The sequence below is a fragment of the Lepisosteus oculatus genome, chromosome 3 (assembly GCF_040954835.1).
Source record: "Lepisosteus oculatus isolate fLepOcu1 chromosome 3, fLepOcu1.hap2, whole genome shotgun sequence".
In the NCBI taxonomy this organism is placed as follows: domain Eukaryota; kingdom Metazoa; phylum Chordata; class Actinopteri; order Semionotiformes; family Lepisosteidae; genus Lepisosteus; species Lepisosteus oculatus.
In genome coordinates this window covers 45,040,788-45,112,876 of record NC_090698.1, presented here as the reverse complement: position 1 = coordinate 45,112,876, position 72,089 = coordinate 45,040,788, and the positions used below count along the sequence as shown (strand labels likewise).

The 72,089-nt window shown below is 41.1% G+C and overlaps 1 long non-coding RNA gene across 1 annotated transcript; it reads left to right on the top strand.

Moving 5' to 3' along the window:
* Window positions 1-42,195: 42,195 nt before the first annotated feature.
* On the top strand, window positions 42,196-46,419 carry LOC138237851 (uncharacterized). The gene is made up of 3 exons (XR_011189162.1): window positions 42,196-42,756; window positions 45,899-45,999; window positions 46,348-46,419. It is a non-coding gene; the product is annotated as an uncharacterized lncRNA (long non-coding RNA).
* Window positions 46,420-72,089: the final 25,670 nt, after the last annotated feature.

Sequence of the window (72,089 nt, the reverse complement as noted above, 5' to 3'; positions counted from 1 at the left end):
ATATTTACAATGTTTTTTGTACAGATAAAACTTTGTGGAGGGCGCAGTGGACATCACAACATTCTTGCCTGTGGGGTTGGGGATCACAAAATTGACAGCTCTGTTCCAGCTCTGTAAAGATAACTGTCAGAGCAGTGCTGATTGTTATGATTTTTTTTCACTTTTCTCCTCTATTTCTCTGTGTCTTCCCTGCAGGTCCGATAACTCCCCTCCTTTAGCAGCAAGGCCTCGCTTGGCTGGAATCCCCTCCAGAAAGCTGATGGCTGCTTCCAGAGTGGAGGACAGCCCCAACCAAGGTGCTGACAGCTGGAGCTGCTGGCCTGTCATTTGTTTGAATGTGTTTGATTGTGTGCTGAGAAACCAGCCGTGAGACTGGGCAAAACTGAACAGTAATTAAACATTACAGCTTAGGTTTTGAATGGGGCAGTCTGTTTCAGTTTTTTCTTTTCTAGACTAGATTACTGCATTTCCTACACAGTAGCTGTTCATTATTGCTGCCTACTGGGTCTTATTTAGAGATAAAGAAATAAAGAATAACACCTGCCCACATTTTTCTCAGTTGATTTTGGCATTTGTACTTCGGCATGAGTGTCAGTGTGTCTGCTGTTGTGGGTTTTGACAGGTGAAGGGTGTTGAGAAATGCGGACTTTGTTTTGCAGGGCCTGGTGAGCCTGAGGAGTACAGGCTGATAGTGGTGTCCCCTCCTGCTGCCAAACCCCCGGCCCGAGTGCCCCGCAGAGTGTCCAGAATCCCCAGACGTGAGTCGGCTGCACCATTGGTTAAGATGTCACTAATGATAACAAGGACTGGCTCCGAAGGATAATTTTCAAACACAGACATCCCATTCCAATTGGTCAAATTCCCATGCATGAACACAACCTACTGTACGTGATTTCTTCTCCTATTATTATTTTCTGAGGAAAAACAGAGGAAAATTAACTATTAAGCTTTGATTCTTTGTTAAATTATGCGTTATGTGATGCATTATGTGATAGTTAGCCCACAGAGGAATGATAATATCAGATGGGAATGCAAGCTTTAACTAATCTAATGTAGTCAATGTCACTCTGGATCATGATGATAGACTGTGATAGACTCTGTGTCAACAAATGTGTAACTTTGGGAGAGATGTGATGTTTTTTAAGTCATAACAATTTGTTGGTATAATTTCTGAGCCTCAATTTGGTGTGTTGCTTTAAGTCTAATCTGGCTATTACCACATTATTACTTTAATATTGTTGTGTCCATTTCAGTGATGCCTATCAGACCATGTAATTAAATCATATATTCCAACTCACTAAAACATTGCTTTGGTCACTTTGCCTCTATAGGAGTGTTGGGGAGCTCCACTCGTGTTGCTTCTCATCAGAGCCTGATGTCGTGCCCTGGGCAAGGCATCAGCACTGGCAACACAAGTGTCGAGCCCCTGGCGCGAGTCTATGGGCAGGCAGTCCAACAGAACAGTTACCCCCAGGTCCAGGAGGTTAGTAAGAGTTCCTTATTTCTCTTTGCTTTTGTTTTGAGTTTTTTACAAACAAAACTTTTGAGTTTCAAAAAATGCTCTGTAGGTCTTTCATTTTTGTGTTTCACCAATGTCCTAGTTTTTTATAATACCTTCTACAGTATATTTATTTATAAACACTTCACATCAAGACATCAAAAACAATTTAGACATCAAAAACAATCAAGATTAGTAATAATGTCTCCATCAGCATATGTACTCTGTATACTGTAATGCCATAGCACACAAGTGTAACTACAGTATATTATGATCAAGTCCTGTCTACGTACTGACCTAATATTCACAACAACAGTATTTGAAGCCCTATACAGACAGTATTCTGGAATAGAATATTAGAGTATTTAGATATAAAAAATACAGCCTGGAAATGAATTGACCCAATAATAACAAACAGCAAAAATGTCTTCAGGGGTTCACTATATAGGAAATAATAATGATACAGGACTAATATGTTTCTTTTTCCATCTATAGTATATTTGGTATTTGAGGGATTTGATCATTTTGGGACCGGCCAGATTGCTTACAATGATCAGACGCAGTTATTTATCTCAGAAATTAAAACATTTTTACATTTTTGTAGACTCTGGTGGATAACTTGTGAAAGCCTTTAGCTTGCTTTTAGAAAACACCTATCAAATCCCTTGCATGGCACTTTCATCTATGTACTGTACTTAATTATATCAGCAGCATTATAGAGTTGCCGTCATATGGCTGTAAGTTATGTTACGGCAGCAAAATATAGAGGAAACTCAAAATAAAATGCAAAAAGGCTTGCCAGATATAATAATAATAATAATAATAATAATTGCTTACACTTATATAGCGCTTTTCTGGACACTCCACTCAAAGCTCTTTACAGGTAATGGGGTCTCCCCTCCATCACCACCAATGTGCAGCATCCACCTGGATGATGCGACGGCAACCATAGTGCCCCAGAACGCTCACCACACATCAGCTATCAGTGGGGAGAAGAGCAGAGAGTAATGAAGGCAATTCATAGATGGGGATTATTAGGAGGCCATGATTGGTAAGGGCCAATGGGAAATTTGGCCAGGACGCCGGGGTTACACCCCTACTCTTTTTGAGAAACGCCCTGGGATTTTTAATGACCACAGAGAGTCAGGACCTCGGTTTTACGTCTCATCCGAGGGACGACGCCTGTTTACAGTATAGTGTCCCCATCACTATACTGGGGCATTAGGACCCACGTGGACCACAGGGTGAGTGCCCCCTGCTGGCCCCACTAACACCTCTTCCAGCAGCAACCTTAGTTTTAGCAAACTATGGAAGATATTAACAGACGTTCGGGAGGGATAACAATGACAAGTCAATCTCACACAGCTGTTCCTAATCACCAGCATTATAAAACTAGCTACATACAGTATACTGAACTCCAACACCTCCCTTCGCATTTATCTCAAACATTCCTCCTACGCCCCATCTCCACCTTGCAGCTACCCCTCGGTTCACTCAAATGACTGGGGTTCGAGACTGCTTGTCTTATGGCCAGGAGGCTGCCTATTAACCAGATGGGTTAAACCAAATTTTTCTAGGTAGGTATTGCTAGCATTCACAAAACATTCAGTTCTTGGATGTTGTTGTCCCTAGTGAAATAAATGTTATGAACACAACTCTACTGGCATCCAATAATAATATTTATGACGCAGTAGAAAAATATATATAGAATTTATGGAAATGTCTTTAAATTGTGTTTGTGTCTTTAATGATTGGGATTAGACTCTGAATATACTGTATGCGTATGTATAATAATTTTTTTTTATAGTAGAATTTTTTTTTATACTGTACTCCCCCAAAAATACACACAACAGCAACCAAGTCCTGAGGGTGACAAGTAGTTAGAAAAATGTTTTGTTCTTCTCTTTTTAGAAAACGTAAGTAAATTAAATCATATCTGTTCTGTCAATTTGTATGATTTTTTTTTTACAATCCAAGTTGTTTATGCTACAGATGATATATTCTTGTGCAATTTAGTTTTAGCTGAGATCTGAGCAGTTGATTACTCTAAACACTATCCTTTCCTTTCCTTTCACTATCCTGTTCCCAGGGTGATTTTATTGCTGGCTACACAATTGCAATTTCTTTTTCTAATTTGCTAATACTGGCACTGACACTGATACTGACAATACATCAGTACTGTTTTTTTAGGTGGAGCAAGTACAAGTAAATGTATATGAATACTATGAATCACAATTCAGTGCTGTGAAACAATTTATGTCATGGGGTCCAACAGTAAATATTTCAGAGGACTCAAAGTAAAAAAGTTTACCAGGATTAGTCCAGCTGGTCTCAAAACTGAGCCGGGCCAGGATTGCCCAGGGTTAACTTGTGCTTTTCTCTTATTACAGACACACAAGATGGGGCACGTCCAGGACCGGTGGAGGAGCGTGGGGAGTCTTAAGAAACGCCTGCGCATGATAGGGGGGGATGGATCTGCAGAGGAGAGGGATAACATCTCTTTTCCCCCTCTGAAGAGTACCCCCCATATCGCAGGTCAGATCAGCATCTCCCACACATCTGCACTGATTTTCTTTCTCACTTTCTTCCACCACTTTCTTTCAAGGTCAGGTTTTTTTCCTTCTTCTAGAGCTTTTTTACTGATGCCCCGAGGCAGACGCCTTTCACGATCTGCTTTAGTCAAATCAGTGGTGACCAAACTGATCACAGAACGTTTCCCCACTCTGTTGTGACCTTTAGATGAGCTGTCCCCTGCCCTTAAAGGGAAGAGAAGAGATGGTCCAGAGCAGCCTGGGCTGCAATCCTTCTCTAGGCCCGAGCTGGCCCTCACCCAGAGCCTTCAGTTTCTGGCCTCTGACGACTGGTAGGCATAAAGCAGTACAATCAGCATCCACCTATTCCGTTTTCTATGAATACAATTCTGACTAGTGAAAATACAGACTTTGTTGCCCATAGCTCTATACAGTTAGACCTCTTTCCTTGTCCTGGTTGATGTATTTCTTTCCGTTCACTGAATTCAGGGAGAGGAAGGTTGATGGACTGAGCTTTATAAGGCGTCTGTCCCAGCATCACCCTGTCATCCTGATCAGCAGACTGCACGATGTCTCCCTGGCGCTCGTGCAGGAGGTGTGATCTCTCCAAAATATTAATTGTTCATTTGTATGATTGCTTTTCACTGTTTTTGTATCCATTCTGAACCATTCATATAGAATGGTTCAAGAGATGGGCACAGACGAGGCTCTTCAGTGCTGACGGTGGTTTGCCTTTCCCCAGGTGAAGAACTTGCGATCAGCTGTGTCTAGGATGGCAGTGGTGTGTCTGGGAGACGTGTTCACCTTCCTGAAGAGAAGGATGGACCCGGAACTGGGGAACACAGTGAAGGTGCTGCTAGAGAAAGCCGGAGAATCGAACACATTCATCCGACAAAGTGTAGACAGCACACTGGACTGCATGGTGCAGAGCTGTACCCCTGCTCGTGCAGTCAACGCGCTGCTGAATGGAGGTCTGAGGTGAGGGCAGAAATATACAGAATAGAATAATACCCAGAATCTTAGGGTCTGACTTCAGGAGCTGTGAAGGGTCATTTACGTTTCATGGAGCTTGAAATCAAAGCATGTATTAAAGAATGTTTACTACAATGTTAATATCCATTCGTTTTCTAACCACTTTCTCCAATTTAGGGTCATAGGGTAGCTGGAGCCTATTTCTGCAAACAGCGGGTGTAAATCAGCCCAAACCTTGGACTTGTCACCAGTCCGTCACAGGACAGACACACAGACACAGACACGTGCACGCTCACACCAGAAACACATGAGAACACACAAGCAGATAGCACCCCAGGTCCGAAATTGAACCCATTGGACACTGCGTGGCAGCAATGCTAACCACTGCGCCACCATGCTGCCATACAATGCTAACATACAGTACTTAAAAAAATATAAAAACAACATTAGACAGTTAAATATAATTTTTTATCATTTTAAAAGAAATCTGGTTAAGCATTGGAAAATGAGGTCCACATTGCCAATGGTTAGGTGACAGGTTGATATGGTTTCAATCAAAGTAACAGCTCAGTAATATACAATACAATGTTCTGTGTGCACAGTCACCTGAACTCCAGAGTGAGGGCGTGTATGGCTCATCACCTGGCAGACCTGGTGGAGAGGATGGGTGCACATAACCTCCCCAGGGATATCACCAACCGCATCCTGCCTGCTGCCACTCGTCTGGCACAAGACGCCTCCCAGGAAACCAGGTACAAGCTTGCTCTTTTCCTAGACGGGTAAGATGGTGATATGCTTCAAGGAGCCAGCTTTGCAACTCCGTGGTGCAATGAGTCTCATGCAAAGATTTGTCATTTCAGACACTTTGGACAGCGGTTGTTGTCTTCCCTGAAGGACCGACTTTGAGCAAGAGGTACTGTCTGTGGTCTGCGGTCCTGTATTTTATAGTACAGCTCTAATTTTAAAACAGAAACATTTCATTTCCTTTTAATTGAAAATGTAGGTCTAAAATGTATAAAATCACAATCTACATTCACAAACACATTCAATAGGGGACAATATACATCATTAATAGTCAGACTGTTTATTTAATTAAAATGAATATTACATTTAGTATGTGCTTTAGAAAGTTATAGAGTATTAAATATTGTAATACATTTCTACCAATGCATTTTTTAGGTTATCCTTTTACATTCATAGTACTAATCTGGAATATGTTTAGCTTCCAATGTATTTAAAGGTATCGCTCACTAATTAAAAACTACTTTATTTTTTAAATGTCTGTTATTCATAATCAGTGAATGAATTAAAGCAATAACTGAATTGTGTGAAAGATGAAAAATGAAAGTACTGTGGCAGGCCTGTTCTGGTACACCCTTAATTAAATGTAGATGGGCTGGAGCTTGAGGCTCCCAGTGATGTTGCTTGACTGATTGATGGACGTATTGTATTCCGTATGCTTCATGTACATGATCACCCAGCCATTGTCTATCCTGGTGCCAACTTCCACCTTTACCAACTCTCCCACTTTTGTGTCTGTTAGACAGAGAATAAAATCAGAAAGTTCACAAAAAGCTGGATGTGAGCTGTTGACTAAGTGCACTGGAAGCAAGCGCCCTTGATGGAAGGCTGATTTCTAGAAAGTAGTCCCCAAAATGAATAAACCGATATAAGAAAACATAAGAGAAATATATGTAGAAAGAAAAGTCATTGCTTATTGCAAGACAGAAGTTAAAGATGCAATTGTTAAATATTCTGAGCAGCCCAGGGCACAATACATAGAGGTTAGAAGAAGTGTTGTGCTGTTTTTTACAATTGGCTTTGTTAAACCAATATGCTAACAACAAAATCAGTTTGGTTTCTTTCAATTTGATTTAAAAATACTACTCAAATATCAAATGCTATATTAAATGTTTATTGCTGTATTTAGTCTTAATCTATTCAAATCTATCGAAAAATAGATGGGGCAAAAGACAGGGTTTTTAGTGACAGAATAAATATTTTTTATAGAACATTTAAGCTTGTCTGTCCTTCAGGTTTCATTACAATATGGGCTTTGTTGTTTAAAAACATGTTTAACAAAATATTCATCAGGAAACAATGGAGTGTGATGGGAGTGAGCATTTCTTTACAAAAATGATTTTTCTTTTTTTCATCTTTCTCACAGGGTTACTCCACCATCCTTCGCTCTGTGCCATCTAGCACTGCCACCTTCACACTGGAACTGTCCAGCTACAAAGCCACGACTGCCCATGATCAGAACACCCTTCTCAGCCGAATGACAGGAGTGGCATGAAGCCTTCAGCCAAACTTGTTTGAACCAAGAAGTACAAGAAACTGTTTCACTCTTGAAAGCACCAGGCTCAAACAAAATACAAAATGGGCTTTGTCTTTTAAGAAGGTGTTGAATAAACCTGCATTTCCTTTCATGTGTTGTCATCCATTTTGCTGCAGGATATAACCTTGGAAGCACACTAAACAAAACCTATGTACAAAACCTCTGACTAAGAGTAGGATAGGTGATTGTTATGGATAAGTTAAGATGTACTGAACAAAGTAACATTTTACACACATCAATAAAAATTTAAAATTCAGAAGCATTAAAAATTACCCCAAGAAAGCTAGCGCCTTTTTCTTTCAGTCTTACTTCCACCGTGGAGTCTTAGATCATGGTTGAACTGAATTTAACGGGACATATTTTAACATGGAGTGTTGCTAGGGCTGCAAACATCAGTACCTCTTCCAACAGGAGACACTTTTATGTTCAAATGCGGAACTTTGTGGGTCACAAGGGTCAGCTTGCAACCGTTCTCGCCTCAAAAGCTGAGGAGTCCTCACGCGTCATTCTGTTGTGGTGGGAGACATGAGTGAGCACAGTGTCGTGTGTTGATGAGAAGTTGCTCAAACCTAACATTTCCGAAGCGGTGGAATGGGCAGTACAGGAATAAATATGATGGTGGAGCGTTGATAGTGCTACGCCGAAATAACAGATTTGCAATTTTTTTTAGTCAAGAAGCAATACAAAAAGAAAAAAATCTCCCACTCCTCCTCACTGAAACATTCATCGCAGTGGCAGCTCCTCCACCTTCTTCTAAATTAAATAAAGTGAACTAGCGCTTCATCAGTAAATCCCCGTAAATGCCCAAACCCTACAGAACTGGTGCCTTCAGAGAGCCGATACATCTGTAAAGATGACAAAGCAGTGTTTATCATTTTTTTCACTTTTCTCCACTGTCTCCATTAGTACCTCTAGGTTTGAACAGTAAAGCACAGTAGAGATTGAAACTTTCTGTCTGCTGGGACTCATTTAGAGTTAAAAAGATAAAGAAGATAAAGACCTTGCCTATGTCACGATTATAGTCCCCCCTCCTTAAGGGTGCTCCAGCCCTTTCACTTGTGACTTTATTCTATGCACCTGCTCCCTATTCCCAGCCCACCTTAAAAGCCAGGCGCTGACGCTCATCCGGGCTCTGCATCTGATTTCCATATTGTGCGAGTCCGGGACCTGGAAGCGCCTGGTCCCGTTAAGGTTTTAATCTCGGGTCCCGTTCCTGTTCCCTGTCCGCCGGTTCCGACCCGGCCTTCGTGGTTTTAATTCCCTTCTTTTGATGGATCTCCTGGTTTTGGACTTACTCCAGTGTTTTTGGATACTCTAAGGATTACTCTCTGGGATTGTTCGCCTCGGCCACACCCCGTGCACCAGCGCACCTTGGACACGCCCCCCTGTCTTCAGCCCCGTTTTCCTGCATGACGTTTCCCTAGTGTTTCCCCACTCCGTCGGACTGTGTCGTCCGCATAGGGTCCGGAAAGAACTGTTCGTTACAGCCTATTTTCCTTCTCAGTCAGTTCTTGCATTTGCCCTCATTGTGTTGAGGTTGGTGCGTGTGTCAGTGCGTCTGCTGCTGTGGGTTTTGATAAGTGAAGGGTGTTGAGAAATGTTAACCTTGTTTTGCAGGGGTGACCTCAGATGTGAGTGTAGTGAGACAGCAACTGACCTATTGTAACGGGCCTGCTGAGCCTGAGGAGGACAGGCTGATAGTGCTGTCCCCTTCTGCTGCCAGACCCCCAGGCCGTGTGCCCCGCAGAGTGTCCAGAATCCCCACATGTGAGTCGGCTGCACCATTGGTTAAGATGTCACTACTGATAACAAGGACTGGCTCTGAATAATAATTTAAAAACACAGACATCCCATACCAATTGGTCAAATTTCCATGCATCAACACAACCTTATGCATTATGTGATAGTTAGCCCACAGAGGAATGATAATATCAGATGGGAATGCAGGTTTTAACTAATCTAATGTAATCAGTGGGACTCTGGATCATGATGATAGAGTGTTTGTAGACTCTGTGTCAACAAATGTGTAACCTAGGCAGAGATGTGATGTTATTAAAGTCATAACAATTTGTTGGTGTAATTTCTGAGCCTCCATTTGGTGAGTTGCTTTCAGTCTAATCTGGCTATTACCATATTATTATTTTAATTTTTGTTGCGTCCATTTCAGTGATGCCTGTCAGACCATGCTTTTAAATCATATTTTCCAACTCACTTACACTTTAAAAATAAAACAGGTGATGCAGTTATTAATATTGTTTTTGAAATGTTGAGCATTTCTTATGTTGGGTACATAGAGGGTATCTTCTAAGAAACAAATTTGTAGAGAATGTTTAAACCAAAACATTTACATTGGTTCTTGTTATTGCTTATGACATGACTTGCTTCTACTGTGTTGCTTTTTATTTACTCAAACATTCCACTTTCATTTATTTAATTCAAGTATCTCCTTTGCCCACAGAGGTAGGGTGTTTTTCTTAAAAAGGCTCCTATGTATTTTCTCCATGAGATTTGTTTGAAATTGGGACAGAAAATCTGTATTTGTAAGGTTCAGTATGTAGCGATTAAGATTTAGAGTCTGTCAGTGTTGCAACTTGTAAATCAGTGTGATGGGCTGTGCTGCAGTTGTCTTTGAATAGGATGGAGTTCACCAACTGAACCAAAGGAGAGAAATGGCAGCTAGATGGAAGTGCATTTAAAACCAAGAACAGGAGGCCCATCTTTATGCAAAAGGTTGTAGGAGTCTGGATCAAGCTAACCAGCTATGTTGTCAGATCCAATCCAATACCCTGGTTTCAAATGAGCCACTAATTACCAAATAGGCTAAATTACCTGTGGGCAGGCAGTCCAACACAACAGTCACCCCTACATTGAGGAGGTGAGTAAGAGGCTGTAGTGTCAAACAAATGACAAAGTTCAGGTGTCTGTGAAGCAGAAGTCTCTTTATTCATATGCATATGGAAGTCCGGCTTGCAACCACCAGACTTAAAAAATAAGTAGCTGAAGATGGTCCTTTATACCTTAAAACACAAAGAGTTACTATGACATATTCTAAACAAATGATGAAACAGCAACACCTGGCAATTAATTATATCTAAGTTGCGGACTAGACAACAGTTAGTTCTTTTCATATTCTGGGCGTACAGACAGCTTACCAAAATCTTACTGACCAAGGACAGGCAGCATCTTTATATACATTTGAGCACAAAGCCTACGTCAAGCCACTAGACTGCATAGTTTGCAAAAACATACAAAATCAAGAAAATGATATTATTATCTCACGTCCTGGGCATCTCTCATCTCTTCATTCTTCAGTCCTTTATAGCAATACAAACCCAACATGAGCTCTGATTATTATTTGTGGCTGATTGATAAAGTATTGATTCAATATCCCCATTTATCAAAGTAAAACTCCTTACACTTAACAGGCACACTGTCGGCCCCCCTCAGGAAGCCCATCAAACACAGAAACAGTAACAGCATAATAATTAATGTTCATTCAGTCTCTGGTGCAGTGGCTTGGTGGCACTGCGAAGCGTAGATCCAGCGATCTCATCCTGTCACTCAGATGGCAGAGTCAGTTGTCAGTTGCACTTGATTTGGTCCCTCCCCAGCGGGGATGCAACATCTGGCAGGGTACATCTTCCTCACCCACAACCACTCGCGAGGTATCAGGTCGTGTCTTCCCTCTACTGGAGGTCTCCAAACGTCCAGCACCTGTTCACCAGCCTCATGCACTGCTTCAATTAACAATCTACAATACTACAATAGAGAATTAGCAAATTCAATGATCCATTAGCCAGATTTGGCCCTCCAGGAAGGTTCGTTGGTTGGCCCGTGATGAATTCAAACAGGCTCTGTTACACAGTTCTGTTTGATCCAGCCCGCAGGCTACACAGAACCGCAGGCAGAACATCTACCCAAGGTGCTCCTTCAGTCTGATGTTTCGACGATCTTTCAGAGTTCTGTTCCTTTGTTCCACTGTTCCAGCAGACTGAGGGTGATCTCAGTCCATCTCACCCCAAACAATGCAGCCACAGCCTGACACTTTCCCTGTGAAGTGCGTCCCTTCATCATAATACAAGCGGCAGGGCAGTGCCCAACGGGAAAACAGATTATAAGAGCCCAGGTTTCCCTTTACAATTGTCAACTTGCCAGTGCATGAAAGGTTCCTCAGGAGCAGGCCTTTTGAGCTGTTGCACCCGCACCTGAACTGTAGTTGAGTTCCTTTGATAAGCATCACATCGAGATATCACAGAAGTGGCTACTGCTTCAAATCAGGTCCCCACCCAGTTTTGGGTAACCAGCACACCATTTGTCTCACACCCGGGTGTCCGACAGAGTGCCTTTGTCGGGCTACAAAGGGCATTAGGCTGTGAGGGCATGCAGGGCGTCCAGTGTGCTGGCAGCACCATACCCAATCATCCTGCAGCCCCACATTCTTTTCTAACCATGTCCATTTCTCTGCTTTAGAGGCCTCAGCCTGAATGTCCTGTAGCTGTCCCCTTTTCACCAACAGAGGTTTCACAGAGGTCTCAGACTCCTGCTCTACCAGGACTGCTCACCTGACAGCTGCATCTGCAAAGTTGTTCCCTCGAGTTACTGGAAACATTTCTTTATGATGTGATTTACACTTTACCACAGCTACTTCAGTCAATAGCTGCAAAGCGTCTAACAGTTCAGAGACAAACCCAACATTCTTAACTGGAGTCCCTGCCGTGTTGAGGAAATCCCTATTCCTCCACCACCATCCAAAATTGTGGCATACACCAAATGTATATATAGAGTGTATATAAAGCGCTACAATTTTCCATTTAGCATATTTACAAGTTTCAATTTACAGTTTATACAGGCACAACACATAAACATGGCCCCTTGGCCACCGCATCGAGGGGTCCTGAATAATAACCCACCAGACGCTACCTCCATGCTCCTGCGCCAGCACAGCAGCTCACAACCCATTTCTTTCACTCACACACAGATTACATACAGATGATCCGTCTGAGGGAATCCAGTCCAGGGCCAGTGCCTGCAAGAAAGCTTGTTTCAAAACATTAAAAACAGTTTCTACTGCAGGGGTCAAGGCAATTTTGTCTTTAGACTGCACTACCCCACTTAAGCCAGTTCGTCACCAGGCGAGCTCGCTCAGAGAAGGCATTCACCCTGGCTTTATCATGTAGTTGGTTTTATACCCTTTTTTCCGTCCGAAGATCTAATACTTGGAGTAGCCCGGCCTTATGGATTCCCTCATTAGGTAAAACAATCACAATATCACATAACTCTTTTGAGGTAGTTCACATAAATGCTATTTCATACAGAAATTCCTTATAAATGCTGCAGGGCATCCTAGCCCAATAGGTCTGGGGTGTCCCCCACCCACATCAGTAGTTGAAACTGTACATCTTTTCCCAAGCATACTGTGACAGCTTGTATCTGCTTTAAACACAACCCGTGCCCCCCTACTCCTGTAGCCTCCTGTTACCCGTTAGAAAACTTTATATCACATCTTTATGCTGTTTTAGTCGAAGAACAGGACAAATGTGCTCCTGTGTCCCGCCGTTACTGCACACTGTAAGATTATTTCACTTTTATTTAAATCCTGAGATAAACTTAGGAAGGCTACAAAGGGGCTTATTAGTTTAAATCTATTATTTCACGCAAGGCTCTCGTTTCAGCTTCTGACATTGAGATATCAGCCCCTTCTGACCCTCACTATCAGTAGGGTTATGAGGGGGACCCCTTCCCCCTCTGTCACTCTGTCTTTTTGCTTTTAACAATTGTCTACAGGCTTTATAAAAATGGCCCGGTCTATTACAATAGCGACACACTGGCTGTTCCTTTTTCTCCTCTTTGGGAGCTTCCATATCTCCCATTTGCAGTGCTCGCACTTTAGCATACATGCTTTGCTCTATCTTCCTAGCTTCGCGAGTTATTAAATCAAATCTGTCTCCGCTCTCCGCAATGTCAGGAGAACGTAGCTGCACATGCTTGGCAACATCAGGTTTTACTGTAGCAGTCTTGGAGTATAATAAATGTATCTAATGTGAATCTGTTTTAAATTTGCACTATTTCTTCTTTTTGTAACCTGCATCAGAAATAAAGTATACAATAAGCATATTTTGTTCCATGTAAAGGTTCGTATTACAATTGCCACTAAATCTTACCGCAAAGCATCATTTTATATAGACTGAAATGCAAAAATAAGTGAGATTATCATGCAGAAAGTGTGTTTGCAAACTTTGAATTTTTGACCATTTTTGATTGTCAGGTACAGTAACCTACTCAAGCAAATTTGTTTTATTACTGTGGAAGTATCTTCATTCACTTCCTTTTCATCTGCTAACCCGGAGTATTCTATCCATAGAATTATAAACCTTTCTGTAAAATCTGAAACATCCTCACTTTCCTTCTGCTGACATGCTGTTACTTTTCTCCAATCAGTTTTCGGTGGGTAATGTTCTTTCAAAAATCTCCACACTGATTCCCACCTTCTCCCAGGTTCTTTCTTTCACACACCTGTTTTAACTGCCCTGCCTTTCTTTCACCAACTCTTCTCAAAATCATTGCCGCTTCTATAGGTCTAATCCCATATGTATCCTTTCATTCTTGAAGTGCACTCCAGGTTTGCTGCATGCCTGACTTAGAGTGAGGCACTTCTTTAGCCCATCGGTCTCTATCCTCAGGTTTGGATTTGTACCCGTCTTTGTCTTCTGATCTTTCACTACTAGATCTCTCAGCCCTGCTTATACCCCTAACTGGGCTCGGAGACTCTTGTCTTTTCCCTGTAAAAACGTTATGACCTGGGGGTTGCCAGGACCCGTCTCTATCTCTATCATATGAAGTGTCTTCCCAATCCGACCCCCCTTCTGGATACGGCCAGTCGGGATATCTGTCCCAGTCCTCATTTTTGCCTTTTAAAGGTCTCAGATCTGGATATAATTTAGGTGTTACATTCACATTACTGCATTTCCCTAATTCGTTCTTGAGACGTTCTATTTCTTCTTTTGCTTTTTCTTTTTCACTGTATAGAACTTCATTTCGTTCTGCCAAAGCTTTTAGCTTCACATCAAGACATCAAAAACAATTTAGACATCAAGAACCATCAAACATAATTAGTAATTGTCTTCATCAGCATATGTACTCTGTATACAGTATATAACTGTATTTTATATTAATTTAACTTTTATTCCAAGCATCTTCTTCTGTTCTAATGCTGTATTAGGCAGTTTTCACAGGCAGTGACTGTAAAATGTATTTAATTGTTCAAGGATTTTCCAAAGAACTTGTTAAAACCTCCACCTTGCAGCTACCCCTCAGTTCACTCAAATGACTGGGGTTCGAGGCTGCTTGTCTTTTGGCCAGGAGGCTGGCTGCCTACTAACCAAATGGGTTAAACCAAATGTTTCTAGGTAGTGTTTTAACAGAAAGAATACGGTTCTGGATCCCGAGATGAAGTTTTCTGCAGTAAACAGAAGAGTTTACTGCATGCAAGGAACAATAAAGCCGAAGTCTTGTTTCCCGCAAGAAACAACAAAACAGAAGTATTGTTCCAAGTGTCGGTACAAACTTTTAGTTTATATAGCCCTTCCTTGCCACTTCTGATGTCACTCGTTATTATAGTAAAGGGGGGAGGTCATGTGTTTGGCCAGTTTACAGCCTTTTGGCCAAATGTTCAGGGATTAAGTCCCCAGGGAGTTTCCTAGCTCGCATCTGGAATCCTTATCAGTTAACCCCCTTCCTGCCATAAACTCCAGCCTTAGAAGTCTAATCTTCATGCAGAAAGGACTTAAAATAAACCTCGTCTTCACATCTTGTTTCTTACTTCATTCCCCCCTTATAAAATATGGCATACGTCAGTACTGCCTATTTTTTACACATACAATGTCAGGGCAGATCTTTCCTTTCTAGATGTACGGGCATGCATTACCATGACATTGTGCGTTCCACGGTTACAACAAGATGTGATTGATGTTTTTGTACAAGTGATAGTTACAATTATACATTTAAAACAATCCTAATCCTACAAATAAATAAAGTCCTATCCCAGGACCCAAACGCAGACCTCAGCCATGTGGAGATCTATCGTCAGGATCTTGGAATAGCAATATTGACCCAACTCTGATTATCATTTTTGGCTGATAGATATGACAACACCAGGAATGTATTGATACATATTCCCCAGTAATGCTCCTCAGGCCTAACAAGCACACTGTTGGTTCACCTTACGAAGCATCAGACACAGAAACAGTAACAACATTATTCTTTCTGTTCACTCAGTCTCTGGTGCAGTGGCTCGGTGACAGTGCAATGCGTGGATCCAGCGATCTCATCCTGTCGCTCAGATGGCAGTCAGTAGTTAGTGGCACTTGTTATGGTCCCTCCCAGCAGGGTTGCAACGTCTGGCAGGGTATCTCTTCTTCACCCACACCCACTCGCCAAGTATCCGGTCATGTCTTCCCTGTACTGGAGGTCCCCAAGCGTCCGGCACCTGTTCACGAGCCCTGTGCAATGCTTCAATTAACAAACCTACAATACTGTAATAGAGAGTCAGTAAATTCAACAGTCCGTTAGCCAAACTTGGCCCTCCAGGGAGTTTCTTTGGCTGCCCGTGATGATCTCAAATGGGATCTCAGTCTCACAATTCCATTTGCTTCAGCCCTCAAACTGCACAGGACCACAGGTAGAGCATCTACTCACGGTGTTCCTTCGGTTGATATTTCCCTAGTTGGTCTTTCAGACTGTGGGTGATGGGGGCAATGTAACTTCCACCTCACCCCTAGTGATGCGATTACAACCTGGCACACCTTCCCAGTGTAGTATGCCCCTAGATCAGTATCCAAGGGGCAGGGCAGTCCGCACCACGGGATCATCTTTGTCATACACCTGGGTATCCGCCAGCATGAATTTCTGGCTACAAAATGGCATTAGGCTGTGAGGGCATGCAGGGCATCTGGTGTGCTGACAGCCCCACATCCCATCATCATGCAACCCCACATTCTTTTCACATTTTTTCTAACCACATCTATTAGAGGCCTCAACCTGAATTCTCCCTTTTCCCCAATAGAGGTTTCACAGGGGTCTCAGACTCAGACCCAGGATTATTTATTGTGTCATTTACACCTTACTACAGCTACTTCAGTTGGCAGCTGTAAAACTACAAATGAGATCAGAGACAAACCCAGTATTCTTAACTGGAGTCCCTGCCGTGGTGAGAGAATCCTATTTTTCCATAGCCATCCAGAATTGTGGCCTACGTGCAACAAATACATAGATTATATACATATACAGTAACCCTTTAACATCTTTCTTTTTACAATCTTCCATCAGTGCTCTAAACTGGCTTGCTGCGCAGAGGCAGTGGAGGGGCATTTTCCGGTCGTTAGCACCTCGAATTCTGTTGCAACAGCTCAGCCTGTTCTCTGTTCTCCCTCATGCGCCAGACCCTTCAGTAAACAGTATTACATTTTCTTAAATTTTCACGCTCCCCCACCCTTTGGCTACAGCATCTAATGGTATAATAGTATCCCACCGGATGGTGCCTACCTCCATGCTCCTGCGTCAGCACAGCTGCCCAGAACCCATTTTCCACACTTACATACAAAGGAATGGTTGGGCCATCTGAGGAAACCCCAGTCTCAGCACCTGTAAGAGAGCTTGTTTCAAATTATTACAGGCGGCTTTTGCTGCTGGAACCAAGGCAATCCTGTCCTTGTACTGCACTCCCCCCTTAATTAGATCTGTTAAAAGTTGTGCTCACCCCGTAAAAACATTGCACCCAGGCCCTGTTAAAATTACACAATGCTAGACACAAAAGGGCCTTATCATAACTGGTTAATATTAGACACTCTAAACCTGAAGCAACTCAGACTTGTGGGTTTCCTCGTCAGGGGAAGCACTCAGAATACCATCAACATACTGAGTGATCACAGTCAGTTGAAGCCACGTGATACCCTGTTCTGGATAGTCATTACTTGTAATGCTGCATAACATCCCAACCCAACAGATCTGGGATAGAACCACCCACATTCGCATGATAAGTGCACGTAAATGGTAGAATCAATGTTAAAATCTGGTACTCAGGAAGTAAAACTCGCTGCCCCAATAGTCCTGTGGCCTCCTTCCGTCTCCCCATATACGTAACTCTATAGCACACTGTGAAGTGAGACAAGCATGACAGAAGTGCTCAAGTATCCCATAACAGAGAAACCAACACACCATTAACAGTTCACTTTAGGTTTAACCCCTTCTACGCACCGGACTGGGAATGACTTAGGTAGGCTATGAGGGATTTACAGGATCTAATCTTTAGGTAAACAAATCCCTCACAAGACTGTTTATTCTCCCCAGACAAAGCTCTTAGCTGGGTGATACATGTTTCACTGTTCTTCCCTGTCAGTTGAACCACAGGGTGTCACGATTATAGCTCCCCCTCCTTAAGGGTGCTCCAGCCCTTTCACTCAAGACTTTATTCTGCGCACCTGATTCCTATTCCTATTTGTGGGGGCTGGAGTGGAGAGTGTTGATAAAGATAGGTTGTTGTTCAAGCTGGCATCTTTTGTGGTTTTATGTGCTTCAAAGCAGGATTGTGAACTTGGCAAGGGAGTGAACAGAGTTGACAACACTGCTCGAACTCTATAAAGATGACAGAGCAGTGTTTATCATTTTTTCACTTTCCTCCACCGTGTCTCCTTTTGTGTCTTGTCTTCAGGTCCAATAACTCCCCTCCTTTAGTAGCAAGACCTCGCTTGGCTGGAATCCCCTCCAGTAAGCTGATGGCTGCTTCCAGAGTGGAGGACAGCCCCAACCAAGGTGCTGACAGCTGGAGCTGCTGGCCTGTCATTTGTTTGAATGAGTTTGCTTGTGTGTATGAGTGTGTGCTGAGAAACCAGCCGTGAGAGTAGGCAAAACTGAAAGTAACCTAGTAGCTCTAGGTTTGAACAGTACAGCACAGTAGAGATTGAAACTTCCTGTCTGCTGGGACTCAGTTAGAGTTATAGAGATAAAGAAGATAAAGACCTTGCCGATTATTCTTCTCGGTCAGTTCTTGCATTTGCCCTCCTTGTGTTGAGGTTGGTGTGTATGTCAGAGCGTCTGCTACTGTGGGCTGTGGTGTTGTGAGATTGGTGAAAAGGATGACAGTTCTGAAGGGTGTTTTGAGAAACTTTGACCTTGTTTTCTAGGGGTGACCTCAGATGTGAGTGTAGCGGGACAACAACTGACCTATTGTAACGGGCCTGCTGAGCCTGAGGAGGACAGGCTGATAGTGGTGTCCCCACCTCCTGCCAGACCCCTTGGCCATGTGTCCCGCAGAGTTTCCAGAATCCCCACATGCGAGTCGGCTGCACCATTGGTTAAGATGTCACTAATGATAATAGGGACTGGTACCAGAGTTACATCCAAAACCTCACTTGTAACAAAAACTGTCTAATGGCCTGTGAAGAGGAATTTATTATAGACTTGACACTATTCCTTTCTAACAACCCACCTTCATAACTGTACAAAACGAAAATAAACTTACCTTTTTATCCATGATCCAGGATTCTCCAGCATCAGGGAAAAAAAAAATGTATTACTGTATACTTGGTTCTGCTCTGTCTTTTTAAACTGCCTTGCATCAAGAAAAGGCTCTTTTGCTGCTGCTGATGTGGTAAAAACATTATGTTTCTAACATTCGTTATCTTGAATGTTTTTAGGAGTCCTTTGGTAAAAGTTTAGAGGCTAGTAAGACTGGCCCCACTGTTCTTTCTCCTTTCTTTCATCTTGTTCAGTTTTTATTAAGTGATCATAAAAATTGAGGAACATTGATAATGGTAGTTTGGATGATTTTTGACAACTGCAGTTTTGATTCCAATTTTGGTGATAGTGAAACTATTGATTACTGTTAAGTATCAGACTGAGGACTGATTGCCTATTATGAAGACTGGTAGTGGTTACAGTCAAATTGGTTTGCACAATCTTGACCTCCATGTGGTGAAAGAGCAGGGGACTTGATGTAGTGTTTTAGCAACAATGGCAACTTGTTAGGAAGACTGCCATCCTGACTAACCACTAAAGCCTTCACAATAGACAAGCAGTCCTCACCCTTTATTCTTCTTAAAGGTCAAGTGGAAATATAGTTTCCTCTCAGAACGTTATGTTCAGACAGTATGTGTAAGCCCTGTCTGTGTTCTTCAGGGGAAGCCAGGGAAGGACCTTCCAAGAGCTCCTCAGAGCTTCTCAGATGTGCTCCACAACCTGCCGCTGTGTCTTCAATGGGATTGAACCCGTGCCCCCGATCTCTCAAGGAACCAAGCCCTTGCCTGACAGGGACTCAGGAAAGGCCGGCCAGACAGGGCGCCCCTTGGAGCGCCCAATGGAAAGTAACCTGCAGCTTTATGGAGAAGAGGAGGCAGTGGACTACGAGGAGGTCAGAACACACCAGTGGTGGACATCACAACATTCTTGCCTGTGGGGTTGGGGATCACAAAATTGGCAGCTCTGTAAAGATAACTGTCAGAGCAGTGCTGATTGTTATGATTTTTTTCATGTCTGCAGTTCCGATAACTCCCCTCCTTTAGTTGAAGGCCTCGCTTGGCTGGAATCCCCTCCAGAAAGCTGATGGCTGCTTCCAGAGTGGAGGACAGCCCCAACCAAGGTGCTGACAGCTGGAGCTGCTGGCCTGTCATTTGTTTGAATGTGTTTGCTTGTGTGTATGAGTGTGTGCTGAGAAACCAGCCGTGAGACTGGGCAAAACTGAACAGTAATTAAACATTACAGCTTGGGTTTTGAATGGGGCACAGTCTGTTTCAGTTTTTTCTTTTCTAGACTAGATTATTGCATTTCCTAGTCATTTTCTTGAGTGAAAAAACTGTCTTTGTCCACAGAAAACACAGTTGCTGTTCATTATTGCTGCCTACTGGGTCTTATTTAGAGATAAAGAAATAAAGAATAACACCTGCCTACATTTTTCTCAGTTCATTTTGGCATTTGTACTTCGGCATGAGTGTCAGTGTGTCTGCTGCTGTGGGTTTTGACAGGTGAAGGTTGTCGAGAAATGCGGACTTTGTTTTGCAGGTGTGACCCCGGATGTGAGTGTAGTGGGGCAGTGGCTGACCTATTCTAATGGGCCTGGTGAGCCTGAGGAGGAAAGGCTGACAGTGGTGTCCCCTCCTGCTGCCACACCCGCGGGCCGATGGCCCCGCAGAGTGTCCAGAATCCCCAGACGTGAGTCGGCTGCACCATTGGTTAAGATGTTACTAATGATAACAAGGACTGGCTCTGAAGGATAATTAGTTTTTCTGAGGAAAAACAAAGGAAAATTGACTATTAAGCCTTGATTCTTTGTTAAATTATGTGTTATGTGATGCATTATGTGATATTTAGTCCACAAAGGAATGATAATATCAGATGGGAATGCAGGCTTTAACTAATCTAATGTAGTCAATGGGACTCTGGATCATGATGATAGAGTTTTTGTAGTCAACAAATGTGTAACATAGGCAGAGATGTGATATTTTTAAAGTCATAACAATTTGTTGGTGTAATTTCTGAGCCTCAATTTGGTGAGTTGCTTTCAGTCGAATCTGGCTATTATCACATTATTATTTTAATATTGTTGCGTCCATTTCAGTGATGCCTGTCAGACCATGTAATTAAATCATATATTCCAACTCACTAACACTTTAAAAATAAAACAGGTGATGCAGTTATTAATATTGGTTCTGAAATATGTTCATATGTTCTCAAGAGCTCAGTGCAGGTCTAAGTCTCAGGGCCATTGCTTTGGTCACTTTGTCTCTATAGGAGTGTTGGGGAGCTCCACTCGAGTTGCTTCTCAGCAGAGCCTGATGTCGTGCCCTGGGCAAGGCACCAGCACTGGCAACACAAGTGTCGAGCCCCTGGCGCGAGTCTATGGGCAGGCAGTCCAACAGAACAGTCACCCCCAGGTCGAGGAGGTGAGTAAGAGGCCTTTATTTCTCTTTGCTTTTGTTTTGAGTTTTTTACAAACAAAACTTTTGAGTTTGAAAATGCTCTGTAGGTCTTTCATTTTTGTGTTTCATCAATGTCTTAGTTTTTTATAATACCTTCTACAGTATATTTATTTATAAACACTTCACATCAAGACATCAAAAACAATCAAGATTGGTAATAATGTCTCCATCAGCACACGTGTGTACTCTGCATACTGTAATGCCATAGCACACAAGTGTAACTACAGTATATTATGATCAAGTCCTGTCTACGTACTGACCTAATATTCACAACTATAGTATTTGAAGCCCTATACAGACAGTATTCTGGAATAGAATATTAAAGTATTTTAGATGTAAAAATACAGCCTGGAAAGGAATTGACCCAATAATAACAAACAGCAAAAATGTGTTCAAGGGTTCACTATAAAGGAAATAATAATGATACAGGACTAATATGTTTCTTTTCCAACTATAATATATTTGGTATTTGAAGGATTTGATCATTTTGGGACCAGCCAGATTGCTTACAATGATCAGGCACAGTTATTTATCTCAGAAAGCTCAGAAATTAAAACATTTTTAATGTTTTTGTAGACCTTGGGGTTCAGTATATAGGAAATAACAATGAAACAGGACTAATAAGTTCTATTTTCATCTACAGTGGTATTTGCATCTTCGGTATTTGAGGGATTTGATCATCTTGGGACCAGCCAGATTGCCTACAATGATCAGGCACAGTTATTTATCTAAACATTTTTACATTTTTTGTAGACTCTAGTGGATAACTTGTGAAAGCCTTTAGCATGCTTTTAGAAAACACCTATCAAATCCCTTGCATGGCACTTTCATCTATGTACTGTACTTAATTTTATAAGCAGCATTATAAAGTTGCTGTCATATGGCTGTAAGTTATGTTACAGCAGCAAAATATAGAGGAAACTCAAAATAAAATGCAAGAAGGCTTGCCAGATATAGCAAACTATGGAAGATATTAACTGACGTTCGGGAGGGATAACAATGACAAGTCAATCTCACACAGCTGTTCCTAATCACCAGCATTATAAAACTAGCTACATACAGTATACTGAACTCCAACACCTCCCTTCGCATTTATCTCAAACATTCCTCCTACACCCCATCTCCACCTTGCAGCTACCCCTCGGTTCACTCAAATGACTGGGGTTCGAGACTGCTTGTCTTATGGCCAGGAGGCTGCCTATTAACCAGATGGGTTAAACCAAATTTTTCTAGGTAGGTATTGCTAGCATTCACAAAACATTCAGTTCTTGGATGTTGTTGTCCCTAGTGAAGTAAATGTTATGAACAACTCTAATGGCATCCAATAATAATAATTGTAAGACGCAGTACCCAAAAATATATAACATTTATGGAAGTGTTTTTAAATTGTGTTTGTTTCTTTAATGATTGTGATTAGACTCTGAATATACTGTATTTGTACGCGAAATTTGTTTTATACTGTACTCCCCTAAAAATACACACAACAGCAACCAAGTCCTGAGGGTGACAAGTAGTTACGAAAGTGTTTTGTTCTTCTCTTTTTAGAAAACGTAAGTGAATTAAATCAGATCTGTTCTGTCAATTTGTATGGATTCTTTTTTTACACTCCAAGTTGTTTATGCTACAGATGATATATTCTTGTGCAATTTAGTTTTAGCTGAGATCTGAGCAGCTGATTACTCTAAACACTATCCTATCACTATCCTGTTCCCAGGGTGATTTTTTGCTGGCTACGCAATTGCAATTTCAGTTTCTAATTTGCTAATACTGGCACTGACATTGATATTGACAATACATCAGTACTGTTTTTTTAGGTGGAGCAAGTACAAGTAAATGTATATGTATATGAATACTATGAATCACTATTCAATGCTGTGAAACAATTGATGTCTTGGGGTCCTATAGTAAATATATCAGAGGACTGAAAGTAAAAACTTTTACCAGGACTGGTCCAGCTGGTCCCAAAACTGTGCTGAGCCTAGATTCCCCAGGGTTGACTTGTGCTTGTCTGTTATTACAGCAGAAAGCAAACCTACCAGTAACAGCCCACACGATGGGGCACGTCCAGGACCAGAAGAGGAGCGCGGGGAGTGTTAAGAAACGCCTGCGCATGATAGGAGGGATGGATCTGCAGAGGAGAGGGATAACGTCATTTTTCTGCCTCTGAACAGTACCCCCCATATTGCAGGTCAGATCAGCATCTCCCTCACATCTGCACTGATTTTCTCACCTTCTTCCACCACTTTCTTTCAAGGTCAGGTTTTTTCCTTCTTCTAGAGCTTTTTTACTGATACCCTGAGGCAGAAGCCTTTCATGATCTGGTTTAGTCAAATCAGTGGTGACCAAACTGATCACAGAATGTTTCCCCACTCTGTTGTGACCTTTAGATGAGCTGTCCCCTGCCCTTAAAGGGAAGAGGAGAAATGGTCCAGAGCACCCTGGGCTGCGATGCTTCTCTAGGCCTGAGCTGACGCTCACCCAGAGCCTTCAGTTTCTGGCCTCTGACGACTGGTAGGCATAAAAGAGTACAATCAGCATCCACCTATTCCGTTTTCTATGAATACAATTCTGACTAGGGAAAATACAGACCTTGTTGCCCATAGCTCTATACAGTTAGACCTCTTTCCTTGTCCTGGTTGATGTATTTCTTTCTGTTTATTGAATTCAGGGAGAGGAAGGTTGACGGACTGACCTTCATAAGGCGTCTGTCCCAACACCACCCCGCCATCCTGATCAGCAGACTGCATGATGTCTCCCTAGAGCTTCTGCAGGAGGTGTGATTTCTCCAAAATATTAATTGTTAATTTGGATGATTGCTTTTCACCGTTTTTGTATCCATTTGACCCATTTATAGAGAGGGGTACAGACGAGGCTCTGCAGTGCTAACAGTGGTTTGCCTTTCCCCAGGTGAAGAACTTGCGATCAGTTGTGTCTAGGATGGCAGTGATGTGTCTGGGAGACATGTTCACCTACCTGCAGAGAGGGATGGACCCGAAACTGAGCAACACAGTTAAGGTGCTGCTGCACAAAGCCGGAGAATCCAACACCTTCATCCGACAAGGCGTAGACAGCACACTAGACTGCATGGTGCAGAGCTGTACCCCTGCTCGTGCAGTCAACGCGCTGCTGAATGGAGGTCTGAGGTGAGGGCAGAAATATACAGAATAGAATAATACCCAGAATCTTTGGGTCTGACTCCAGGAGCTATGAAGGGTCATTTACGTTTCATGGAGCTTGAAATCAAAGCATGTAACAAAGAATATTTACTACAATGCTAATATCCATTCATTTTCTAACCACTTTCTCCAGTTCAGGGTCACAGGGTAGCTGGAGCCTATTTCTGCAAACAGCGGATGTAAATCCGGCCAAACCTTGGACACAGACACGTGCACACTCACACCAGAAACACATGAGAACACACAAGCAGATAGCACCCTACGTCCAAAATTGAACCCATTGGACACTGCGTGGCAGCAATGCTAACCACTGCGCCACCATGCTGCCATACAATGCTAAAATACTTAACAAAAATGTAAAAACAACATTAGACGGTGAAATACAAACTTTTATCATTTTAAAAGAAATCTGGTTAAGCACTGGAAAATGAGGTCCTCATTGGCAATGGTTAGGTCACAAGCTGATATGGTTTCAGTCAAAGTAACAGCTCAGTAATATACAATACACCTAAACTCCAGAGTGAGGGCGTGTATGGCACATCACCTGGCAGACCTGGTGGAGAGGATGGGTGCACGTAACCTCCCCAGGGACATCACCAACCGCATCCTGCCTGCTGCCACTCGGCTGGCACAAGACGACTCTCAGGAAACCAGGTACAACCTCACGTTTTTCCAAGATGGGTAAGATGGTGATTTCCTTCAAGGAGCCAGCTTTGCAACTCCATAGTGCAATGAGTCTCATGCAAAGATTTGTCATTTCAGACACTTTGGACAGCGGTTGCTGTTTTCCCTGAAGCACCGACTTTGAGTAAAAGGTACTGTCTGTGGTCTGCGGTCCTGTATTTTACAGTACAGCTCTAATTTTAAAACGGAAACATTTCATTTCCTTTAAATTGAAAATGTAGGTCTAAAATGTCTAAAATCACAATCTACATTCACAAACACTTAATAGGGGACAATATACATCATTAATAGTCAGACTGTTTATTTTGTTAAAATGAATATTACATGTAGTATGTGCTCTAGAAACTTATAGATTATAGATATTAAATATTGTAATACTTTTCTACCAATGCATTATTTAGGTTATTCTTTTTACATTTATAGTACTAAGCACAAAAAAACTAATTTGGAATATGTTTAGCTTCCAATGTATTTAAAGGTATCACTCACTAATTAAAAACTACTTTATTTTTGTCAATGTATGTTATTCATAATCAGTGAATGAATTAGTCATTACTGAATTGTGTGAAAGATGAAAAATGAAAGTACTGTGGCAGGCCTGTTCTGGTACACCCTTAATTAAATGCAGGTGGGCTGGAGCTTGAGGCTCCCAGTGATGTTGCTTGACTGATTGATGGACGTATTGTATTCTGTATGCTTCATGCACATGATCACCCAGCCCGTCTGTCTATCCTGATGCCAACTTCCACCTTTATCAACTCTCCCACCTTTGTGTCTGTTAGACTTCCAAGTGGAAGAAGAGACTTAATGGTGAAGAATGAAACATCACAGTGAAGACATCAGAAAGAGACAGAACTTGCGTTATTTGTGTTTAAACTATTCTCTGCTGTTTCTTGGTGGTTTCAAGTGCTTAATAAAGTCGTTATTTTGAAATCATAATTGACCTTGCTTCTCCATTCTTTATGTATTGCCTGTGGCTCATATGCCTTAGAATGTTGGCTCAGTACTTGTTCAAGCACATCACGGAAACTAAATGCAAGTACAGCAATACCACTGCATTTATTTCTCCACTCTTTCTGTACTGTATGTATTGTAATGCTGTAGTTATTTCTAGACCTAATTTCTGCCTCTTAAGACAGTGTATGAAGTTAACTAGATGTTCTGTTATTTTTAAGTTAAAAAATTAAGAACATAAGGTCTCCCAATGTGAAGAGCTCATTTTGTAGATTGCACCTAAATGATACAAGGATCTCATCCAAATATTTGTTGCAGGCTATCAGCTTCAGCAACGCTGAAGTACTGTAGCTTGTTCTTTACTTCATGGTTTTAGATGCACTTCCTTTATCGTTTCTACTTTTACTCCCAAGTTTGATTTACTGTTTATTATGAAGATGTCTATGGAGTTAATATAGTCCTGATTCCAATTTATCTTGATCATGTCCTCAGCTCTGACAGGGACAGAAGAAAATCTTTTTGTATAGCAACTGCTAATCATGCAGGAGCTCTCAATGTGCCTGGTGTTTCATACATATACTGTAGCACTGCACACACACAGCCTACTTCATCTCCTCAAGCCCTGCCAACATACTATTGCCCATTAATAACTCACCAAAATCAAAACGATCCTCAAAATAAATAAAACAATACAATGATCCCCAAGGCCAGTCTTACTATCCTCTAAACTTTTACCAAAGGACTCCTAAAAACATTCATTAAAATGAATGTTAGAAACATAATGTTTTTACCACATCAGCAGCAGCAGAAGAGCCTTTTCTTGATGCAAGGAAGTTTAAAAAGACAGAGCAGAACCAAGTATACAGTAATACAATTTTTTTTCCCTGATGCTGGAGAATCCTGTATTACGGATAAAAAGGTAAGTTTATTTTCGTTTTGTACAGTTATGAAGGTGGGATGTTAAAAAGGAATAGTGTCAAGTCTGTAATAAATCCCTCTTCACAGGCCATTAGAGAGTTTTTGTTACCACTGAGGTTTTGCATGCAACTCTGGTATCAGTCCCTATTATCATTAGCGACATCTTAACCAATGGTGCAGCCAACTCACATGTGGGGATTCTGGAAACTCTGCGGGGCACACGGCCCGGGGGTCTGGCAGCAGGTGGGGACACCACTATCAGCCTGTCCTCCTCAGGCTCAGCAGGCCCGTTACAATTGGTCAGTTGTTGTCCCGCTACACTCACATCTGAGGTCACCCCTACAAAACAAGGTCAAAATTTCTCAAAACACCCTTCAGAACTGTCACCCTTTTCACCAATCTCACAACACCACAGCCCACAGTAGCAGACGCACTGACACACACAGCAACCTCAACACAAGGAGGGCAAATGCAAAAACAGACTGAGAAGAATAATCGGCAAGGTCTTATCCTCTTTATCTCTTTAACTCTAACTGAGTCCCAGCAGACAGGAAGTTTCAATCTCTACTGTGCTGTACTGTTCAAACCTAGAGCTACTAGGTTACTTTCAGTTTTGCCTAGTTTCACGGATGGTTTCTCAGCACACACTCATACACACAAGCAAACTCATTCAAACAAATGACAGGCCAGCAGCTCCAGCTGTCAGCACCTTGGTTGGGGCTGTCCTCCACTCTGGAAGCAGCCATCAGCCTTCTGGAGGGGATTCCAGCCAAGCGAGGTCTTGCTAGTAAAGGAGGGGAGTTATCGGACCTGAAGACAAGACACAAATGGAGACACAGTGGAGAAAAGTGAAAAAATGATAAACACTGCTCTGTCATCTTTACAGAGTTCGAACAGTGTTGTCAACTCTGTTCACTCCCTCGCCAAGTTCACAATCCTGCTTTGAAGCACATAAAACCACAAAAGATGCCAGCTTGAACAACAACCTATCTTTATCAACACTCTTCACTCCAACCGCCACAAAAAAACAGAAAAGATGTTCATAAAAGTAGGAGGCTACCTGTGTGGCAGTAAGCAAAAACAAAGTTACAATTTGGAAAACGAGCTTCAGTGCACTATTTATGAAAGCCCCAACCATCTTGAGCTGTAAGGGCAGCATTTTAATTGCTCTGAATGTGTCTGCAATGTGTTCATTTCTGAGGGCCGTGTGTCATGGACAGACCTGGGTTGGGCATTCGGCGGCACAGGCTTGATTCCATTGGAGAAATAGCGAGAACGCACAAGCGTGGCTTTAGTTAGCACAGGGCAATTCTCACGGGCTTCACCTGAAGGACACAGTAGGAAAGGCATTCCTAAAAAATTATAAAAGCAACTAGATCACATTTATTTTCTAACCACTTTATTTAATTTAGTGTTGCAGATAGCACATCAGGAAGTGAGCCAAGAGCCCTAGTGCTGCAAGACAGCAATGCTCATCACTGTACCACCTTGCTGCCCATCAGATCTACACACTTATCTAGGAACCCCAGTGCAATAGCGATCTACATATAGTTATTCCTAATTACTGTATATCCCAATGCAGACTTGATCAGTTATTTTTTAACTAAACTATGGAAGAACCCTGGAAAATTCTACTGAAGTTTCTACAGATTTTAACTCAGTAAAAACTCATCCCCAGTACTGGAAAACCACCATGCCAGCTGAGGTCTTGATTAAGCTAATTCAAAAGTAGTTCGATACCATCAATGCTCAGTTTTTGAGTTTCACACCTGCCTTCTTTCAAGTAATGGACTGAATGAAGTGATTGGACCTTTTGAGATTAAATTCACATTGCAGTCTACAGTATGATACAATGATTGAAATCACCTGGTTTAAGTCTTTGACAAAGTGGCATCACCAAATACTAATTAACATCATACCATCATTTTGTCTCCTGTTAAGAGATGCTAAGACACAAATAAGACAACTACCACTTAATAAGAAAACTGAGGGCAGAGTAGGTGGAATTTTATTTGTCAGGTTTTTTTTTGCATAACATGTCCATAGCAGAGTCTTTGAAACCAAAGTCTAAAAGTAGAAACAGGTTGAAAAGGTCAAATCACCAAATAAAAAGAATAATTCAGCCTCAATCATTTAGAGATCAGACAGAAGGAAAAGTAAAAGACACTCCAGAAGCAGGGTTGAGAAGCATTGCTTTAATAGACCGATCAGTAAATATTAGTCTCTGAAGAAGAATATTCTTACTCTCTAGCTTGATGGCAAGATCAGAACAAGCTGCTGTTTTGCCATGAGAGGGTTTGGGACAGGGGAGAAGAAAGAGAAGCAGCAGAGGACAGATGCATTGAAAAGCCAGGAATCAACACAATAGGTGACCACACAAACACCAATAATGGGAATCAGTGCACTTTGGCAAAGCAGGTTAATCCCATCAAAGCTCTGTTAATAAAGTCCTGATTCCAATTTATCTTGATCATGTCCTCAGCTCTGACAGGGACAGCAGAAAATCTTTTTGTATAGCAACTGCTAATCGTGCAGGAGCTCTCACTGTGCCTGGTGTTTCATACATATACTGTAGCACTGCACACGCACAGCCCACTTCATCTCCTCAAGCCCTGCCAACATACAGCATGTTACTGACACAGACTACTCCTTACCAGGAGCACATGTCTTTTTCCTCACACAAGGAGGGAAATGTACTTCACTTTCCTTTACCACACCATGGTCAGAAATGTTTGGAATGATTTTGGTGGAGTAATTGTGAACCTAAATTACTCTTTTTTCTCTGGGTTCAGAATTAGCTAAATAATTCAAAACAGACTGTACACACAGTGATAACTACAGATCTCAACTCATCACTCATCTTGAAATTAAAAGTCTAGAAAGCATAAATCAGGTACTTACCAAAGTGTTTGGCACGTTTTGCATTTTCCTGACTTATATTCATTGTTCTAGTGAACTTCAGGTCTTTCTCAGAGGAGCCACTCGGTTGGGGAGACCAGGGATCTCTGTCCATCTGAGAGGCAGGAACAATGAAGTTCTCAGTGCTTGTTAATGCTTAATGTTTGATTTCCAGAAAACTGGCATAGTTTTTGTAGCAAATGCACGTTTTGCTAATTTCCATATCTTATCTTTTCCATGTACTGTAATTGAACCTTAATAAAATCCTTACATATTTTATGTAGAAAGACTGCAAGAGACATTTAAATCTGTAGATCATTTTTAGTAAACATGTTGACAGTTAGCTGATATAGTGATCATTTCTATTTAATTTAAGTACAGGTCTTGGGCTCATCAATCCCACTTTCTTTTCTTTGGAGAACATGAACCTAAGGACTGCATGCAGAACAGAAGAAGCTTATGCAATATCCTTTTCTTCCACAGAGTCCAAACAGTAAACTCCTCTTTATTTCAATAAAATGTCAAAATTCGGACAGAGAGATCACTAGTTCCAGTCTACTTACTTAACACAGTTTTCATTACAAACTATTCTGATTTACTTCATTATAAATGATGAGTACTGAAACTGGCACTCAATCAAAACTCCTCAAAGTGTTGTGATGTGTTATCAGTACTCAACTCAAGCATTACAACGGTAACATCGCATATTGACAGATGTAATGGAATGTATAAATCAAACATGAAAAATATGGGATTACAAACAATCAGACCTGTATGGACTGTCCTAAATCTCTTCTTAATGATTTTGTAGCGGTGAGGCTTAATAATAAGGCAGAATTAAGTGTTCTGAGCCTTCCCAAATGAGGCCCCATTTCTCTGTTCATCTCTGTGGTGCAGCCACAGAGAAGCCATACATGCAAGATGTTTTCTTTTGATAAGGACAGCTCCCAAAGGGGGATGCACTTAGCTAAGCCTGGCTATCATGATCAATGGTCATCCATTGGCGCCTATCTGTCTAGGGAGTGCCAGTTGGACATCTGGACTGCATCACTAAGTGTCAGGAGTAAGTGACTCATATCTCGCCTTGATCAACCAATCAGGGACTGGTAGGGCCGAGTAACCCACGTGGGACTCTGATGCCCATGGAACTTTCAGCCAATCAATGAGCTGAAGTTCCTCCAGGTAAAAACAGGCAACACAGAGAGCCTGTGAGATTCAGATTCAGATTCAACAAGATTCTGTGAGAATTCCAGGCCAAGACGGCCCAGGAGCAGAAGGCTCCCAAGGGCAGGACATTCTCGCAGTGCGCCTCCTGACCATCCTGAGACTCAGCCCGGACAACCACGGAACGGCCAGTGTGTCCGAGTGCCAGAACTTTCCTTTGTTCTAAGAGTCTAGAGTGGAGGTTGCCAGAGAGTAGCCAGCAGCAGGCCTCGTGAACAGGTCGGAACTGTGGACAGCTGAATCACTATTCAGAACTAGCTCTTCATCAGGAACGAACCGGTCCTCTTCCTGACTTGCTGGGACCCACAGTCGTCTTTTCTCCTGTGCACAAACTGTGCTAGTTAAAGCCAACACTAACTAGCCGGTCAGTGAGCATCAGCAGCGCACCGTCGCAAGCCGCACAGCACAGCCTGGCACGGAGCCAGAGAGCGCGGATTGGACAGCAACAGCCTGCAACTGTTTCTTTGTGCCCGCAGGAGATCTGAATCCCCAGAAATTGGATGAGTATTCAACTTCAATGCATTACAGCTCGAGAATTCAATTGTTATCCAAACCAGTTGATATCAATTTAATTCCTAAGAGTTATGTACTTGTTTCGAGTATCTAATGTAGAAGTTATAACCAAGTTCATTTACGAAACGGTCTTAATGAATGATATACTGAACGTATGTCCTCTTGATATGTGTAACACTTTGTAACTGACCGAATATATCTTTTGTATTCTGATAACCCTCTCGATAAGATCTGTTAGTTTATATGCATATTCTATGTATTAATAAATGTATCCTCGTGTATTAGTACCTGTGTGTGCGCGTTGTTTGAGTTATGTCGCATGGTTGGATTCTAAAGCCATCAAAAGAATCAACTTTGTGACTTACTGCTACAATTAATAATTGTCTCAGTAAATGCCCAAACCCTACAGAACTGATGCCTTCAGAGAGCCACTATGATTACATATTTGGCGTCCCTGAACCGGTTTTCCCTACATTATTTGGCGTCCCTGGGTCGGTTTAATCTACAATTTTATAAACCAAAATGCAGCAAACTCTAAGGAGGCAGTTCTATTCTATAATTTACAACTGGAGACACAGTAATAGGGGGCTGTACTTACTGCTAACGTTGTCTATTTGCTGATTGGTAATTGTAGAGTTTATAGGCAGCATGTTTATAAAAGAGGAGTGTTAATTCAAGTCAACTCCTTGATGATTATAAAACAACATGAAACATACAGATTGTAATCTGAAGAACAAAGAGAAGCCACCCCTAACTGTATATAGATCCCATTTCTAGCTGCTACTTCAAGGAGCCCAGATTGGGCCTTAAGACACCTAACTAGGAATCCTGTTGAAAGCACCCACAGCTCTCCAAAGTAACAAGCAGCCCAGCCATTTTATTGAAGCATCAATACCACGGCATTTTTCAAGAATTAATTCTCTTTTAGTTTCAAGTTGCGGCTCTTTTGCTACAAAAAAATGGTTGACCCCATCTATACTCCTTGGTTTTTTATAAACTGGAATATCTCTCACTACTTTTGTTTTTGTTTTGTTTTTTGTTTTTTCATTTTTATGAATTCACCAATCCACTGAACTTTAAAAGTGCAAACATTTAATTACCTAATGTAATTTTAGAGGTATGGTGAATAAAAATGAATGCAGTATTATAAATGCGATTTTACTAGTGTTGTAAACCTTATGTATAGTCTCAATGCTGAAGGGAGTAAGCTAAACACTTCATGTTGTACCCAAACATTCTGTTTGTAATTTTATTGTTCTAATTTGACCATTAAAGAATCAACATAAACACCCAGATGCCTATAGTACAATCCTGTCTGGCGATTGATATTGCCCATGTGATATGTATACCAAGGCATTAAAAATCTATCAAAAATAAGTATTGGAATCACTAGCATGATCAATTTGTATAGGATATAGGATATGTTTCTATTTCCTCCATGAACCGCTTTGGACTTGTCTAATACTGGCATCTTAATTTCAAGATTTTTGAGTATGTATTTGAGCTAGAAATGGTGGAAAAACAGTATATGTCGAAATATTTCAGAAATTCCAATAAAAACAAAAAGGCCTAATCAGTGTGATTAAATAATGACTATTTGAACGGAAGTGATGATAACTGTGAAGCTGCATTAACAGTATAATGTATATAGCATATAACTGAGAGAACATGTGGAACAAATATTAGAAGACTCAAGGCCCTCCAGAGATTGAGTCTGACACTCCTGATTTAAAGAACTGTGCAAGTTACAAATTTAGTCTGCTGTTTTATTTTTTTTTAAAGAGATTCTCAATTATTAATCTTTATTTTACATAGCAGATTTCAGAACACATTGTTTTCTTAGGAAAGTGCACATTCACGAGAGATAATTTCACCAAATAAATCAATATACAGAAGACAATATACAGAATACATCATAAGATCTACTGTATGTGACTGCCAGGGTCTTAAGGTCAGATCTGAAAACAGACTACAAGGTGAGACTACTAGAAAGCCACTACAAGTGAATGAAGTAAGCACACATCCAAAAGTAACAAGACCAGTGCTCGAATTCACACCCCACTCTTTACTCGTTATCGTTTTTGGATATGTTTGTATTTCAATTTATAAAAATATGAACGAAGATACTGCTTTGCTTGAAAAAAACGTTTCTGTTGCTCCGATCCTCGGACAATGATGCGCTTGCGACTCCCATCTCTTACCGGCGGTCGCATCGGTTCACCACGTGCTGGAAAGCGTCGCTACACCCCCATGCCCTCCCACAAGTTTTTACAAATCTTTAACTGTACAAATTTACATCTTAATTGATATACTCATCGATTTTTATCAAACGAATTAGCTGCTTTCAGGATAGTAAAATGGGAGCACTTAAAAGGGCACCGTTTGCATGATGTTTTACTGAAGCTGGTCTTAATGGAAAATCGACAGAGATTTCTGCTGACACCCAATGTAAAAAACAGTATTTTTTACCACGTTGGTTACACAGTGTAGAAAACTGGAGTCTACTTGAGAAAATAGGCTTCGCCTGACCTTTACCAGGTTGCAAGGTTGCAGATGCGCAGTAACCACACAAAAATAAAACTCTGTCGCTGCCATGCATGTTTTCTTTAGCTAAAGTAATAACATATGAGAAACTACGATCAATTTAACCCCTTGAGCAATGCGTCACTCTCTCAGTAATAATGCAATTGTGAGTTCAGAGATGACACTTTGATTGCTGCGTGGCGCTTTACAGATTGAGCACGTGACCTACATGAGACGCGATCTAATACAAAATTAATACAAATTAAAATAAATTTGCAACCTGGGAATTTGGAAAATGCAATTCCAATTACAAGATCCGACCTCGTTCATCTTTTTTGTGGAGTTAGAGTCGCGTTTTGAGATGAAGAAGGTGGAGGAGCTGCCACTGCGATGAATGTTTCAGTGAGGAGGAGTGGGAGATTTTTTCTTTTTTGTATTTCTTCTTGACTAAAAAAAGGTGCAAATCTGTTATTTTGGCGTAACACTATCGATGCTCCACCATCGTAATTATTCCCGTACTGCCCGTTCCACCCCTTAGTGTAATCAATGTAAGTTAATGCTTACTTGGCCTAAAAGAAACAACTAATACATTTTGGCTTTATTTGTTAACATGCCTGTGATTTTAAAGCCCATGGCAAGAGTTTGAAAGTTAAAACAGGTTATTTTGAACTGCTGCTTGTCGGGCAATTCAGACACCGTTCCCTTTTGGGGCAAAGCACTGTATGCAGCCATATAGGTCAGGAAAAAAATGTTTAGAAAACATTGAAAGAACTGTATTCCTAAGTATGCTTTCAGCCCTAAAACACAGCCATGCCATCAAAAACTGTCTACATTGTATGGGAATAAAACCCTAACCCTAGTGTCACGCTGGGGCTGACTGCGGAGGATTGGGATCCAATGCGGTGCTCTAGGAAGGGATACCTAGCTTGGGGTTTTGTTAGTTAGGGTTAGGGTTCAAATATTTCTCAAAGGCTTTTCACAATATTCCACTCAAAGAACTATATTCCTACAGATGCAGCCATTCAAAACGAGCGGATTATATTGCGGTAAAACGTGGTGGGAGTGTCCCGGAATAACACGGGTTATCGTATAATACCGCAAGTAAGATATTAGTGTCCGGAATTACCGCCAGGTGGAGCTAATAAAGCTCAACCTCTCATGTACAGCGTTTGAGCTTTCGCCATCAAAGTCTTTACAGAAGATATTACTCATAGTATTAATAATGAATGACCTTGGACAAGCTGTAAACTCAAAGTATTATCCTGGTCCACATTCTTTGTAAATCTAAAAACTAGTTTTTTCTTTGACAAAAAATAACGCCACAGCATTTCATTGATCCAATCACACATTTGTTTCCAATCATACAAAGTAATTCTTGAGAATCTCCGATTCACCATGCCTTTCACATGCTCATTAAAGATATTAATTTAGGAACAAAAATATTACTGTATGTAAACTGTACTGTATATGGATGGTCTTGGTATTTGAAAGAAAAAATGCACACCAGTATTCCATTTCTCCCTAAACATTTTAAGAATCAAAGTCTTACATGTGGTTATTTTGGAAACGTTTTTACTTGCTCCTTGCTCCTTCTGACCATGTTACTGTACGTTTATACAGTATTCAGTACTTTGTGAGAAAAGTGATAGTTTTAAGCTTTTCTGTGAATACGCTCGATACCAGAGTAAACAGAAGCATACTTTTAGAATGTGATTAATAGGGAATATAATATGGAATCGCATATATAAAGAAATTATTAACAATATAATTATATTCATGTACTGTAGCACAGTAGTATATACACATATCTATTGATGTGTACGGCTGTTTCACCACTTGTTATGTGACTTTCTCAGTAGCGTGATGGTTTAAGTGCCTGACTTATAAGCAAAATAACCCAGCTATCGCAATGAGTTTTCTTTTATCAAACATTACCTTGTAAAACGAAAATAGCAATATTACGGACACTCTATTGACTTTTTTATATTTCTGAATATCACAACATGTTCGAATCTAAGTCATTTATTAACAACAATGGATAGTTTCAGACTGTTACCGATATCGTTATCATCAATATGTGAAAAAAGTGAATCCCGGTTTTTTATGGTCTGTAGCTCAAATCCTGCTTAACTAAAAATTAGACACAAGAAGCGTATTATTGGACAATGCTGTGAGGCTAAAGAAATCAATAATAATATTAATTCAAAGATCTAAATATATTTAACACATACTGTACGCCTGACCAGAGAGTGTGTCTGCTCGCCTGCACGGTGACGTCACCATCTTTCACGTCACACCGTCTGTGTGGTGTGACGCAGTGGTGGCCGGGCGCGGTGAGGTGCAGGAGAAGGGGTGTGTGCGGGTGGGTTTGTGGGGGTGTGTGCAGATGGGGCTGTGGGGCCCGGCGGGTCCTGGCTGTGGTCTGACCAAAAACTCAAAACAAGATGCAATCGACAGACATTCCTAACATAGACATATGATAAAACATTTACATGCTGTGAATGTCTGTCGATTGTACCTGTATCTTATTTTTAGTTTTTGTTTTGTTTCACGTTAATTTTATACGGGAGAGTGTCATAGAGAAGACTCCCTTACCCTCATCTTGATTAAAATCGCAAATGTGTGTTTCATAAAATACTTTTATTTTTCACAATCTGGCAATGCCAGACGGAATCCACATTCGCTGCGGAAAAAACTGCCTTGCAGATCAGAACATCAAGGAAGAAAACAATTATTACACCCAGCTTTTCAACGTAATTGCTTTAACTTGCTAATGTGTTACTGTAACAGTCCGGGTGTGGCAAGCCTCTAATGTCTCCCGATTTGGGCAAAAGGAATAAAGCTTTGTTTGATTTCTGAAACCCTTTCTTTATGTCCTCAGTTTTCTTTTGACATTTCATTTAACATTTATTTGTTTGTTTTGTGGTCTGGGTAATTGGAGGCTACGGTGTTATGCTTCCTATAGTGATATACGGCCGTATTGAGCAGTATTTCTCGCGTTAAGAAAGTTAGGTGTTAGCATAAACTATTAGTAATCAATAATATTCAATTTAGCACTGTAATAAATTGTGCTAATAATAAATTCTATTCTACTCTGAGAACATAGGTGGGAGGAAAAATGCCCGTGGCCTTTTCACTGATAAACTTGTTAACAAAAACTACACTATGCTTAAGAGTTGTTCAATGGTTTTTTTTCAGCACAGCACAGACTGTGCCTGCTAGAGCACCACAATTCACACTCAACCACATCACAGATCACAGATCAGTCCCAGTGTGTGAGATCCTGCTGTTTGATCTGTGCTTGATCTTTGATCTGAACCAGTTCTAACCATTGACACATTTAGCCAATTTCTGCCTGGAATTTCCTCCCCCTTAAACATTTGTTATATCTCTGCAGCAGAACATAGCAAGAGCCTGGTTTCGGGTCTTAAATTGAAACCAACCCCCTTGGCTTTGAGTGTGAACAAATCTCTTATATTTCTTAATGTGCCCACTCTGCAGACAAACATATGAAAAAAAAAAAAAACAGCAGGCAAAAATGTTTTTTTTTGGTATTCAGAGGTCAGAATTTTCAATTCTAGGCCTGTCAGGGCCCTGGGAATGATTTGAAAACTTTGTTCTGGGTGACTACTAGCTTGGATAAAAATCTGGGACAAATTGATCAATAAGAAAAAATTCGACATCATGTTTTGAGAAGACTGGACCTGGAATTAAATTTCACGCCTATAATAAAAAATCATAAAAATATTGAAAATAATAAGAATAAAAACCATTGCAATTTCTATAAAAACCTTTAGACACTGCTAAAGAGCCTTTATCTGCTGTTATGCAATGAAAAACACCTCAGAGTTGCCTTCCAGGGTGAAAAAAAGGAGCACTGAGAAGAAACTGATAAAAAACTGATTGATTAGCCCTTCTGAGTCAATGATTGACAGCTAAAAGGCAGGCGGAATGTAGCCTGAGGCTTCTAGGGGAAGTCTTACCCCCTAAGGCCTCTGTATGGCTGAAAATACGCTGGGCAAACGTTCCGAAGTCAAATTCTTCCAGCACGGGGGAACCTTTAAAGCAGAGATGACGGCACCAAAATGTTTTGGCGCGCCTTCTCTTTAAAGCCCTGGCCAAATATGAAGACAGTACGTACAGTTATAATTCAAACGGAATTAAAAACTACACATCCCAGTTACCATGGTGGTGCTTGTGATCATTGCGTTTAACCAACGAAACAGGGCGAAAATCAGTCACATGACTTTGGGGCAGAGTTTCGAAAGCTTAACCTATCAGCAACAAAGCGAAATTTACACGATAGGCTACCTCAAACTGTCAGTTACACGACTGAGTATGTCGCTTAAGCCACTCCTATTTGGCATTTTAGTTATGGAGTCGAGAAGACGCCCCCCCCCCCCCCCCCGGGTTAACTGTTCCGTGTCCGAATCGCAGTAGCTACGCATGCGAAATAATGTTCATCCCAGCTACAAAACAGATATATTTTTGTGGTAAGAGGGAGCAAAACATCAGTAATTCAGTAATTACTGCTATTAATTACTGTACGATTTATAGTTGAAATCTGAGCCTAAATATAAAGTTTAAATCTCCACAAAGCAGTGTAGGAAATACAGAGAAAATAAATCCTTTCTGACATCTAAAATCAGTTTCAATCAAGGTCTCTAAAACGAACAAGAAAAAGAGGATTTTCGGAGGGCAATGACGCTGTGTTTATATAGAATAATTGATTTATGAGCAATCTAATTTCTTGTTCATTTAAAACAGTGAAATGTCAGCTGCAAAAGATCGCACCAGAAACAGCACTCTCTCTGCCTGTCATAGACGTTCAGGAAAGGGTGAATGAAGTCATGTCAAGTACAATAATTCAGTGATCAATAATAACAGTTGTAGGACAAGAAACAAAAGATAGAGAAAACTTAAGCTTTTTAAGGCTAAAACTCAAATTCATTCTACAAATTAAGGCAAATGAAAATTCAGGACGTTAAAGTGCTAGAGAAAAATACAAAAATGCACATGAGCAAAAAGTTTTAGAAAAGAAGCAGGTGTTGCTTTGAAATAAGCAAACAGAAAAAAAGCCATGACTATAGTGCAGAAGAGGGATGCGGGAACACTTGCTTAGATATACAAAAAAATCACAAAAAGGTGCATGTTACAAAAGAACATGCAAACATGTTCATCATGTACATGAACATGTACATCAATTTTCCTTCGCGATCAATAAAGTCTTATCTATAAATATGAAACAGAGTGAGGAATCAGAAAATTAGCATGCATAAAAAACAGCAATTCTGTCAGTGATGAATTAATGAATTCTGTCAGTGATGAATTAATGAATTAATAGCAACCATGGTTTCATGGAGGGCTTCTCAGATAGTTGGGCATTCAGGTAGATTGCCAGGTGAAAGGATTTGTAAACATATTTTGTTAAAGCAAGTCAGTTTTTTCCGCAACACATAAAATACATTTTTCCAAGAAAGTTTAGCCTTTGTCACTAATGAAACCACTAAATAAAGACATAAATAAAGAAATCGTAACATTCAATGTTGGTAGAAGGATGAACTGTCAGGTTGAGCTAAGTGCATATTTTGTTGCAGAGTTGCTGCAAGATGTTAACAGTGAAAAAAGGTATTTAGAAATGAGTTATTTCAAGAAGAAAATTTTCAGAATAATTGCAAATCTAGCAGGATAGAGAAAGCACAGAAAACAGGCAGTTAGATTGATCAGATTAGTATGAAAAGTCATTTAGCAAAGGGAATGAGAAGAGTGACAAACTAGTATACAGTACTTTAGATCTTTTTTTCTGAACCAGGGAAAATCTGATCATGTTTCCCTAGAACAATAATAAAAAAACTTTATTTTATATATCACCTTTAAAAGTGGCATCTCAAAGCAATGCAGTAGATGTAAAAACAGATAAAAGGACCACAGATTACAAAGTAAATACAAGTAAATACAAAGTAAAGAAAGACAAGCAGTTAGAGGTGCTACCAAAATTAGAAAATGAAGCAGATACAGACACTAAGTCTTCTGAAAAGAAAGGTTCTGAGGTTAGATTTAAATGCACTCAGGGCACGTGACTGATATCACTGGGAATACAAATTGAGAGCTCTGGGGTGCAGCTAGAGAAGACCCTTTCACCCACAGAATGTAGATGTTCTTGAGGACAGCTACTGTAGAAGACCAGAGTCAGACAGACAAAGGTGGGGAGTAGACAGATAATAAGCCATATGCTGTAGGTACTGAATGAGGATGAGGATTTTGAAGTTGACTCGAAACCTGATAGGTAACCAGTGCAAGGACTTGAAAACAGGTGTAATGCATCCCTGATAGGATTCTCGCTGTCATATTCTGAACATATTGAAGATTGCTCAGTGTGGATTTAATTTCCCCAGTGAACAGGATGTGCATTTATTAATTCTAGAAAAAAAAGCCTTTCTTGATTTCTCTAGTTCTTAGTTTCTCTAGTTCCCTTTAAAATAAACTATTATTCCACAATGCAGAGTATTACATGGCCAGTATTTACACATGATATTTGTGATTTAAAGAAATTAACACAAGCAGCTTTTGGAGATTTAAGTGTTGGCTGAGTTATTGCAGGATAAAAGACTAGAGATGTTGGTAAGAAGAAGATCATTTTGGGAAAGCTGAGGAATACACTGATAACAAGAACACTTCCTAATTGGGTTAGGCATACTTTTGATGAAGATGATGAAGTTAACAGACTGTACGTTTACATAGATACTGAAATGAGGATTGTATTTTAGATTTTGTGTAGTTGCTAGCATTGAACTGTGTGTTGGATGCACATGAATTGAAGGAATGGGCAAACATAGCTGATGCGGATCCACAGAGCCAGCATATTAAGATGTTTATAATTAGAGGCAATTTGTTTAAATAACTAGGTATGGATACTGATGTGCAAGAGAGGTGGAAAGGCTGTTTCCTTAAGCCAGCACTATAAAATATTTTATTCTCAGTGTGATGCTGCCATTTCAGTTTCTAACACTGTGTATAGTTCCATCCACATAGTGCCTTTACTTCCATCCATTTCTAATCTCTTTATCCAGTACAGAGGATTTGGAGCCTATCCCAGTAAGCAACGGACACAAGGCAGAATACACCCTGGATATAGCGCCAGTCCATCACAGGACAGACAGACACAAACACACACACACCAGGGCCAGTTTTCCCATAAACCAATTAACTTACCAGTATGTTTTGTACGAGTGCAAAGGGAGTCATATCACACATATGGAGAAAAACCATGTAACCCAGAGAGAACATGCAAACCCCACACACAGGATGGCAGGAATTGAACCTAGGACCCCAGTGCTGCAAGATAACAATGCTAACCGCTTCGCCACCATTATAAATGGATGGATATCTTAGTTATCGTTCTAGTTCGCAGGTTTGCATGCATAATTTAATTTTGAAAGCCACTGAGACATCAGGTACTACTGTTGTTTTTATGAAAAAGAAACAAAACAAAAAGCATACTAACAACTGTGTCATCTTACTCCTTAGTTAATACATTTTATTATTCATAAACAGTTAACATTGTTAGCAAAATATTTTGAATTATATCTAACCCTATTTTTTCTTTAGTTTTTAGTTTTTCTTTAACTTTCTTAATTAGATGTATTTAAAACAGTGAACTAAGTGTAACATACCATTCAGAAATACAATCGAGAATAGTTTTGTGGCGTTTGTATGGATGAAACGTTTCTAAAATGTATAACGCAACGATTAAAATCTGTAATCTTTCCACTTGTGATTAGACAGAACAACACGTTTCTGCTTTGTCTAAGGATGGTATCAAAAAGTAGTCTAAGTGGTGAGAAAGCTGTGCTTAATGATAAGTAAGTGACTTAAAAGTAAAAAGAGATGGTTCATATTGCTTGATTAAGTGTAAAAACTAAGTTATAAATGCAGAGGCGATCGCTGCCATAAGCGCTCCAGGCAGCAGATCGCTCGTTCTGCTCTGCTGCGCTCCGCGCCTCCTCCCTCTCTCGGTGCCGCGCCCCTCTGACGGAGCGCAGTGGGCGGGGCGCTATTTTCAGAGCCTCTGATTGGGAACAAAAGACCTGCTGATCAGTTTCACACAACAGGAAGAGAAAAGAATGGGATTTGTTCTCTTCGAAACGTGTGTCTTTATGGAATTCGTGTATTTTAAACGTTTAATTAAGAAGTAAAAACCTTACAGCGTACACAGAGATTCTGAGCTGATCACGAGGAAGAAAAATCACCCATTTCTCGCGCATAAAAAGTGTTTTTTAACTCTCGAAACCTGTTTTTATAGGTTTTAAAGTCGTGCAATGTCTAAGTTAAGCCGGAACACATCATTATATCTCATTTTTTATTTCTTTTTAAAAAAAAATCGTTTGCCCAGCCTACTGAAAATACAATGACTGACAGCGCTTTTTACCAATCAGATCGCCTTATTTCTCACGGTCCTTCTTCACACATTTACTACAAAGTCAATAACGTTCAATAGCCTCCAGGTTTGGAGATAAGCTAGTCTGGGTTATTTTGGATATACATCATGCTTCAGAATAAGGTAAAAACATGGGATTCATATATATATATTTTTGCTGGTTTTTGCTTTTGCGGTTTTGTTGGTAAAAAGGTATGATATTGACATGTTGTGCTGGCCGGGTGTTTTTATTGGGGTTCTGCTAGTTCTTTAATTTATTGGTTTACTGCACAATAGTGTCATATCTGTGGAATAAACTTTATGGTTTTGTTGTGATGATATTGGAGAATACGTGCATATGAGAAAATGTGTGGAGCTATTTGAAAAAATCTTGCGTTTGTCTTTTAAAAAAAGAAACGACACGATCCGAAAGCTTACCTCTGTAAATATATTAATATCGAGTGGTATTAAATGCAACTTTTTTGTATAGACGTAGCCTGGCAAAGAATAATTAGCACAGGACACAAATATAATTTGGGGGTTCTTTTTTTCTAGGTGAGTATGTGGTCTGATCTGTTCTTAGTTTTAAAAAATAAAAATAAAAGAAATGACATATAACGATATTTTTATATACACAAAATACGGCGCTGGTTCTTTCACGCAGAGGGGAAAACAAAGAAAACATGTTTAGTTTGACAGTTTTTTACATTCCATCTGCCCGTTACAGAAACGCATCTACACTGAACAACAAAAAAAGAAAGAAATGACATTACAGAAATAGGCAGGTCACCTCCCCGAGAACTACATTACGACAATAATTAGTATAAGACTCACAATTGCGTACACTTAACAAACGGTGCTAAACATAAGTCTCTGTAAAGAATGAAGGAACAGAAAATACAAGGAGCATGTGAAACCCATTACTTACAAATCAATAAACAGATATCCCTAGCCCGAGAAGTTGTCTAAAAACTGGCTACCGCCTCAGTGTACTCCGTTAAAATCTAATACCCCTCTTGCTAATCTTGTCTCAATCCTATGAAATACCGATTAATACTCAATTAGGGTGCAAATAGGGAAACAACACCGTATTTACCGTTACAACTCTCTGGAGTCATTTCGGGTTCTTTTTAACGGTCGCTCACTGCCTCTTAGTCCCTACTGCCCATGCGCAGAACGCTGAACTCAACTGACAGGAACCGCGAGCTAAGAGGTAGCGCCATCTAGTGGATTTGGCAGAACAGGCCGCTCTTCACCACTGGGTCACATAGATGACACTTTTCTAAAATGTCTTTAAAAATAAAAGCGATTACAATTGGCACGACTGTTGACTTTTCACGATAACTCCTAAAGTTATGAAAACACTTGTGTGCGTACAAAATACATGTGGCTGTTTCCACAGCCTTCACTGTCGTTTTTAAGCCATTTGTTGACCACGCTAGAATATTCTTCTGTCCATATCTTTGGAAGGGAAACGCAGAACCAAATGCATTTTAAAGACCACGACATGTGAAAGTGTTCACAGCCTCCACATAAAACTATCACTGAGCTTATTCTCTTTTTTTAAACCTCTGTATTCTCGTCGATGCACTGTAAAAAACATCCTGTAAAATTTACGGTAAGAAATTGGCAGCTGTGGTTGCCAGAAATCTACCGTAAAAAAATGTTTTTAACATCATACCATCATTTTTTCTCCTGTTAAGAGATGCTTAGACACAAATAAGGCAACTACCACTTAATAAGAAAACTGAGGGCAGAGTAGGTGGAATTTTATTTGTCAGTTGTTTTTGTTTGCATAACATGGCCATAGCAGAGTCTTTGAAACCAAAGTTTAAAAGTAGAAACAGGTTGAAAAGGTCAAATCACCAAATAAAAAGAATCATTCAGCCTCAATCATTTAGAGATCAGCCAGAAGGAAAAGTAAGACACTCCAGAAGCAGGGTTGAGAAGCATTGCTTTAATAGACCGATCAGTAAATATCAGTCTCTAAAGAGGAACAATCTTACTCTCTAGCTTGATGGCGAGATCAGAAGAAGCTGCTGTTTTACCATGAGAGGGTTTGGGACAGGGGAGAAGAAATAGAAGCAGCAGAGGACAGATGCATTGAAAAGCCAGGAATCAACACAATAGGTGACTGCACAAACACAAATAATGGGAATCAGTGCACTTTGGCAAAGCAGGTTAATCCCATCGATGCTCTGTTAATTAGTATTTGGTGATGCCACTTTGTCAAAGACTTAAACCAGGTGATTTCAATCATTGTATCATACTGTAGACTGCAATGTGAATTTAATCTCAAAAGGTCCAGTCACTTCATTCAGTCCATTACTTGAAAGAAGGCAGGTGTGAAACTCAAAAACTGAGCATTGATGGCATCCAACTACTTTTGAATTAGCTTAACCAAGAGCTCAGCTGGCATGGTCGTATTCCAGTACTGGGGATGAGTTTTTTCTGAGTTAAAATCTGTAGAAACTTCAGGAGAATTTTCCAGGGTTCTTCCATAGTTTAGTTCCAAATAACTGATCAAGTCTGCATATGGATATACAGTAATTAGGAATAACTCTATGTAGATCGCTATTGCACTGGGGTTCCTAGATAAGTGTGTAGATCTGATGGGCAGCATGGTGGTACAGTGATGAGCATTGCTGTCTTGCAGCACTGGGGCTCTTGGCTCACTTCCTGGTGTGCTATCTGCAACACTAAATTAAATAAAGTGGTTAGAAAATAAATATGATCTAGTTGCTTTTATAATTTTATAGGAATACCTCCTACTGTGTCCTTCAGGTGAAGCCTGTGAGAATTGCCCTGTGCTAACTAAAGCCACGCTTGTGCCTTCTCGCTGTTTCTCCAATGGAATCAAGCCTGTGCCGCCGAACACCCAACCCAGGCCTGTCCATGACACACGGCCCTCAGAAATGTACACATTCAGAGCAATTAAAATGCTGCCCTTACAGCTCAAGACGGTTGTGGCTTTCATAAACAGTGCACTGAAGCTCGTTTCCAAACTTGTAACTTTGTTTTTGCTTACTGCCACACAGGTAGCCTCCTACTTTTATGAACATCTTTTCTGTTTTTTTGTGGGGGCTGGAGTGGAGAGTGTTGATAAAGATAGGTTGTTGTTCAAGCTGGCATCTTTTGTGGTTTTATGTGCTTCAAAGCAGGATTGTGAACTTGGCAAGGGAGTGAACAGAGTCGACAACACTGCTCGAACTCTGTAAAGATGACAGCAGTGCTTATCATTTTTTCACTTTTCTCCACTGTGTCTCCATTTGTGTCTTGTCTGCAGGTCTGATAACTCCCCTCCTTTAGTAGCAAGACCTCGCTTGGCTGGAGTCCCCTCCAGAAGGCTGATGGCTGCTTCCAGAGTGGAGTACAGCCCCAATCAAGGTGCTGACAGCTGGAGCTGCTGGCCTGTCATTTGTTTGAATGAGTTTGCTTTTGTGTATGAGTGTGTGCTGAGAAACCAGCTTTGAGACTGGGCAAAACTGAAAGTAAGTTTCTGTGCTTTACAGTAGAGATTGAAACTTCCTGTCTGCTGGGACTCAGAGTTAAAGAGATAAATAAGATAAAGACCTTGCCAATTATTCTTCTCAGTCAGTTCTTGCATTTGCCCTCCTTGTGTTGAGGTTGGTGTGTGTGTCAGTGTGTCTGCTACTGTGGGCTGTGGTGTTGTGAGATTGGTGAAAAAGGTGACAGTTCTGAAGGGTGTTGAGATATTTTGACCTTGTTTTGTAGGGGTGACCTCAGATGTGAGTGTAGTGGGGCAGTGGCTGACCTATTCTAATGGGCCTGGTGAGTCTGAGGAGGACAGGCTGATAGTGGTGTCCCCACCTGCTGCCAGACCCCCGGGCCGTGTGCCCCGCAGAGTGTCCAGAATCCCCACATGTGAGTCGGCTGCACCATTGGTTAAGATGTCGCTAATGATAATAGGGACTGGTACCAGAGTTACATGCAAAACCTCACTGGTAACAAAAACTCTCTAATGGCCTGTGAAGAGGGATTTATTACAGACTTGACACTATTCCTTTCTAACATCCCACCTTCATAACTGTACAAAACGAAAATAAACTTACCTTTTTATCCATGATACAGGATTCTCCAGGATCAGGGAAAAAAAATTGTATTACTGTATACTTGGTTCTGCTCTGTCTTTTTAAACTGCCTTGCATCAAGAAAAGGCTCTTCTGCTGCTGCTGATGTGGTAAAAACATTATGTTTCTAACATTCGTTTTCTTGAATGTTTTTTGGAGTCCTTTGGTAAAAGTTTAGAGGATAGTAAGACTGGCCTTGGGGATCATTGTATTGTTTTATTGATTTTGAGGATCGTTCTGATTTTGGTGAGTTATTAATGGGCGGCATGTTGGCTCAGTGGTTGGCATTGCTGCCGCGCAGCACTAGTTTTTATGGGTTTCCAGGTATTCCAGTTTCCTCCCACAGTCCAAAGACATGGTGGTAGGTTAATTGGCTTCTGGAACAAGTGGCTTTGATGTGAGTATATGAGCATGTCTGTGTTTGTGTCTGTGTGCCCTGTGACTCCGGCTCCCTCCCTCATGACCTTGTATTGGATAAAGTGTTTAGAAAGTGGATGGATGGATGAATGAATTGAGAATTGATCAAAATTGGTTCTTGAAAAAGAAAATTGCCTGATAACTGCCCTATCAGAGGGGGTTGCAACAAGTCAGTTTCAAAGACCTTCAGAACTGTAATGTGAACTCTTGCGGACATGTGAACTGATCTGTAGACAATGGGCACAAATCAAGCCACGCTAGAGATAGCAGCACAACCCAGGATTTATTGAACTCTTAGGAGTGGATATGCCAGTACACATTACTGTTCACATTTCAACTCCAGCTTTAGCAACACAGCAACAGATAGCGTGCCAGAGTTTTAGAGTATTGGGTGCGACGTTTTGGTTCTGTGAGGCAGTAGATCATCAGGTGACAAAAGCTCACAAGGTGATGATATCTCCAGATTCACAGAGAAAACCCCAAGGAGCTCCTTCAGAGTAAGCAAACTCATTTGCAGTAGATTCTGGCCAGAATACAGGTGGTTTTAGTTTTTTGTTAACCCCAGCAACTCTGCTTCCCCACCCAGTTATCCCAGAGCCTTACCAACCCCAGGTTTCAGGGAAGAAAGGGCTCCTGAGGATGTCACAGAACAGTGGTGGAGAGGACTCGGACATGCAGTTCCTGAGCCCCACCAACCCTTCCGACAGAGAGAGAGGTGTGCTCACAGAGGAGGGTCAGGCCTGAAAGGGGATCTGCAGTCCCAATATCTCAGGCCGGTTATTAAATCTTGCAAATTTTTTTTTTTCACAAAGAAGTGAGAGGCTGTGAAATTTTCAAAGCAAAAAGCAAATCCTTGATGAGTAGCCCAAGAGTCACAGCTGAAACTGATTCGGGGAGTGCTGCTTCCTGCTATTGACATTTCTTCTCTTCCCACCAGATTGCCTGTGCTTTGGTTGTGTCTTTGGCTCATAGATGTAACTGGACTTTTAGATGAAAAAGGATTTGATATCTCACAAGCTGTTAAATGTTTTTTTTATTTCTCAACAGAACTTTAGTCATAGCATTAAAACTCCCAATGGATTTTGGATACACAGTTCCACGCATATGCATTAGTTAACAGCTAAGGCTTGGCCTGTCTAATGGTATACTTGATACTTGATGTCTAATGATATACAAATGATGCTTGGGCTGGTAATGATAATGCTATGCTAGTTAATTATATTAATCCTTAACATCTTTCAATGTTTGGGAAAACCAAGGAATGAGCTATGTTTGGCTGGTTTTGACAGCTCCCGTCCATGGTGGGGACAATGTGCCTACAAAGACTTCCTGCCCTCTCTGCGGACATTCCAGCGTAGAGCGTACATTTCTCACAGCCCCAGGAGCTGCTGGGGGTCTGGGCTCTCAGCCAGCTTGCAGGAATGTGGACCCTAATGTTGGCATGTCCAGCACCTGATCCAGCAGGAAGGAGAGCAGTCTTCTGTGCAGATCCCTCTGCCCCAGTTCCCAGAACACTGCAGGGAAGGATACACATCCATTCCTTTTCTTTCTCCTTTCTTTCATCTTGCTCAGTTTTTATTAAGTGATCATAAAAATTGAGGAACATTGATAATGCTAGTTTGAATGATTTTTGACAACTGCAGTTTTGATTCCAATTTTGGTGATAGTAGTACTATTGATTACTGTTAAGTATCAGACTGAGGACTGATTGCCTATTATGAAGACTGGTAGTGGTTACAGTCAAGTTGGTTTGCACAATCTTGACCTCCATGTGGTGAAAGAGCAGGGGACTTGATGTAGCGTTTTAGCAACAATGGCAACTTGTTAGGAAGACTGCCATCCTGACTAACCACTACAGCCTTCACAATAGACAAGCAGTCCTCACCCTTTATTCTTCTTAAAGGTCAAGTGGAAATATAGTTTCCTCTCAGAACGTCATGTACAGACAGTATGTGTAAGCCCTGTCTGTGTTTTTCAGGGGAAGCCCAGGGAAGGACCTTCCCAGAGCTCCTCAGAGCCTCTCAGATGTGCTCCACAACCTGCCGCTGTGTCTTCAATGGAATCAAACCCGTGCCCCCGATCTCTCGTGGCACCAAGCCCTTGCCCGACAGGGCCTAGGGTATGCCCAGGGACTCAGGAAAGGCAAGCCAGACAGGGCGCCCCTTGGAGCGCCCAATGGAAAGTAACCTTCAGCTTTATGGAGAAGAGGAGGCAGTGGACTATGAGGAAGTCAGAACACACCAGTGGTGGACATCACAACATTCTTGCCTGTGGGGTTGGGGATCTCAAAATTGACAGCTCTGTTCCAGCTCTGTAAAGATAACTGTCAGAGCAGTGCTGATTGTTATTATTTTTTCACTTTTCTCCTCTGTCTCTGTGTCTTCCCTGCAGGTCCGATTACTCCCCTCCTTTAGTAGCAAGGTCTCGCTTGGATGGAATCCCCTCCAGAAAGCTGATGGCTGCTTCCAGAGTGGAGGACAGCCCCACCGAAGGTGCTGACAGCTGGAGCTGCTGTCTTGTCATTTGTTTGAATGTGTTTGCTTGTGTGTATGAGTGTGTGCTGAGAAACCAGCTGTGAGACTGGGCAAAACTGAACAGTAATTAAACATTACAGCTTGGGTTTTGAATGGGGCACAGTCTGTTTCAGTTTTTTCTTTTCTAGACTAGATTACTGCATTTCCTAGTCATTTTCATCAGTGAAAAAACTGTCTTTGTCCACAGAAAACACAGTAGCTGTTCATTATTGCTGCCTACTGGGTCTTATTTAGAGATAAAGAAATAAAGAATAACACCTGCCCACATTTTTCTCAGTTGATTTTGGCATTTGTACTTCGGCATGAGTGTCAGTGTGTCTGCTGGGTTTTGAAAGGTGAAGGGTGTTGAGAAATGCGGACTTTGTTTTGCAGGGGTGACCTCGGATGTGAGTGTAGTGGAGTAGTGGCTGACCTATTCTAATGGGCCTGGTGAGCCTGAGGAGGACAGGTTGATAGTGGTGTCCCCTCCTGCTGCCACACCCCCGGGCCGAGTGCCCCGCAGAGTGTCCAGAATCCCCAGACGTGAGTCGGCTGCACCATTGGTTAAGATGTCACTAATGATAACAAGGACTGGCTCTGAAGGATAATTAGTTTTTCTGAGGAAAAACAAAGGAAAATCAACTATTAAGCCTTGTTTCTTTGTTAAATTATGCATTATGTGATGCATTATGTGATAGTTAGCCCACAGAGGAATGATAATATCAGATGGGAATGCAGGCTTTAACTAATCTAATGTAGTCAATGGGACTCTGGATCATGATGATAGAGTTTTTGTAGTCAACACATTTGTAACATAGGCAGAGATGTGATATTGTTAAAGTCATACCAATTTGTTGGTGTAATTTCTGAGCCTCAATTTGGTGAGTTGCTTTCAGTCGAATCTGGCTATTATCACATTATTATTTTAATATTGTTGCGTCCATTTCAGTGATGCCTGTCAGGCATTGTAATTAAATCATACATTCCAACTCACTAACACTTTAAAAATAAAACAGGTGATGCAGTTATTAATGTCAGTTTTGAAATCTGTTCATAGGTTCTCAAGAGCTCAGTGCAGGTCTAAGTCTCAGGGCCAGTGCTTTGGTCACTTTGTCTCTATAGGAGTGTTGGGGAGCTCCACTCGAGTTGCTTCTCAGCAGAGCCTGATGTCGTGCCCTGGGCAAGGCACCAGCACTGGCAACACAAGTGTCGAGCCCCTGGCGCGAGTCTATGGAAAGGCAGTCCAACACAACAGTCACCCCTACGTCGAGGAGGTGAGTAAGAGGCCTTTATTTCTCTTTGCTTTTGTTTTGAGTTTTTTACAAACAAAACTTTTGAGTTTGAAAATGCTCTGTAGGTCTTTCATTTTTGTGTTTCATCAATGTCCTAGTTTTTTATAATACCTTCTACAGTATATTTATTTATAAACACTTCACATCAAGACATCAAAAACAATCAAGATTAGTAATAATGTCTCCATCAGCATACGTGTGTACGTGTGTTACATACTGTAATGCCATAGCACACAAGTGTAACTACAGTATATTATGATCAAGTCCTGTCTACGTACTGACCTAATATTCACAACAACAGTATTTGAAGCCCTATACAGACAGTATTCTGGAATAGAATATTAGAGTATTTTAGATGTAAAAATACAGCCTGGAAAGGAATTGACCCAATAATAACAAACAGCAAAAATCTGTTCAGGGGTTCACTATATAGGAAATAACAATGATACAGGACTAATATGTTTCTTTTTCCATCTATAGTATATTTGGTATTTGAGGGATTTGATCATTTTGGGACCAGCCAGATTGCTTACAATGATCAGGCACAGTTATTTATCTCAGAAATCTCAGAAATTAAAACATTTTTAATTTTTTTGTAGACCTTGGGGTTCAGTATATAGGAAATAACAATGAAACAGGACTAATATGTTCTATTTCCATCTACAGTGGTATTTGCATCAGTGGTATTTGAGGGATTTGATCATTTTGGGACCAGCCAGATTTCCTTCAATGATCAGGCACCGTTATTTATCTAAACATTTTTACATTTTTTGTAGACTCTGGTGGATAACTTGTGAAAGCCTTTAGCTTGCTTTTAGAAAACACCTATCAAATCCCTTGCATGGCACTTTCATCTATGTACTGTACTTAATTATATCAGCAGCATTATAGAGTTGCTGTCATATGGCTGTAAGTTATGTTACGGCAGCAAAATATAGAGGAAAATCAAAATAAAATGCAAGTATATGTATATGAATACTATGAATCACAATTCAGTGCAGTGAAACAATTTATGTCATGGGGTCCAACAGTAAATATTTCAGAGGACTCAAAGTAAAAACTTTTACCAGGACTGGTCCAGCTGGTCTCAAAACTGAGCCGGGCCAGGATTGCCCAGGGTTAACTTGTGCTTTTCTGTTATTACAGACACACAAGATGGGGCACGTCCAGGACCAGTGGAGGAGCGTGGGGAGTCTTAAGAAACGCCTGCGCATGACAGGGGGGGATGGATCTGCAGAGGAGAGGGATAACGTTGTAGATTAAACCGACCCAGGGACGCCAAATAATGTAGGGAAAACCGGTTCAGGGACGCCAAATATGTAATCATAGTGGCTCTCTGAAGGCACCAGTTCTGTAGGGTTTGGGCATTTACTGAGACAATTATTAATTGTAGCAGTAAATCACAAAGTTGATTCTTTTGATGGCTTTAGAATCCAACCATGCGACATAACTCAAACAACGCGCACACACAGGTACTAATACACGAGGATACATTTATTAATACATAGAATATGCTTATAAACCTAACAGATCTTATCGAGAGGGTTATCAGAATACAAAAGGTATATTCGGTCAGTTACAAAGAGTTATACATATCAAGAGGACATACGTATATCATTCATTAAGACCGTTTCATAAATGAACTTGGTTATAACTTCTACATTAGATACTCAAACAAGTACATAACTCTTAGGAATTAAATTGATATCAACTGGTTGGGATAACAATTGAATTCTCGAGCTGTAATGCATTGAAGTTGAATACTCATCCAATCTTTGGGGATTCAGATCTCCTGCGGGCACAAAGAAACAGTTGCAGGCTGTTGCTGTCCAATCCGCGCTCTCTGGCTCCGTGCTCATTGTTGGCATTAACTAGCAAAGTTTGTGCACAGGAGAAAAGATGACTGTGGGTCCCAGCAAGTCAGGAAGAGGACCGGTTCGTTCCTGATGAAGAGCTAGTTCTGAACAGTGATTCAGTTTTCCACAGTTCCGACCTGTTCACGAGGCCTGCTGCTGGCTACTCTCTGGCAACCTCCACTCTAGACTCTTAGAACAAAGGAAAGTTCTGGCACTCGGACACACTGGCCGTTCCGTGGTTGTCCGGGCTGAGTCTCAGGATGGTCAGGAGGCGCCCTGCGAGAATGTCCTGCCCTTGGGAGCCTTCTGCTCCTGGGCCGTCCTGCCCTGGAATTCTCCTTTGAATTCCCTTTAGAATCTGAATCTGAATCTTGTTGAATCTGAATCTGAATCTTGTTGAATCTCTCAGGCTCTCTGTGTTGCCTGTTTTTACCTGGAGGAACTTCAGCTCATTGATTGGCTGAAAGTTCCATGGGCATCAGAGTCCCACGTGGGTTACTCGGCCCTACCAGTCCCTGATTGGTTGATCAAGGTGAGATATGAGTCACTTAGTCCTGACACTTAGTAATGCAGTCCAGATGTCCAACTGGCACTCCCTAGACAGATAGGCGCCAATGGATGACCATTGATCATGATAGCCAGGCTTAGCTAAGTGCATCCCCCTTTGGGAGCTGTCCTTATCAAAAGAAAACATGTTGCATGAATAGTTTCTCTGTGGCTGCACCACAGAGATGAACAGAGAAATGGGGCCTCATTTGGGAAGGCTCAGAACACTTAATTCTGCCTTATTATTAAGCCTCACCGCTACAACGTCTCTTTCTGCCTCTGAAGAGTACCCCCCATATCGCAGGTCAGATCAGCATCTCCGAGCTGGCCCTCACCCAGAGCCTTCAGTTTCTGGCCTCTGACGACTGGTATGCATAAAGCAGTACAATCAGCATCCAACTATTCCGCTTTCTTTGAATACAGTTCTGACTAGTGAAAATATAGACCTTGCTGCCCATAGCTCTATACAGTTAGACCTCTTTCTTTGTCCTGGTTGATATATTTCTTTCCTTTCACTGAATTAAGGGAGAGGAAGGTTGACGGACTGACCTTCATAAGGCGTCTGTTCCAGCATCACCCCGCCATCCTGAAGAGCAGACTGCACAATGTCTCCCAGGCGCTCGTGCAGGAGGTGTGATCTCTCCAAAATATTAATTGTTCATTTGTATGATTGCTTTTTACTGTTTTTGTATCCATTCTGAACCATTTATAGAGAATGGTTCAAGAGAGGGGTACAGACGAGGCTCTGCAGTGCTGGCGGTGGTTTGCCTTTCCCCAGGTGAAGAACTTGCGATCAGCTGTGTCTAGGATGGCAGTGGTGTGTCTGAAAGACATGTTCACCTTCCTGCAGAGAGGGATGGACCCGGAACTGGGCAACACAGTTAAGGTGCTGCTGCACAAAGCCGGAGAATCCAACACATTCATCCTTCATGTACCCCTGCTCGTGCAATCAACGCACTGCTGAATGGAGGTCTGAGGTGAGGGCAGAAATATACAGAATAGAATAATACCCAGAATCTTAGGGTCTGACTTCAGGAGCTGTGAAGGGTCATTTACGTTTCACGGAGCTTTAAATCAAAGCATGTACTAAAGAATGTTTACTACAATGCTAATATCCATTCATTTTCTAACCACTTTCTTCAGTTTATGGTCATGAGTTAGCTGGAGCCTATTTCTGCAAACAGTGGGTGTAAATCAGGCCAAACCTTGGACTTGTCACCAGTCCGTCACAGGACAGACACACAGACACGGACACGTGCACACTCACACCAGAAACACATGAGAACACACAAGCAGATAGCACCCCAGGTCCTGGTGGAGAGGATGGGCGCACGTAACCTCCCCAGGGAACTCACCAGCTGCATCCTGCCTGCTGCCACTCGGCTGGCACAAGACGCCTCCCAGGAAACCAGGTACAAGCTTGCTCTTTTCCTAGACGGGTAAGATGGTGATTTCCTTCAAGGAGCCAGCTTTGCAACTCCGTGGTGCAATGAGTCTCATGCAAAGATTTGTCATTTCAGACACTTTGGACAGCGGTTGCTGTCTTCCCTGAAGCACCGACTTTGAGCAAAAGGTACTGTCTGTGATCTGCGGTCCTGTATTTTACAGTACAGCTCTAATTTTAAAACAGAAACATTTCATTTCCTTTAAATTGAAAATGTAGGTCTAAAATTTATAAAATCACAATCTACATTCACAAACACTTAATAGGGGACAATATACATCATTAACAGCCGGACTGTTTAATTTATTAAAATGAATATTACATGTAGTATGTGCTCTAGAAACTTGCAGATGATTAAATATTGTAATACATTTCTACCAATGCATTTTTTAGGTTATTCTTTTTACATTTATAGTACTTAGCACAAAAAACTAATCTGGAATATTTTTAGCTTCCAATGTATTTAAAGGTATCGCTTACTAATTAAAAACTACTTTATTTTTGTCAATGTATGTTATTCATAATCAGTGAATGAATTAAAGTCATTACTGAATTGTGTGAAAGATGAAAAATGAAAGTACTGTGGCAGGCCTGTTCTGGTACACCCTTAATTAAATGCAGGTGGGCTGGAGCTTGAGGCTCCCAGTGATGTTGCTTGACTGATTGATGGACGTATTGTATTCTGTATGCTTCATGCACATGATCACCCAGCCCGTCTGTCTTACCTGGTGCCAACTTCCACCTTTACCAACTCTCCCACCTTTGTGTCTGTTAGACTTCCAAGTGGAAGAAGAGACGTAATGGTGGAGAATGAAACATCACAGTGAAGACATCAGAAAAGACAGAACTTGTGTTATTTGTGTTTATACTATTCTCTGCTGTTTCTTGGTGGTTTCAAGTGCTTAATAAAGTCGTTATTTTGAAATCATAATTGACCTTGCTTCTCCATTCTTTATGTATTGCCTGTGGCTCATATGCCTTAGAATGTTGGCTCAGTACTTGTTCAAGCACATCATGGAAACATAAATGCAGTGGTATTGCTGTACTTACATTTATTCCCCACCCTTTCTGTACTGTATGTATTGTAATGTTATAGTTATTTCTTGAACTAATTTCTGCCACTAACGACAGTCTAAGTTAAGTTGCTGAAGTTGAAGTTGCACTTCCTTTTTAGTTTCTACTTTTACTCCCAAGTTTGATTTACTGTTTATTATGAAGATGTCTATGGCGTTAACTCTGTCTATCAATGCCTTTGAAGATTTGGAATACTTGAATGGGTCCTTCCGAGAGTTCTTTTAACCTGACAGCATAGGAAATTCCTTTCAATCCCAGAAAGTATCTGGCTATTTTCTTTTGACTGATTCAATAGATCTCTTGTGTAAACACCATTCAACACAAACTTTCCAATAACAGTATACTTGTCCAAAAACAGAATCTTACCATTGTTGATACAGTATGTTCTCTTCAGTTTGGCTTGGATGTGTGGTCCCTTCAGGAGTATATTTTGATTGAGTGAAGGATATTTTGCATGTAAATGAGTGAAAGATTGTGGAAACTCTGAAGCAATCTGAACCCTAACCCTAACCCTAACGCAGATCTATAGCTTGGGTTATATACACTGCATTGCCCTGAGGGAGAATGTTGTCAAAAATGCCCTCAAAGAAAATGTTTGCAAGAAATTGATAACACTTATCAAACCCTTGCATTTTGCATGGAATGTACATGTATTTTATGGAATAAAGCCCAGAGTTTTAAGGTATACCTGACTGTTACCATAGTGCGTAACTAACTGGAACACTGCGGGACCGCTGTGTGCATACATTCACACTGCGAGAAATACTGGTCAATATGGGTTCGTGCAAACAACCCGCATATGACCACAGGAAGTCAAAACATCATTGAAACAAACTCAAAGTAGTCTCCAGTTATCTAGCCTATAAGCAGGGAATAAAGCTTGGATTTCTGAAACCCTTTCTTTATGTCCTGTTTTCATTCAGGTAAGAGTCAACTATATACTGTACACAATACTGCTGACAGACAGACAAAGCCTTGTGGTGTGAATCTTTTTTCTTGGTTTTATTTAAAGTGGCACTATGCAGTGGGATGCTGCTCATAAGCCAATAGCATTTAAACGACAATACCTAGAATGCTGCAACTAAGTGTTTTACACACGAGGCAAGTCCTCTGACCTTTCCCAGCCTTGCTTTGGGTTGTGAAAGTTTTTCATTTTTTTAATGAATCGACACTTGACACATGCCTCCAATGTAATGAATCTTTATTACTTTTTGTTATCAAAAAATCAATTTAAACTCTCTAGTTATTTTTAAACTTCTTACTGAACTATGGAACAGTTGCAGGGTTGCTATTTCTCTTCCATATTGGCAAACATGGAAAAAACTAAAATATAACCCTATTTTAAATGTAAAGTTTTTTTTTCCTTTTAAAACAACAGAAGTCTTCACATCTGAGGAAAAAATGAAGACATCATAACTTAGGAGAAGTCCTCATTGGTTGCAAAAATGATAAATTTTAACGAAACATTTTGAAATATAATGAAACAAATTAAACATTGCTATTTCTCATGGCCATGAGAAACCCTACAGTTCGCCTACCAGCCCAGAGTTGGTGTGGAGGATGCGATCATCTACATGCTGCAAAGGGCTTACTCACACCTGGACAGGGCTGGCAACACTGTAAGGATCATGTTTTTCGACTTCTCCAGTGCCCTCAATACCATCCAGCCCTTACTTCTAAGGAGGAAGGTGGAGGAGATGCAAGTCGATCCCTCCATGACCTCGTGGATCACTGACTACCTGACAGGCAGACCACAGTCTGTGAGACTTCAGAACTGTGTGTCTGAACAGGTAGTGAGTAACACAGGGGCACCTCAAGGGACAGTTCTTTCTCCATTCCTCTTCACCCTTCTATACTTCGGACTTTAAGCACAACTCAAAGTCATGCCACCTGCAGAAGTTCTCAGATGACTCTACAATTGTGGGATGTATCAAGGGTGAGCAGGAGGAGGAGTACAGAGGACTGGTCAGCAGCTTTGTGGAGTGGTCTGGGGTGAACCACTTGGAACTGAATGTAACAAAGACAAAGGAACTGGTGGTAGATTTCAGGAGGAAAAAGGTCAAACCTACTCCTGTCTACATCCATGGGAGTGGCGTGGAGATGGTGGACTCATACAAGTACCTGGGAGTGCACATCGACGATAGACTGGAATGGTCTAAGAACATCGAGGCCATCTATAAGAAGGGACAGAGCCGACTTTACTTCTTGAGGAAGCTCAGGTCCTTCAATGTATGTAGTAAGATGCTACATATGTTCTATCAGTCAGTGGTAGCGAGCGCCATTTTCTACGCAGTGGTATGCTGGGGCCCTGGGATTAGAGCAGTGGATTCTAAAAGGCTGAACAAGCTCATCAGGAGAGCAAGCTCTGTAATACGGTCTGACTTGGACCCCTTGGAGGTAGTGGCTGAGAGGAGAATCATGTTGTCATGGACAACATCTCCCATCCCCTCTATGACAGGCTTGTAGAAATGAAGAGCACGTTCAGCAATAGACTGATTCATCCACGGTGCGACAGGGAGCGCTACAGGAGGTCATTCTTGCCTTCTGCTATAAGACTGTACAATGCATCCACCTTGTGTCTGAGCAGAGGCAACATTGACAGTGATCTGTTTCTGGACTGAACGCATCTACACATCTACTGCTACATCTGTTCTTTTTCTTTTCTTTTCCCGTTTACATCCGTTTTTTGTGCAATACATGCCAGGGACCCGTGCAATACATTTATATTTATATCTTTATCTATATTTACATCTATATTTACTGTATATTCATATGTGTGATACAATTTTTCTGCTTACTGTTCTGTTCTAGTTTGTTCTTTGTGTGTCCGGACTGTGAGTAGCTCTTTTAGTGCACCCTCACTGTACTGATTGTATTGTATGTATTGTACTATTATTATTATTGTATCATTTGTTACACTGTGGCTGTGTTGACTGTGTAAAGCTGCTGTTGCACTGCAATTTCCCTCACGGGATCAATAAAGTATCTATCATAAAAAGCCACACACACACAAAAACCTTTTCAAGCTACGCTGCGTGTAAGTTCAAAACATCTACCGGTAATCCATGGAACTAATGAAAATATGTAGACCTATGTTTCTTTCACAGTCTGAGTAACAAGCAAAACAAAATCCAAAAAATGAAAATTTTTGGAATTTAATAAATCCCAGTCAGACCGATGTTTTAGGTCTCAAAAAGAGGACATGCTAAATGTCACACCCCACACTCTCCCTCACAAAGGCCATTACATTCCCAAACCCACTGTTTCACAATCTCATTCCTAATTGAACCCATCACATTCCCACATGCACCAGGTTCCATAAATTCTCACTCCCAGACCAATTATCCAACCACGTCCCTTTCCCTTTAGTATTTAAAGTTCCCTCACGCCAATGTATGCTCCCTATTGAGAAGCCTCCCAAAGTATCCTCTTGTGTGTTTCTAAATTTTTTGATTGATCTGCTGGTTCCTAATCTTTGCTCCTGCCTTTTTGACCATTCTCTTTGGATTTTGTTTTTTGGATTGTCTTTCTGGGATTTCCCTAGTTACTGGACTCAGTGCTTCTCCAATTGACTAAGTCCCTGGATTATGTGTTTGGATTTGTCCCTGTGCTACTCCACATTATACAGGATTTGTGGTTCTGCATAAGGATCCTCTTATTCTGCTGATTGGTTCCCTGACACTAAATACTCAGCAATGACATTCATTAAATGCTCTCTTTTAATCAAATTTACATACATTTTTTTTGTGTTGCCCTCTACTAATAAAGTGAGCAGAGTTTGGGTTTAAGGTGCATTCAGACCCAGCTAAAAGGCTTTGTTTTGGCTCCTCTGGAAGACTTGGCGCATGCCCGGACTGGCCTGAAAGTTAAGGCATTATTTTCCCATGTTTTCAGCTTGTAGAAAAAGAGTAAAGATAATGTGCACACCTTCCTTTGATATGTCTAGTGTGGAGTTGTCTGTCTTTCTATAGCTCAGATAAACCTGAATGATTAATTGATGCAGAATTCAATGATACAGTAAAAGATGGGCATCTAACAAACTCAGTTTTATGTTCCACTCAAGGAAACTCAGTTATGGTTGGCCATTTATAAGAAAAGATCACTTTATTGGCCATATTCAACTTCTTGTATAAGGGATTTGTCTTTTTGCATACTCCAACTTGCTCTCCATGAGACACGGACTGGGAGAGAAGCTTGAGGCTCAAGCGCAGTGTCAGCCATTTACAGTATAAAGCACCCCTGGAGCAGTGGGGGTTAAGGGGCCCTTACTCAGGGGTGTATGCTATCCTTGTATAATGTGTGATTGGATGTGCAGAAGAATTAATTTATTATCTATATGAGCCTAAGTGGGATTTAGATCCAGTTATGACCATAAGTGAGAAGAGATGGGAGTTCATGCCTAGTTATTTAGTAAACATAAACTAATTTTCGACCATAGTCTTTTGATGTTGTTAAGGAAGGGCTAAGGCATTAGCAGGACACAAGTGCCCTGCAGACTCCAAAGTTGTTACAACGCAAGCAATAGCACCTTGGTACAGCTAACTGTTGTAATTCAGCACCTAATTTCTACTGTTTTGTCAAATTAATTTGCCTTATTCTTTCAAAGACTGTACTGTGTGGAATGGGGGAGCTACACATTGAGATCATTCATGATCGAATAAGAAGAGAATATGGCATTGAGACTCACCTTGGACCACTACAGGTGGCCTACAGGGAAACCATCTTGCAGTCGGTTTCCACCACAGGTATCACATTCACACCTCGGCACAATATGCCAGTAATATCTTCACTTTGACAGGTAACAATTGCTTGTGCTGTACAGTATATCAGTGGACATCAGTTTCTTAGAGGGCTCATCATTGATAACATGTCACAATTCCTCTTCACAAGGATATAGGATGTGTGTTCTGCAAAATGACTGCAGGTTTTTTAGGTGTCTCAAATCACATGTCAGCATTTCTGCCTGGTGTGCATTCCAGCCAATATTTATGAAAGTATGGATTGTTTCTTTTTTCTGTGTCTGTTAGTAGAAAATGCTTTCGTTTTTTTCTTTCATTTCCCTACCCTCTACAGAAGCTTGACCCGTTCTAATCTGCTGCAGAGCCTGCTGTTCTGAAACTATTCCTGAGTGTCGTCGTTCTCCCTTTGTCAGACACATTGGACAGAAGCATTGGAGACAAGAGACACCTGGTGACAGTTGAGCTGGGAGTGAGCCCCTGCGCAGAGGGTAGCTCCACTGCTGCCCCTGCCATCAGCTTTGAGGACAGTGTGGAAGAGCAGCTTCCTTTGGATGTGAAACAGGCAGTGGAGAATGGAATACAAAGTGCTTATCTCCAAGGTAACGGGGCTCTTAAATGGATTTGGGCTATCAGTGACAGGCAGTTTTCTTTGGTTATTGAAGCACCATTATTTGGGTCAGTTTCAGATTCTGATACCAAGAATGGTTTCCAATATAGAGGATGTGTACTATAGCTTGACAAAATGTCCAAAAAATGTTTATCCCATTTGATATTGCAATAATAAAGTCATGTATGTGAAGGCTCACCTTGAAGCATTGTTTTTAAGCACTACAGTTTGCATAAACTCTGGTTGTTTACATATCTTTTGTTTTGAACAACTTTTCATTTAACTTCTTAAGAGTCAGTAGTGGAGATCAAGTTCTGGTGCTAGGGTGTCAATTTTTACTGACGTGTTTGAAATAGTGATGTACATTCTGTAAATTGTATAAGTCCTCTAGAATTATACTTTCATATGTTATGCTGTCTAATTAACTAAGGTAAGGAGTATTTAATATTTATGGTGTATACACAGCTGAAGAGAGGTTCTGAACTACTCAGCTTGAATTAGGTAGTGTTAAATGATGATGTATGGGTGTGAAAGCTAGACCCTGAAAAAAGCTGACCGAAAGAGGATGGATGCTTTCAAGCTATTGGTGCTAGAGAAGACTGTTACGGATACCATGGACAGCAAGGGTCACCAATAAAGAGGTTCTGGAGCGCATCAAGCCAGAAATCTTGCTTAGGGAAAGATCACCAGACTCCGGCAATTGGAGAAAGCAAATATGCTTGGAATGGTCAGTGGAACAAGAAGACGAGGCCACCAAAGAACGCGGTGGCTCGACGCCAACAAAACGGACACTGGTTTAGCTATAGAACAGCTGAAAGGGAAAGTCCAAGACCGGAAAGCGTGGCGAGAGATGGCCTATAGAATCGCCGAGAGTCGGATCCGACTGACCGGATAACATCATCATCATCAAATGATGATGTGGATGTGTAGGTGCACTGTCAAAAAAGCTTCTAAAAAGCTGCAATTTTACATGTTTGTCCATGTGCTTTCTACATATGCAGCCATTTCCTGATTCTCCAATGCCATTCAAAGTAATTCCAAGTCCACTGCTGGGGTTCCAGGTGCAGGATGTGGTCACTACAGTTTACTCTGTCAGCATACAGCCTGGGACATCAATGGCCATGGTCTCAGCCTGTGTGTCTCGCTGTATGCACAAGGTAACATTTGCTCAAAAGGAAAAGATGAAGACTAGGATAATCATGCAGCACAATACAATTTCTTCAACCCGTTTGAAATCATGATGGAAGGCTCATTTCTAGAAAGTAGTCCCCTAAATGAATAAACCGATGAAAGAAAACATGAGAGAAATATATGTAGAAAGAAAAGTCATTGCTTATTGCAAGACAGAAGTTAAAGATGCAATTGTTAAATGTTCTGAGTAGCCCAGGGCACAATACATAGAGGTTAGAAGTGTTGTGCTGTTTTTTACAATTGGCTTTGTTAGACCAATATGCTAACAACAAAATCAGTTTGGTTTCTTTCAATTTGATTTAAAAATACAACTAAAATATCAAATGCTATATTAAATGTTTATTGCTGCAATTTAGTCTTAATCTATTCAAATTTATCGATGAATAGACGGGCCAGAAGACTGGGTTTTTAGTGACAGAATAAATGTTTATATTTTTTATAGAACATTTAAGCTTGTTTGTCCTTCAGGTTTCATTACAATATGGGCATTGTTGTTTAAAAACATATTTAACAAAGTATTCATCAGGAAACAATGGAGTGTGATGGGAGTGAGCATTTCTTTACAAAAACGACTTTTCTTTTGTTCATCTTTCTCACAGGGTTACTTCACAGTCCTTTGCGCTCTGACATCTGGCACTGCCACCTTCACACTGGAACTGTCCAGCTACGAAGCCATGACTGCCCATGATCAGAACACCCTTCTCAGCCGAATGACAGGAGTGGCATGAAGCCTTCAGCCAAACATGTTTGAAACAAGAAGTACAAGAAACTGTTTAACTCTTGAAAGCATCAGGCTCATACAAAATGTAAACTGGGCTTTGTCTTTTAAGAAGGGGTTGAAAAGACCTGCATTTCCTTTCATGTGTTGTCATCCATTTTGCTGCAGGATATAACTTTGGAAACACACTAAACTGACTTCAAAGTTTGGAATTACCAGCTACAATTCTCTTAATAAATTATGTACAAAAGCTCTAAGAGTAGGATAGGTGATTGTTATGGATAAATTAAGATGTACTGAACAAAGTAACATTTTACACACATCAATAAAAAATTAAAATGCAGAAGCATTAAAAACTACCCCAAGAAAGTTAGTGCCTTCTTCTTTCAGTCTTATTTCCACAGTGGAGTCTTAGGTCATGGTTGAACTGAGTTTAACGGGACATATTTTAACATGGAGTGTTGTTAGGGCTGCAAATATCAGTACCTCTTCCAACAGGAGACACTTTAATGTTCAAATGCGGGACTTTCTGGGTCACAAGGGTCGGCTGGCAACCGTACTCGCCTCAAAAGCAAAGGAGTCCTCACGCGTCATTCTGTTGCGGTGGGAGACATGAGTGAGCACAGTGTTGATGAGCAAGTTGCTCAAACCTAACGTTTCCGAAGGGGTGGAACTGCAGTACGGGAATAATCACGAGGGTGGAGCATCGATAGTGTTACACCGAGATAACAGATTTGCAACTTTTTTTTAGTCAAGAAGCAATGCAAAGAAGAACAATCTCCCACTCCTCCTCACTGAAACATTCACCGCAGTGGCAGCTCCTCCACCTTCTTCATCTCAAAACGCGACTCTAGCTCCACAAAAAAGATGAACGAGGTCGGATTTTGTAATTGGAATTGCATTTTCCAAATTCCAAAGTTGCAAAATATTTTTTTTTACCCGAGCATTTGTTTTCAATTAACCTGAACGTCATTTTCGCAGATCGCGTCTTATATAGGTCACGTGCTCAATCTGTAAAGCGCCACGCAGCGATCAGCGCGTCATCTCTGAACTCACAATTGCATTATTACTGAGAGAGTGACGGATTGCTCAAGGGGTTAAAATGATCGTAGTTTCTCATAGGTTATTGCTTTAGCTCATTCTCTTCGTCAGGGCATATATAAAAAAAACGTATTGTACGCCCGGTAGTAATGGTCAAGAGAGTGGCAAACTATTGCAGCAAAACCTTCCCGGATTAGGAATACCGCAGCAAAGCAGAAAGGTACCTATAGATTTTAGGAGTAGTTACAGTACCCTTTAAGAGAAGTTGCTTTCACTGAGACTTTATCTGGTATAACATTAGTGTTTCACTATTTTTCTATTAGTTAGAAATAGTCTGGTATAATATTTTAAAAGTAAATTAATATGACGTGCGTGTAACACAAGAACAGTAAACTATGGTGCAGAAAAAAAACTTGCATGGCAGCGACAGTCTTTTATTTTTGTGCGGTTACTGCGCATCTGCAACCCTGCAACTTGGTAAAGATCAGGCGAAGTCTATTTTCTGAATTGGACTGCTTGTTTCTACACTGTGTAACCAAAGTGGTAAAAAATACTGTTTTTTTACATTGGGTGTCCGCGGAAATCTGTCGATTTTCCGTTACGACCAGCTTCAGTAAAATGTCGTGCAAACGGTGCCCTTCTACACGCTACTTTGTGCAGAGAAAGAAGCATGAGAGCACCAGAATGAGCTCCCGTTTAACTATCCTGAAAGCAACGAATTCGTTTGATAAAAATCGATGTGTATATCAATGAAGATGTAAATTTGTACAGTTCAAGATTTGTACAAACTTGTGGGAGGGCATGGGGGTGTAGCGACGCTTTCCAGCACGTGGTGAACCGATGCGACCGCCTGTAAGAGATGGAAGTCGCAAACGCATCATTGTCCGAGGATCGGAGCAACAGAAACGTTTTTTTCAAGACAAGCAGTATCTTCATTCATATTTTTATCAATAGAAATACAAACATATCCAAAAACGATATAAAAAAAAACAGTGGGGTGTGAATTCGAGCACTGGTCTTGTTACTTTTGGATGTATGCTTACTTCATTCACCTACTGTAAGACGTTTTTTTTACACCAGAACCACACATCGTATTAAGAAAATAAATCTTTCCCGTTAAACATCTAGTAGCCAGTTCTGTCTAGTTCTTCTTGTGCCAGTTCTTCTAGAAAACGTCACCCATGTCATGAAATACAGTACATACTCTGTATGCACAATCCGTATCTCTACTGAATTTCTTTCAGTCTTCAAAGTACCTTTTTTTCTTCTTATGTTTTATGGTCCCAATAAATTAATTCCCTGATCACACTGTCTTTTCTTCTGATATTGCCAAGTTTTTGTCCTCTCTACCAGATTATGAACAGTGCATGATAAGGCTTTCTAGTAGTCTCACCTTGTAGTCTGTTTTCAGATCTGACCTTAAGACCCTGGCAGTCACATAGATCTTATGATGTATTCTGCATGTTGTCTTCTGTATATTGATTTATTTGGTACAATGATCTCTCCTGAATGTGCACTTTCCTAAGAAACAATGTTTTCTGAAAACTGCTATGTAAAATAAAGATTAATAATCGGTATACATATCACATAGGTAATATCAATCGCCAGACAGGATTGTACTATAGGCATCTGGGTGTTTATGATGATTTTTTCATGTTAATTAGAACAATAAAATTACAAACAAAATGTTTGGGTATAAAACAAGAAGTGTGTAGCTTACTCCCTTCAGCATTGAAGCAATACATAAGGTTTGCAACAGTAGTAAAATCTCATTTATAATACTGCATTCATTTGTATTCACCATACCTCTAAACTTACATTAGGTAATTAAATGTTCAGACTTTTATAGTTCAGTCGATTGGTGAATCCATAAAAATGAAAGATGTGAGAGATATTCTAGTTTTTAAAAATCCAAGGAGTGTAGATAGATAGGGTCAAGCAGTTTTTGTAGCAAAAGAGCCACAACTTGAAACTAAAAGAGAATTAATTCTTGAAACATGCTGTGGTACTGATGCTTCAATAAAATGGCTGGGCTGCTTGTTACTTTGGAGAGCTGTGGGTGCTTTTAACAGGATTCCTAGTTAGGTGTCTTATGGCCCAATCTGGGCTCCTTGAAGTAGCAGCTAGAAATGGGATCTATATACAGTTAGGGGTGGCTTCTCTTTGTTCTTCAGATTACAATCTGTATGTCTAATATTTTTTTTAAATCATCAAGGAGCTGAGTTGCATTAACATTCATCTTTTATAAACATGCTGCTTATAAACTCTGCAAGTACAAATCAGCAAATAGATAATATTAGCAGTAAGTACAGCCCCCTATTACTGTTTCTCCAGTTGTAAATTATAGAATAGAACTGCCTGCTTAGAGTTTGCTGCATTTTGGTTTATGAAATCGTTAAGAAGAGATTTAGGACAGTCTATACAGGTCTGAATGTTTGTAATCCCATATTTTTCGTGTTTGATTTATACATTCCATTACATCTGTCAATATGCGATGTTACTATTGTAATGCTTGAGTTGAGTACAGATAACACATCACAACTCTTTGAGGAGTTTTGCTTGAGTGTCAGTTTTAATACTTGTCATTTTTAAAGTAGCAAATCAGAATAGTTTGTAATGAAAACTGTGTTAAGTAAGTAGACTGGATCCAGTGATATCACTGTCCAAATTTGGACATTTTATTGAAGCAAACAGGATTTTACTGTTTGGACTCCTTGGAAGAGAAGGAGATTACATAAGCTACTACTGTTCTTGAGTCCTCAGGTTCATGTTCTCAAAAGAAATGAAAGTAGAGATGATGAGCTGAGAACTGTACTTAAATTGAATACAAATTATCACTATATCAGCTGTCTGTCAACATGGTAGCTAAGACTGATCTACATGTTTTAAATGTCTCTTGCACTCTTTCTACATCAAATATTTAAGGATATTCAGATTCAATTACAGTACATGGAAATGATAAAATATGTAAATTAGTAAAACATGCATTTGCTACAAAAACTGCTGTTTTTCTGGAAATCAGACATTGAGGATTAACAAGCACTAAGAACTTCATTGTTCCTGCCTCTCAGATGGACAGAGATCCCTGGTCTCCCCACCTGAGTGGCTCCTCTGAGAAAGACCTGCAGTTCACTAGAACAATGAATATAAGTCAGAAAAATGCCAAACGTGCCAAACGCATTGGTAAGTACCTGATTTATACTTTCTAGACTATTAATTTCAGGCTGAGTAATGAGTTGAGAACTGTAGTTATCAGTGTGTATACAGTCTATTTTGAATTCTTTAGCTAATTCTGAATCCAGAGAAAAAGGAGTAATTTAGGCTTGCATTAACTCCACCAAAATCATTCCAAACATTTCTGTCCATGGTGTGGTAAAAGAAAGTGAAGTACATTTCCCTCCTTGTGTGAGGAAAAAGACATGTGCTCCTGGTAGGGAGTAGTCTGTGTCAGTAACATGCAGTATGTTGGCAGGGCTGGAGGAGGTGAAGTGGGTTGTGGGTGTGCAGTGCTATATGCATAAAACACCAGGCACATTGAGAGGTCTTGCATGATTAGCAGTTGCTGAACAGAAATATTTTCTGCTGTCCCTGTCAGAGCTGAGGATGTGATCAAGATAAATTGAAATTAAGACTAAATTAACAGAGCTTTGATGGGATTAACCTGCTTTGCCAATGTGCACTGATTCCCATTATTGGTGTTTGTGTGGTCACCTGTTTTGTTGATTCCTGGCTTTTCAATGCATCTGCCCTCTGCTGCCTCTATTTCTTCTCCCCTGTCCCAAACTCTGTCATGGCAAAATACAGTAGCAGCTTGTTCTGAACTTGGCAGCAAGCTAGGGAGTAAGATTATTCCTCTTCAGAGACTGATATTTGTAACTGATCAGTATTAAAGCAATGTTTCTCAACCCTGCTTCTGGAGTATCTTTTAGTTTTCCTTCCAGCTGGTGGTACAGTGGTGAGCACTGGCTCACTTCCTGGCGTGCTATCTGCAACACTAAATTAAATAAAGTGGTTAGAAAATAGATGTATGTAAATGTAGATTGCTATTGCACTGGGATTCCTAGATAAGTGTGTAGATCTGATGGGCAGCATGGTGCTACATTGATGAGCATTGCTGTCTTGCAGCACTGGGGCTCTTGGCTCACTTCCTGGTGTGCTATCTGCAACACTAAATTAAATAAAGTGGTTAGAAAATAAATGTGATCTAGTTGCTTTTATAATTTTTTAGGAATGCCTTTCCTACTGTGTCCTTCAGGTGAAGCCCGTGAGAATTGCCCTGTGCTAACTAAAGCCACGCTTGTGCGTTCTCGCTGTTTCTCCAATGGAATCAAGCCTGTGCCGCCGAACGCCCAACCCAGGTCTGTCCATGACACACGGCCCTCAGAAATGTACACATTGCAGACACATTCAGAGCAATTAAAATGCTGCCTTTACAACTCAAGACGGTTGTGGCTTTCATAAACAGTGCACTGAAGCTCGTTTTCCAAACTTGTTACTCAGTTTTTGCTTACTGCCACACAGGTAGCCTACTACTTTTAGAAACATCTTTTCTGTTTTTTTGTGGGGGCTGGAGTGAAGAGTGTTGATAAAATTAGCTTGTTGTTGTCCAAGCTTGCATCTTTTGTGGTTTTATGTGCTTCAAAGCAGGACTGTGAACTTGGCAAGGGAGTGAACACAGTTGACAACACTGCTCGAACTCTGTAAAGATGACAGAGCAGTGTTTATCATTTTTTCACTTTTCTCCACTGTCTCCATTTGTGTCTTGCCTGCAGGTCCGATAACTCCCCTTCATCAGTAGCAAGGCCTCGCTTGGCTGGAGTCCCCTCCAGAAGGCTGATGGCTGCTTCGAGAGTGGAGTACAGCCCCAACCAAGGTGCTGACAGCTGGAGCTGCTGGCCTGTCATTTGTTTGAATGTGTTTGGTTGTGTGTATGAGTGTGTGCTGAGTAACCATCTGTGGGACTGGGCAAAATGGAAAGTAACCTATTCAGTACAGCTCTAGATTTGAGCAATACAGGACAGTAGAGGTTGAAACTTCCTGTCTGCTGGGACTCATTTACAGTTAAAGAGATAAAGAAATAAAGAACTTGCCTATTTTCCTTCTTGGTCGGTTCTTGCATTTGCCCTCCTTGTGTTGAGGTTGGTGCGAGTGTCAGTGTGTCTGCTACTGTGGGCTGTGGTGTTGTGAGATTGGTGAAAAGGGTGACATTTCTGAAGGGTGTTGAGAAATTTTGACCTTGTTTTGCAGGGGTGACCTCAGATGTGAGTGAAGTGGGACAGCAACTGATCTATTCTAACGGGCCTGCTGAGCCTGAGGAGGACAGGCAGATAGTGGTGTCCCCTCCTGCTGCCAGACCCCCGGGCCGAGTGCCCCGCAGAGTGTCCAGAATCCCCACATGTGAGTCGGCAGCACCATTGGTTAAGATGTCACTAATGATAACAGGGACTGGTACCAGAGTTACATACTGTACAAAAGCTCACTGGTAACAAAAACTCTCTCATGGCCTGTAAAGAGGGATTTATTACAGACTTGATACTATTTCTTTCTGACATCAGACCTTCGTAACTGTATATAAAAAAATCTTACCTTTTTATCCATGATCCAGGATTCTCCAGCAGCATTGAAAAGAAATGTTATTATAACTAATAACAACTAATCTGTTTCAAAGACCTTTAGAACTCTCAAGGACTTGTGAACTGATCTGTAGACAATGGGCACAAATCAAGCCGCGCTAGAGATAACAGCACAACCCAGGATTTATTGAACTCTGAGGTGTGGCCATGCCAGTTCACATTACTGTACACATTACAGTTCCAGCTGTACCAACACACCAACAGATGGCGTGACAGAGTTTTGAGTATTGGGTGTGAAGTTTTGGTTCTGTAAGGCAGTAGATCATCAGGTGACAAAAGCTCACAAGGTGATGATATCTCCAGATTCACCGAGAAAATCCCAAGGAGCTCCTTCAGAGTAAGCAAACTCATTTGCAGTAGATTCTGGCCAGAATACAGGTGGGTTTTGTTTTTGTTAACCCCAGCAACTCTGCTTCCCCCACCCAGTTATCCCAGAGCCTTGCCAGCCCCAGGTTTCAGGGAAGAAAGGGCTCCTGAGGATGTCACAGAACAGTGGTGGAGAGGACTCGGACATGCAGTTCCTGAGCCCCACCAACCCTTCTGACAGAGAGAGAGGTGGAAGACTGGTAGTGGTTACAGTCAGGTTGATTTGCACAACTTGACTTCCATGTGGTGAAAGAGCAGGGGACTTGATGTAGTGTTTTAGCAACAATGGCAACTTGTTAGGAAGACTGCCATCCTGACTAACCACTACAGCCTTCACAGTAGACAAGCAGTCCTCACCCTTTATTCTTCTTAAAGGTGAAGTGGAAATATAGTTTCCTCTCAGAACGTTATGTTCAGACAGTATGTGTAAGCCCTGTCTGTGTTCTTCAGGTGAAGCCCAGGGAAGGACCTTCCCAGAGCTCCTCAGAGCCTCTCAGATGTGCTCCACAACCTGCCGCTGTGTATTCAGTGGGATTAAACCCGTGCCCCCGATCTCTAGAGGCACAAAGCCCTTGCCCGACAGGGACCAGGGCATGCCCAGGGACTCCAGAAAGGCCGGCCAGACAGGGCGCCCCTTGGAGCGCCCAACGGAAAATAACCTGCAGGTTTATGGAGAAGAGGAGGCAGTGGACTACGAGGAGGTCAGAACACACCAGGGCCTTTCTAACCCACATATCATCATTTAAATGTGCAGAAAAAGGAAGGGATAAGAGCTTGCTTGTGTAGTTTTATTTGGTTATGTTCTTCAGGAGGTTTCAAGGTTTCATTCCCAAGTCTTTTCTATTTTGCTTTGCACAAAAAGTACAATAAGCTGTGCGAATGCACTGGCAGTGAGAGCCCAGCTGGGTTAGGAACTGAGAAGGAATGTTAAAGGCTTGTGTCTTTTGTGTTCTTCAGAGGCCGAACTCCCTCAGGTTCCTGCAGTACACTGTGGCAGAGGAGCAAGACTTGCTCAGCTCACCCCCACACAACTTCCTCGATGGCATCAAAGCCGGGTCAGTCCACAACAGCTCATGGCCCACAGACACACGCCACCTTTACAAATAACAACGCCTACAAAAAAAGCTGAGACAAAAAAACCCAAAATATACTAAAAGCAACAGTTAACATAGTTGAGCTGCGTCAGCATGCATAGGCTTCAAAGGAACAACTAATAGATTTATTCCATGCTGAAAAGAGAAGAAAGAAAACACAAAGTTTCGGCTGTGGAGCCTTCTTCAGGTGTGAGTTAGTTAACATATTCAGAATGATGAAGTTGTCTGCTTGTGGATCATGCTTGCATCTTTTTCTTTAGTGGCTTTTACATGCTCCATAGCAGGGCTGTGAACATGGTGATTTTTTAATGTCTCACTGACAGAAAGTGTCCTATATTTACAATGTTTTTTGTACAGATAAAACTTTGTGGAGGGCACGGTGGACATCACAACATTCTTGCCTGTGGGGTTGGGGATCACAAAATTGACAGCTCTGTTCCAGCTCTGTAAAGATAACTGTCAGAGCAGTGCTGATCATTATTATTTTTTTCACTTTTCTCCTCTATGTCTCTGTGTCTTCCCTGCAGGTCTGATAACTCCCCTCCTTTAGCAGCAAGACCTCGCTTGGCTGGAGTCCCCTCCAGAAAGCTGATGGCTGCTTCCAGAGTGGAGGACAGCCCCAACCAAGGTGCTGACAGCTGGAGCTGCTGGCCTGTCATTTGTTTGAATGTGTTTGATTGTGTGCTGAGAAACCAGCCGTGAGACTGGGCAAAACTGAACAGTAATTAAACATTACAGCTTGGGTTTTGAATGGGGCAGTCTGTTTCAGTTTTTTCTTTTCTAGACTAGATTACTGCATTTCCTACACAGTAGCTGTTCATTATTGCTGCCTACTGGGTCTTATTTAGAGATAAA